The 72089-nt window shown below is 42.2% G+C and overlaps 2 protein-coding genes across 2 annotated transcripts; one reads left to right on the top strand and one right to left on the bottom strand.

Moving 5' to 3' along the window:
* The first annotated feature begins 30593 nt into the window (after window positions 1-30593).
* Window positions 30594-50978, top strand: LOC103190440 (sorcin-like). Its single transcript, NM_001292710.1, is given in 8 exon segments — window positions 30594-30634; window positions 38344-38469; window positions 41109-41178; window positions 42732-42775; window positions 43913-44060; window positions 45830-45943; window positions 47337-47395; window positions 50617-50978. Coding segments are annotated over 8 exon segments (612 nt in total). The 5' UTR covers window positions 30594-30610; the 3' UTR covers window positions 50644-50978.
* Window positions 50979-57089: 6111 nt separating this feature from the next.
* Window positions 57090-69098, bottom strand: dus3l (dihydrouridine synthase 3-like (S. cerevisiae)). Its single transcript, XM_042332334.1, has 14 exons — window positions 68916-69098; window positions 68364-68471; window positions 67158-67485; window positions 65532-66233; window positions 64339-64380; window positions 63603-63755; window positions 62618-62734; window positions 61803-61868; window positions 61563-61673; window positions 60331-60427; window positions 59635-59710; window positions 58002-58190; window positions 57775-57903; window positions 57090-57379 (listed from the first exon to the last, which is right to left on the bottom strand). The coding sequence occupies exons 2-14, from the start codon at window positions 68441-68443 to the stop codon at window positions 57307-57309; spliced, it is 2163 nt and encodes a 720-aa protein (XP_042188268.1). The 5' UTR covers window positions 68444-68471; window positions 68916-69098; the 3' UTR covers window positions 57090-57306.
* Window positions 69099-72089: the final 2991 nt, after the last annotated feature.

Below are 72089 nucleotides of genomic sequence, written 5' to 3'. Positions count from 1 at the left end.
TGTGAAGCACTTTGAGACATGCTCCCCACATCAAATGCAAGGATTATTATTACTGTTCAGTATTATTGCAAGTGGGTTATCAGAGAAGAAGATATTTTGCAGAATATTAGAATACCAGACACTCTATTTAACCTCCAGAAATGATAAATACTGCAACATGGCAAACTAGCCTGAATTTGTGATGATAAGAATAATCAGTTTGAAAATGAACTTCAGTGCAGTGATTTCATAATACCCCTGTCCAATGTTTAACTTTAACATGTACAATATCCTGTTTATATGTCATTGATGGGTCATTTGAGATAGGTCCAACGTTCTCAAAACAAATAAATATTTTAGTGCTATATAATCTTGGCAAACAAAGCAGATATGTGGAATAAGAGAGTTTAATGAAGTAATGTATTGCTTTAAGCTGAATAATTTAAAGCAGTGTTAATCACTAAGACTTTGATTCAAATGAAGGGAGTTTCTACCAGTGTCCTGATCAACAATTCCGCGCATAAAAATTGGTTATTCACTTCATTGCTGGTTGTGGGACATTGATGTGGACAAATTGGTTGCCACATTCACCTAGTACACGGTACACAGTCACCATACTTCAGAGAATATCCTGTGAAAGACATGAGAAAGTGCTTTTATCATGTGCAAATATTACAATATAATATTACATTTATATAGCATCTTTCACATCAGGAGGACGTCCCAAGGCTCTGGACAGTCAGGGATATTGTTATTAACATACATCATCCAGCCACTGCCAGATCATTATCGTTCTTGAAATCATCCAAAAGTGGCTTATTTATTGAAATACCATGAATCTTATTCCTAGTGGCCACAAGATAGGACAGTTTAACAAGCCCCTCAGGCTCTTGGGTCCATGGAAGATCTCCATCAGCTTATCAACAGGAGTAGAAGGTGTTCAATCACTCCATTGGGTACCAAATACCATCTTCACCCTTTGGTTGCCCTGTTCCTATCCAACCAACTCAGATGATGGGAACTCCATAGGAGTCATGTTCAGCAATGGTGAACTCTATCTCTTATAGCCCGTCCGTCTCATGACATCTACAGATTTCTCTGCAATATCTGGATTCGTAAGCAACAGCCTTTCTCCAGAATGTAAAATAAGGGCTCTGATAAATCAGTCTGGAAGGCTGTTTGTTGACATGTGGCAGCCCTCATGTACCATCATTGGTTATCTCTGTCTGACTCCAGTCAATTTTGTCCTCCAATCTTTCTGTGGCAGACGTTAGATGTCGCACGGCACCTTCCAATCTGGACGTTGGGACTCCTCTTACATTGCAGTTAGATGGTGAGTGCATTTTCCCTTACATCATCCTTCAATCCCTGCAAGATGCCCAGCAACTGTTTGTGGAATAAGTCAACGTCCTCAGTGACTTTTCACTCCTCACCCAGTTCAACTCTTTCATGTGTCTGTGCGCAGCAAGGCTGTGGCCTTTGCAATGGTTTCTCTTGTCAGTTGCACTCCTCACCTCTGAAGATAAATGTAAAGTGGTGCATTTTGAGTGAAAGAGCAGAGTTATAACCCTGAGCATTCTGTATTCAGAAGGACATAGGAAGGTTGGAGAATTCCAATGTATACGGAAATGTTTGTGAAGCCTCACTTTTTCCTGTTCTTTGCAGCAGCTTCCCAAGAGAGCAATATGCAAACTCAACCAGAGGCAAGGCCAGCTGCTCGGCAGGCATGCAAGATGAAGTCACTGTTTTAAAGAAATGTTTGCTTCAGTGTTCTATAAAGATCCAATTGGGAAAGACAACCTAATTCTTTTCAGCCAAGAAGTTTAAAGAAAGCGTACAGTGATTTAAAAAATAATGTAGACGACTCAAGCCAAAGAGGGTATAATATTAGGAGAGGAGAAATGAAGTGAAATGAGGATATTTCAGGCAGTTCCTTGCATTTGCATTACAAGTTTTTTCTGGTTAGTTCTTTTTCTTTCAGTGTCACTACCTTTGCACAAGCATCTTGAAACACATCATTGACACACAGCAGAGTCATAATATTTAAAACCCAGCTACCCAGCAACGAGATGCAATATTCCACTTGCCACTTGTAAGGATACCAGTTTCATGAAAAGGTGCTTACAGCTTCTTTCCTCATGTTGGCAATTGCAATGTGAATGGGATAAATTACATTCAAATTCATCATTAATTCTGTTGAGCCACAACAATAATAATAATAATCCTTGCATTTGATATAGCGCTTTTCACGTCTTCTAGACGTCCCAAAGCGCTTCACAGAATATACTGTAAAGTGAATTGACTGCATATTTGTGGGCGAACGCGGCAGCCAATTGCGCACAGCAATGTCCCACAAACAGTTGTAGATTGAAAATGACCAATTTATTATTGTTTTTTTTGAGGGATTATTATTAGGCGTGTGGAGTAAGGAAACTTGCCCAAGGTTTCGCCCTGCCTGGAATTGAACTCAGGTCTCTCACTTGCAAAGCGATTGCTCTAACCACTGAGCTACAGGACTCCACAACTCCCCTCTGGAGGTAAATCGTGATGCAACAGACTTCCCACAGGTCAGTGACGTACTTTAAGTCACCAAAAAGTTCTCGTTTGCACAATTCGTATTACTCATTAAGAAATCCTTTTAAGAAATGCCCCAACTTGGTTCCCATTAGCTTTACCTCACCAGCTTCTCTTATTGCAGCTTCCTACAAATCAATTTGCATGTGTAGATGGCATTGATATGTGGAACTCTCCATCTGGTTTGGATGCTCTTAAGCACTGTGATGGGTTTCCAAAGCTGACTAACTTTCAATTCTTTTCATTTCATTCAATGCAGAGTATAGGGCGAAGGCAAGTAAATGGGATGGAATTTATTGATTCTTTCAAAGAATGAGCACAGACAAGATTGGCAAAATGGCTTTCTTCTGTGCTACAAAAATTTCTATTGCTCGAATGAGTTCTTTCTCAATGTGCTTGGGCACTCTGACCATGAGCACTAATTTTGTTTTCAGTTCTGAATATTTCTTCCAGAACAATGTCCTATAAGTAAACATCTGAGGATGAATGACCCAAAGCACTTTGCTGTGATAAACACAAAGCATTGATAAACACATACTGTATATTTGGTACATTCCAGGTCCCATTCAATTTTCCTTAATTCGTGTTCTGAGGTTTTTTGCATAAAATTAAATGGTCTGCAAAAAATACATCCATTAAACGTTACCTTTTACCTTTGTCAGAATACAACACAATAACAATTGATTGCAGTAACTAGGTTACGCAATTCACAGTCATTTGGCTACAAAATCCATAGTCATTACACTTTACAGTTTACACTGTGAAGCTGAGGCATCCTCCCGATGTGAAACACTCTGTATCAAATGTAAGGATTATTTTTTTTAGCTTATTTGAACAGGAGAACAAAAGTTCCCGTTTTAATATATGTTACAAAACCACAAAGATTTCAGCCGGAAAGTTTCAAACTAGTATTTGTCCAGCAGCAAGCATCTATCATTTCCTGTATAGCCATTGCAGGAACAGGATGATATGTCACAGAAAGATATGGAACATAACTTACGGACAAGCCTGTCACGGTTTTCCAGCAGTGTTCATATAATAGTTTTTTTTTAAAATGGGGTCAATGATACACTGATCAATACTGCTCCTTTCATTTCATCTATATAGTGATAAATGCCATTGCAACAACAGCTTCTATGTAATAATCGTTATATTTGGTACAGCGCCTTTCACATCAGGAGAATGGCTCAAAGCACTTCACAGTAAAGTCTGGTGACTGTGTGTGTTTTGTGGGTGAATGTGGCAGCCAATTTATGCACAGCAATGTCCCACAAACAGCCATAAAGTGACTTGGGGAATTGTTCGTCAGGACACCGGGAGAAACTCCCTTCTCTTTTTTGAGTATTGCCATGGCATCTTTCAAGGCAGGCAGGGCAGGGTGAAACATTGGGCAATTTCCTCACTCCCCACACTTCTATTTACCTAGCAGTAAGCAGCAACCCAGTCGCTAATCGATTGATGGATCGCTTTTCCAGAGGTAGTAAATACTTCAAAAAAAAATGATAAAATTGTTCACTCAATTCATGACTGTTTGTGGGACACTGCTATGCGCAATTGGTTGCCATGTTTCTCCCACAAAATATACAGTCAATTCACTTTACAGTATATTCTGTGAAGCGCTTTGAGATGTTTCGAAGCCGTGACAAGTTGCCGTATCAAATGCAAAGATTATTATTTTGTCTGCTGAGGGTGGAACTTTTTTCAGATATGAGGGAAAGAACAGTGATATTAGCCAGGAATTCCATAGCCAAAACCTAAGAATGTGGATAGGGTATCAGCTTTTGCGCACAAAAGGAATTTCTTGTTATTTATACTCACAATCACATTAAACTTCCATTATTACAGGGACTTTCAGGATTACTTCTTTTCATATTTGTTATTATAGTGGAAGGAACTTAGTAAATGTCAGGATGCCTTCTGTAGTCCAATCTTTAGATAGTCTTATAAAAAATTTTTTAAATGGCGTCAATGATATACTGATCAATACTGTTCCTTTCATTTCATCTCTATAATGATAATGCCATTGCAACAACAGCATTTATGTAATAATCTTTACATTTGGTACAGCGCCTTTCACATCAGGAGAATGGCTCAAAGCACTTCACAGTAAAGTCTGGTGACTGTGTGTGTTTTGTGGGTGAATGTGGCAGCCAATTTATGCACAGCAATGTCCCACAAACAGCCATAAAGTGACTTTGGGAATTGTTAGTCAGGACACCGGGAGAAACTCCCTTCTCTTTTTTGAGTATTACATGGCATCTTTCAAGACAGGCAGGGCCTTGGTTTAACGTCTTAACCACTGCAAACATATACACTCATCCTCTCTGAATTCCACTGGCTCCCCATCCCCCAGCAAATAGAATTCAAGATTCTTGTTATCGCTGTCAAATGCCTCCACACCCTCACACCATCCTAGCTCTGTGATCTCCCACAACCCTACTGCTCCAGCCGCTCCCTCACTCCAGCAAACACCAGCCTGCTTCACGCCACCTGCCCACTCTGCTCCAACATTGATAGCGAGCCTTTAATCACGTAGCCCTTCCTTTCTGGAACTTTGAGGCCTTGTTATCAGGAGGCTGAAACCAAACAAGGCCACTCAGGGCAGACAAAGCATTCTGTTCTTTTCTCAACCAGCTTGCATACATCATCAGCTTGCATACATTTACATAACAACACTGTATATTTTGCAAAACATTATATTCTTTAGTCAAGCTACTTAATTCTTTATATATTCCGTAAAGCATTATATATTTAAGCTATATTAGCACAATCTTACACCATCCTTGAGTTCTTCTACCTGGCACCAATCTTCAGCCTTCAAAGCCAGACATAGTTTGTCAGTTGCATGAAATGCTTTGAGATGTCCACCCAACATGAAAAGTGTTATATAAATGTGGATTGTTGTTCTTGCCTGAATATCCCCACAGAACAGAGAAACAGAAACCAGAGAGTGGTTCAATTGTCTTACAAATAGTCAGTTATGAATTGCATTGAAAACAAATTCCCAAAATATCAAAACAAAATTCTTAAATACGGAATGTGTTAAGATCACTCACCCCCACTGAGTTTTATTTTCCATTGCGTTAAGTCGATTGTATAATTTTTCACTTATCCTGATTTATTTAATCTCATGGGAGTGGGGAAGCGCCAATGGAAAAACTTCCAAGAACATAAAACACTCTGAAATATCTTCTTTTCTTAAAAAAACATCACAGGCTCATGTCTGTTTGTAGTTTCTACTCGTTTCATCTAAATAAAACCTCTGACAGATTGGTGCCTCACAGTTTCAAACCCAATAAACATCATGAATCATAAATACGTAAACACCCATGTTTGGCAGTCCTATAGCTCAGGTTAGAGCACTTGCCTTGCAAGCGAGAGATCTGGCTTTGATTCCCAGCAGGGTGAAACATTGGGCAATTTCCGTTATTCCCAACACTTCTGTTTACCTAGCAGTAAGTAGCAACCCAGTTGCTAATCGATTGGTGGATTGCTTTTCCAGGGTAGTAATTCCTTCAAAAAAATAATAAAATTGGTCACTCAATGCACGACTGTTTGTGGGACACTGCTGTTCGCAATTGGTTGCTATGTTTCGCCCACAAAGTATTCAGTCAATTCACTTTACAGTATATTCTGTGAAGCGCTTTGAGACATCTCAAAGCCATGACAAGTCGCTGTATCAAATGCAAAGATTATGATTATGTATGCGGAGGGTGGAACTTTTTCAGATATAAGGGAAAGAACGGTGATATTAGCCAGGAATGCAATAGCCAAAAGCCTAAGAATATGCGATAAGGTATCAGCTTTTGCACATAAAAGGAATTTCTTGTTATTTACACTAACAGTTACATTAAACTTTCATTATTACAGGGACTTTGAGGATTACTTTTTTTCAAGTTAGTTATTATAGTGAAAGGAACTTAGTAAATGTCAGGATGCCTTCTGTAGTCCAATCTTAGAATTTGATTTTACTGCTTTCAGGACAGTGCAGATCTACGTGTTATGTCACATGACACAATTCAAATGTATTTTAATGATGTTATCATGTTGTTTATTTTGATCATATCATTGCAATCATAACGCTTACAGCTGATAGTGCCTTTCATGTCAGGAGGACATCTCAAAGTGCTTCATAGGAATTGCTGTAAAATGTAGTGACTGTATTTTTTTTGTAGAAAATGTGGAGCCAATTTGTGCACAGCAATGTCCCCACAAACAGCCATCCTTGGAAGTAGCGCTTCACTTTGTATTCCTGGTTATGGTCAAAGCAATTATATTTGCAGAACAAGATTATACCAGAAGTACCTGATGTACAATTTGGATTCCTCAGGCCTCGGCTTTCACCAACCTAGGCCTGGAAATAAATAAGCAGAGTTTGTTCCCACTAGGGAGAGAATGCACATTCCTTCCAGTCGCAGAGAAAACTCCAAGTATCACGTGTCATCCATTTGAGGAACTCTCAATTTGGTTTGGATGCTCTTAAGTTTGATGATTGGTTTCCTCATATGTCAGAGACACCTCACTGACCAAAAAAAATGGACATGCCTGGGATTCCATGGCCTGATACCATATTTCTTAGGCCAGGTTTCTAAGGCTACAGCAACCCTGGCAGAGACTGAACTTACATTTTGCTGGAAAGCTTCAAGAATAATATTTTACAGAAGACCTATTATTATCTGTTGTGCTTTTTGACAAAGTTAAAGCTGGCCTCTTCAATGCTCTTGTGACTGCTTAAATTAGATAAAGCTCAGTTTCCATTAGGATTTAAAAGTTATCATTTTCACTCCTGCACAAGATACCACTGATACCTCTTGCTACTAATGGAATCCTGCGCAAGTGGTTACTTTGAGGAGAGGAAGATAAACAAAAATATCCCTTGCATTTGATACAGCGTCTTGAACATGATATAGTCCCTTGTGCTTGTGATGAGGATGTCTTAAAATTTTCACAGGATTTAGTGTAAAGTGTAAGTGTCAAGAACACAGCCAATTTTATATCCAGCAATGTTCCAGAAGCAGCTCTTTCTTATCTGGGGAGTTCTTGGTAAGGACACCAGGGGAAACTACCTTCTCTTTTTCAGTGGTGTCACAGAATCTTTACCAACCACCTGAACAGACAGGTAGGACCTCAATCATAGAATCTTAGAATTATGCAGCACAGAAGGAGGCCATTCAGCTGTCATGTCTGTGCGGCTCTTTGAAAAGAGCTATCCAAATCAATCCCACTCCTCCGCGAATTCCAGAGCCCTGCAAACTTGTGCTCCCCAAATAATTATCTACTTCTCTCTTAAAAGTTGTTATCGAATCGGCTTCCACCACCCTTTCAGGCAATGCATTCCAGATCCAAACAACTCGCTGTGTGAAAAAATATCTCCTCACCTCCCCTCTGTTTCTTTTAACAGCTATTTTAAATCAGTGTCCTCAGGTTACCGACCCACCCACCAGTGGAAATAGTTTCTCCTTGTTCACTCTATCGATTCCCCTCATAATTTTGAAAATTTCTATTAAGTCTCCACTTAACCTTCTCTGCTCCACGGGGAATAATCCTAGTTTCTCTAGCCTCTCCCGATAACTGAAGTCCCTCATTCCTGGTACCATCCTGGTAAATCTCCTTTGCACCCTCTCCACTGCCTTGACATTCTTCCTAAAGTGTGGGGCCCAGAACTGAACACAGTACTCGAGCTGAGGCCTAACTAGTGTTTTATAAAAGTGCATCATAACTTCCTGACTTTTGTATTCTATGCCCCTATTTATAAAACCAGTATGCTTTTCTAACGGCTTTATCTACCTGTTCTGCCACCTTCAAAGATTTACTTATATGAACCCCCAGGTCTCTCTGTTCCTTCACTATCTATCTTATATTCACTCTCCTCATTCTTCCTCTCAAAATGCATCACTTCGCATTTCTCCACATTAAACTTCATCTGCCATGTGTCTGCCCATTTTACCAGTCTGTCTTTGTGCTCTTGCAGTCTGCTACTATTCTCCACACTGTTTACTATTTTTCCTAGCTTAGTATCATCTACAAACTTGTAAATTGTACTCCCTATACCCAAGTCCAGGTCATTTATATAGATCAAAAGCAGCAGTGGTCCCAATACTGACCTCTGGAGGACACCACTGCACACTTCCCACCATTCAGAAAAACAACCATTCATCACCATTCTCCTCTTTCTGTCTACCAGCTAGTTCTGTATCCATGCTGCCACTGTCCCTTTAATACCGTAAAGATATGAATCCCTTTAATATCTCCTCAGTTTAAAGTTTCATTCAAAGGATAACACCTCTGACAATGCAGAGCTTCCCCAGCTGAGTATTGGAGTGTCAGCCTTGACTGAGTATTCAAATTCTCGACATGGGGCTTCAATGCACAACCTTCTGATTCAGAGGCAACAGTGCTACCAGGCTGAGCCAAGCTGAGGAGAGCATTGGAGAAATAAAATAAATGTAGAAAAGAATAAAGGAATAGAAATGCTATAAATATTGTAATGTGGACAGAAGGGAATTCATTTACTTAAAGACGAATATGTTGTTGTAATTTTTGTTGTATGTAGTTTAAGCATGCAGAAACTAATTTTAAAAAAGGTTGCACAGTACAAGGAAAGTGGTTGTACTGCACTTTGTAATATCTATTGAATACATGGAATGAATAAGACGACCATGAGTTCATGTGAAGGTGAAATGATTTTGTGAAAGCCAAAGGATGCATATCCTTCATTGTCCCAGTGCTTTGGGACATCCTCCCGACATGAAAGGCACAATACAAATGCAATTTGTTGTTGTTGCTAATTTCTCCTCCGCTATGTTTACCAAAGGAATGTCTAACTTTCCACCTTTGTTTCGCCGCATCAAACTCCATTGGTAATGCCCAGAAATATACAGAGGCCATTAAACTATTCTGTTTATACAGCTTTTACATTTAACTTTCAAACCCAGCCTATTGTTATCTTTGGATTAAAAAAAAGAATAAGAATACTTGCATTTGATAAAGCACCTTATCATGTCATTGAGAAGTCTCAAAGCACTTATAATAATAATAATCCTTGCATTTGATACGGCGACTTATCACGGCTTCAAAACATCTCAAAGCGCTTCACAGAATATACTGTAAAGTGAATCGACCATATATTTGTGGGCGAAACGCAGCAGCCAATTGTGCACAGCAGTGTCCCACAAACAATCGTGGATTGAAAATGACCATTTTATTATTGTTTTGGAGGGATTATTATTAGGCGTGTGGAGTGAGGAAACTTGCCCAAGGTTTCGCCCTGCCTGGAATTGAACCCAGGTGTCTCGCTTGCAAGGCGAGTGCTCTAACTACTGAGCTACAGGACTCCACTTCACAAATTATACTGTAAAGTGCATTGACTGTGTATTGTGTTGATAAGACTAGGCAACCAATTGCGCACAGTAGTGTCCCAAAAACAATCGTGGATTGAGTGACCAATTTTTTTTGGAGGGAGGGGTGATTATTACATGCCTACAGTTTTGCCCTGCCCAGGAATCGAACTCGGGTCCTCTTGCTTGCGAGGCTAGAGCTTTAGTCTGGAACCTTGGGGTCTTGTTTGACCCTCAACTATCCTTTCAACCTCACATCTGCTCCATGACCCACTCTGCCTTCCCCCACCTCCGCAACATTGCCCGGCTCCGACACTGTCTCATACCGCAGGCCGCCAAAACCCTCATACAAGCCTTCATTACATCGAGGCTAAACTATGCAAACTCATTGCTTGTCGGCCTCCCCGACTCCTCTTTCCACAGGCTGCAGATCATCCAGAACTCTGCAGGCCGTGTCCTCTCCCGCATTAGGCTCCGTGACCCTATCACCCCCATCCTCGCCCAACTCCACTGGCTTCCCATCACAGCAACAACAACAATAACTTGGATTTATATAATGCCCTCCTTGTATTTGGCATTTGATACGAAGATTGAAGTGGCCTGAGGGGGCGCATGAAGGAGGTAGTGGGTGGTGGAAAAAAGGAATTTAGAGTTAGTTAAAGGACAAAAGAGTGAATTATCAGGTTGAAGTTTGATAAGACTTTATTATAGAAAAGAACATACAGAGATAGTTACCATTCATAATACATTCTGGAATAATGGTTTTAGAAGTTTTAATGGTACCAGACCCTCTTTATAAAACCGCCAAGTTCAGGGGATAATTGTGACCATGATTTGCTAATTATCACTAATGGTAATTAACTTAAAATTGACCAAGCCAGTCAGCCAACAACTGAAAACATCGACTGTTGCATTATTAACCGTCATCCAGATTGCTGCCTGTTCATCTGGATGTCTCAATGATGTGACCTGCACTGCCAGCCTAGACGATGTGAGCTTGAAGTCCCAACATGAGGCTTGATGTCACCTGTCTGGTAGTGGGTGTTGGACTGAAATAGGTCTTCTTAGGTTGAATCTAATCACTGAAGAGGGCATTTGCTTACAATACCCTTGACCGTTTTATTATTAAAAAAAGTATGATTTTGGAACAATAACAAAACTAACTTACATCATTGTACATCACAGGAAGAGTATGAATTATGCAAAGAACAAATGGGAATTAGGCAACCATTGACTTGGGTCATATTTCCACATGTGGATTTCACCATGTACTGATAACGTGCAAAAGAATATCTAAGTAATGACTATTGTGCCTAGTAGTCATTGTGTTGTGCTTCCCAAATGATGTTATTCAATTTCTTCTATCTTGAACAGTGATATATTGTTGTATTCAGCCGGAGTCACAATGCTGGCATCGATAATATTAACATTAACAGTGACATTTTTCCATCAAACAAGGTACAGAATGAAATTATTTGCTTTTTAATTCTTCCCCTCCCACCACACCCCCCTCCCCTATTCCCAATGTTCTTCCCTCCTTGACACCAGCCATTGACTCATCCTAGGCCTTTCCATGGAACACAGTTATCATTTAGTATCTCGTAATTGTCCAGGTATGAGCTTTGTAAATATGTGGTTGCAAGCTATGAGGAAAGTTGTAGCTGAGCCTGACTGGCTTTCCCCAGTGGCAATGCATGTGCACCTTCCATCAGGGGTCACTGGATAAAGAGGAGTGTAGACTTAAGTTGACTGTTTCTGACCCTCAAGACCTGAGACCAAATGCTGCACCTTTACCAGTTCAGAAGTGCTCGAAAGGTGAAAGCAGCCTTAGCAATTCAAGGGATATAGAATATTAATCTAGTCACGGATTCCTCTTACTATCATCCTGATCTTTCTAAGTTGTGATCTAATATTGACGCTCCTGGAGGTATTCAAAGCTTGGTATTCAAAGCTTAGTTGGCGTATAAACATTTGGTCGAACTAGTTCATGGAGCATGAACTCGTTCAGCCAAATGGCCTGTTTCTATTCTATAAATTCTATGTAAATCTTATGTAAGATGATGCATCTGTCACGTCTGGGGTCCCCCAGGGCTCTGTCCTTGGCCCTCTCCTTTTTAATATCTACATGCTACCCCTTGGTGACATCATCCGCAGACATGGGGTCAACTTCCACATATATGCGGATGACACCCAACTCTATATTTCTGTCTCCACCCTCAACTCCAGGACCACTGCTGTCCTGACAGACTGCCTGTCGGACATCAAGTCCTGGATGAGGGCAAATTTCCTACAGTTGAATGTGAACAAGACTGAGGCCCTCCTGATTGGCTCGCGCTAGCGCCTCAGCACCTCAGGCTCTGGCAGCATCAACCTCCATGGTTTCACACTACAACTCACCAGCCAGTCAGGAACCTCGGTGTCTTGTTCGACCCTCAACTGTCTTCTCCTCCACATTCAAGCCATGACCCGCTCTGCCTTCCCTCACCTCCGTAACATCGACCGACTCCGCCACTACCTCACCCCTCAGGCCACTGAAACTCTTGTTCATGCCTTCATCACCTCCAGGCTCGACTATGCAAATGCCCTGCTTGTCAGCCTTCCCAACTCCTCCCTCCACAGGCTGCAGATAATCCAGAACTCTGCAGCCCGTGTCCTCTCCCGCACCAAACTCTGTGACCCCATCTCCCCCATTCTCACCTGACTCCATTGGCTCCCTATCCTTCAGAGGATCCAGTTCAAGATCCTGGTCCTCACCTAAAAAAGCCCTCCATGGCCTCTCCCCACCCTACCTCTGCAACCTCCTAACCCCCTACCAACCCGCCCGCTCCCTCTGCTCAGCCGGCTCTGGCCTGCTCCACGTCCCCCGACCCAGCTGCACCCCCATTGGCGGAATTGCCTTCAGCCACTCTGCCCCAACTTCTGGAATTCCATGCCCCAATCACTCCGCCTCGCCTCCTCCTTAGCCTCCTTCAAGTCCCGCCTCAAGACCCTCCTCTTCAACCATGCTATCAGCCATCCCCCTTTCCCTCCCTTCCCCTCTCTTCTCCCCCCCTGACCCCAGCTCAGGTCTGAAATGCTGTACACTCTCCAGTGCCTTGGGACATCCTCCTGACATGAAAGGCGCTATACAAATGTAATCTTGTAATCTTGTTGTTGTATTGCAGTGCCACAGAAAAGTATCTTGCACAGTGATGCCCACTTCTTGGGATTCACCTTCCCTCTTTCGCTTACTGCTGCTTATAACTATCCTAGTGACATGAGAGACACCGTCTAAACGTAAATTGTTGTTGAATTCATCCTGCCCATTGTATCTCCTGCAAACAAATTCTCTGTAGATAATCCCTGTTTCCAGCACAAAACCTAGAATATTCAGTTACCACATCTCTTTTATTTTAACACAACAGTCTTTGAGGTGAGAATTGTGGAAAGAAGCACTGGTGGGAAAACTGAAGCAGTGAATATTTCAGAAGGTGAGACTCACTGCCAACTTATGATGAGATACCCTGCAATATAATGAGAGGCTCTGCAAATTAACCCCAGGGCGAGTTCTACCTCTGAGACTTTGATTCCAACCAAAAGCTTTGCATGTTTAAAGGAGTCCAGATTTCAGAAGAAATACAGGCTCCGTCTCTTACTGTAAATGAGATTCAAATATATTTTAAAATTGCTCAAAGCATCAAAACATCACTCAAATAGAAACACAATTATTGGCTGCTATAACACTGTATTGGATACCTGCAAGTAATCTCAAGGAGCTTCATAACACAAGACATGTGTGATACAAACTCTTTGTTAACAATATTTACAATCTATAGGAGTCCAATTTTCAGTATTTAACACAATTCCCTAATAAGTAATACTAGAATCCTTCAAATTTACAGCATACACGCAAGCGATTTAGTCCATTGTGCCTGTGCTGGCTGTTTGAAAAAGCAATCCATTCTGTCACATTTACCTACTTTATTTAGGCCACAAAATATAGTCAATTCAATTTACGGTATATTCTGTGAAGCGGTTTGAGACATTTCAAAGAAGTGATAAGGTGCTATATCAAATGCAAGGATTATTATTATTATTATTCCCCCTGCAAATTTACAACAATAACTTGGATTTCTACAGTTCCCTTCATGCCGGATGGTGTCTCGGAGCTCTTAAAATGAAAGCCATGAAAATTTAAACTTCACGGCTGTTTGTCGTACATTGCCTTGCACAAAATTAGGTTGCCACATTTGCCAACAAAATATCACTACACTTTACAATAAAACCTGTGAAGTCCTTTAGATATCCTCTCAGCATAAAAGATGTTGTATCAATGTATTTCATTTTAAATAACTTGTTTTAGATTCTATCTAGGTCTCTCTTAAAAACTAATATGGATTCTGCCATGACCACTGCACCTGGCAGGGCATTCCACATCCTACCAACTCTTTGTGCACAAAAGAAAATTCCTCCTATCTCCCCTTGCTGGCCATTGGGAATAGTTTCTCCCTGTTGACTCATCAAAACCTCCTAATCAAAACTTCTATCAGGTCAGTCCTTAATCTTCACTGGTCCTGTAAAATAAGACCAATTTCTCCAGTATCTGCTCATACATCCTGTTACAAATTCCGGCCAATATGGAGAAACTCTGTCTTAGATGTGCATCAGATTGGAACAGATTTCTCATAAGTTTGAGTAATGTATTTTTGGTTCCCAGAGGGAATCACATTGGTTTGACTCAGTTTCCTTCTTGAGTAATCTGTTCAATATCACATTAGACTAGTTTATATTCTGTTCTTTAACAGAATATATTCAGTAAGTTTAACGTAGAAGCATGAAGCGTGAAGCACTCTGAGATGCCGTCCGACGTGTAGGGCGCTATATAAATCCAAGTTGCTGCTGTTGTAGGAAGTTGTATAGTATCACTTCTGTTCTTCAAGGAATTGATACCAAAAAAAAGTAATGCTTGCATTTGACAACAACAACAAGTTGCACTTATATAGCGCCCTCCACGCCGAGCGGTGTCTCGGAGCGCTTAACAATGGTGGAGCCCAAGGCCGAGCCAGGGGGAGGGGGAAGGTGACGGTAGGTGCGGTCAAAAAGGAAGGTCTCCAGGCTTGACCTGAAGATGGGGATGGAGGGGACAAGGCGAAGGGGTTGAGGGAGGGAGTTCCAAAGTTTCAGGATTTAAACACTGTTGTGAGGATCCTGAATTCGATCCGCTCTGTGACAGGGAGCCAGTGGAGTTTGGCAAGGACTGGGGTAATCGGGGTACGAAGTTTGGTGCGGGTGAGAATAGCACCTTTAACATCATTAAGACATTTCAAAGCGCTTCACAGGATATACAGCACTATGAAATGGATTGACTGTATTTTGTGAGCAAAATATGGCAGCCCGTTGCGTACAGCATTATCCCACAAACATTGATGCAGTGAGTGACTAATTTTATTTTGGGGCATTATTGGCCGGGACACTGGAGAAACTCCCTTCTCTTTTCGAATAGTTCCATGGGATTTTTAATGTCCACCTGAACAGGCAGCTGGGACCTCGGTTTAACTTCTTATCTGAAAGATTGCACCTTTATCACACACCCCCAGCACTGCATTGGAGAGTCAGCTTAGTTTATGCGATTTTAAGACCCAAAGTGGGGCTGAATGCCCGACTGCCAATGGTGGGGCCGGTCAGGCAGGTGACAACCTGTGACTCAGGCGAGAGTGCTATCACCATGCCAGGCTGACACATGCTGAAAAACAATAAAGTTGAAACAGGCTGAAAACCAATAAAGCTTCATGAATCACACAGGTCACAACTTCAATGCAGGTGTCAGTCTGGCTCAGTTGGTAACTTAGAAGGTTGTCGGTTTAAGCCCCTTGTCGGGATCTTTAGTTCACAGTCTAGGCTGACATTCCAAAACAACAACAACAAATTAAATTTGTATAGTGCCTTTCACGTCGGGAGGATATCCCAAGATGCTGGACAATCAGGAATTTGGACCCGGGCAGGGGGTTGGAATCAGGATGGGTCGAGGGCAGGGAGGGTAGGGGTAGGGGGGTGGCCGAAGGAGCAGTTGAAGATGAGGGTCTTGAGATGTGCCTTGAAGGAGGCAAGGGAGGGAGCAAAATGAAGGTACTGTGGGATGGAGTTCTAAATGGTGGTGGCAGAGAGGCTGAATGCCCAACTGCCGATGGTGGGGCGGGTCGGGTGGGTAACATGGAGCCTGCTGATCGGAGGAAACAGACAGGTTGATACAGCATTAGCAGGTCACAGAGGTAGGGAGGGGGCAAGGCCGTGGAGGGCTCTGAAGGCAAGGACGAGGATTTTGAATTCTATCCTCTGGGGGATGTGGAGCCAGTGGAGCCAGGTGAGGGTGGGGCTGATGGGGTCACGGAGCCAGATGCAGGAGAGAATATGAGCTGCAGGATTCTGGATGATCTACAGCTTGTGGAGGGAAGAGTTGGGAAGGCCGACAAGCAGGGAGTTGGCGTACTAAACAGTCCTGAGGATGTGCTGTATTGTCCAAAGTGCCATTATTTGGTTGAGACAATAAACCAAGGTCCGCCTACTTATTCAGATGGGTGCTTCTCCTGGTATCCTAGCCAACAATCCCCAGAAAGCATTGGTCAGTCACGTTACAGCTGTTTCTGTCACGTTGACTGCCATGTTCACCTTCAATTACACGGTCACTACATGTTATAGAAAACTCTGAAGCACATTGAAACTTTTCAATGTGATTACATCAAATGTAAGGATTATTGTTATTACTATCTTGGCCATTGATTGCATGCGTACCATGTTCGTGCATTACAGTAGAAATTAAGAAAACAAGTTTGTTATGAATGACGTGTGTTGCTATAGAAAAGGCTTAAGATTGTTTTTTGAGCAGTCTGACTGTAGTTTCACATGTCCATTTATCTATCTTACCTGTATCTTTAATATAACCAATACTTAGGACTATTTCCCCCCAATTAATTAGGGATTAGCTCATGTTATGACCTACTAAGTAAAGGCACAGCATTACAGAGGAGGAGGTTTGCAAGTTCAAATCCTGATCTGTGCTGAGTGAACTGATCTCGCACATGAATAATGATTACATAATGTAGCACATTATGAGTGGGTGACCAGTAACTGTAAAGCTGTTCCACAGGAGAAGAAAAAAGGAATAAATGCCTTCAAGAGAGGAATGGAATGGGGGAAAATTGGAGGAAAAAAATAGATCAAATGTAGGTTCATGTTACAGTGCCATCTAGTGTCAGGTGACAAATATAACTTTCTCTGGTATAGTTCAACATGGATTTTTTGTTCATTGGGAAAAGTAATAGTTTTGTGGATACAGGGCCATCTAGTGGATTTTCTATATAAAATATATCATGGTATTTTGTTCATTGACCCTGTCACCCTACCCTCCAGTGTCTGGTACCATCTCTGTAAAGTGCATTGGTACCATCATCCGCAGACATGAGGTCAACTTCGGAGTCCTGTAGCTCAGTGGTTAGAGCACTAGCCTTGCAAGCGAGAGACCTGGGTTTGATTCCCGGCAAGGTGAAACCTTGGCAAGTTTCCTTACTCTACACGCCTGATAATAAACCCCCAAGATAAAAAAGCAATAACCATATGGTCATTTTCAATCCACGACTGTTTGTGGGACACTGTTGTGCGCAATTGACTGCCACGTTTCGCCCACAAATATAGTCAATTCACTTTGCAGCATATTCTGTGAAGCGCTTTGAGACGTCTAGAAGACGTGAAAGCGCTATATCAAATGCAAAGATTATTATTATAACTTCCACATGTATGCGGATGACACCCAACTCTGTCTCTCTGCCTCCACCCTCGATTCGAGGACCATGCTGAAACTCTTGTTCATGCCTTCATCACCTCCAGGCTCGACTATGCAAACGCCCTGCTTGTCAGCCTTCCCAACTCCTCCCTCCACAGGCTGCAGATAATCCAGAACTCTGCAGCCCGTGTCCTCTCCCGCACCAAACTCCGTGACCCCATCTTGCCCATTGTCACCCGACTCCATTGGCTCCTTATCCTTCAGAGGATCCAGTTCAAGATCCTGGTCCTCACCTACAAAGCCCTCCATGGCCTCGCCCCACCCTACCTCTGCGATCTCCTAACCCCCTATCCAGCCACCCGCTCCCTCCACTCAGCCGGCTCCGGCCTGCTCCACGTCCCCCAACCCACCCGCCCCGGGAGAGCCTTCAGCCACTCTGCCCCCAACCTCTGGAATTCCATCCCCCAATCACTCTGCCTCACCCCCTCCTTAGCCTCCTTCAAGTCCCGCCTCAAGATCCTTCTCTTCGACCATGCCATCGGCCACCCCCCTTCCCCTCTTCTCTCTCCCCCTGACCCCAGATTGGATCTGAATGCTGTACTCTGTCCAGTGCCTTGGAACGTCCTCCCGACGTGAAAGGCGCTATACAAACGTAATCTTGTTGTTGTTGTTGTTCTTACTTCGCTGACAGAATGTCTGTCAGACATCAAGTCCTGGATGAGAGCTAACGCTCAAGACTGAGGCCCTCCTGATTGGCTCCCAATTGTACTTCCACACCTCAGGCACTGACAGCATTACCATCCAAGGATACACACTCACTCTCCCTGAGCCGGTCCGGAACCTTGGCATCTTGTTTGACCCACAGCTGTCCTTTCTATCCTATATCCATGCTATGACCTGCTCTGCCTTCCCCCACTTCCTCTGCCACTGCCTCGCCCCTCAGACCACCAAAACCCTCATTCACGCATTCATCACATCTAGACTTGACTATGCCAACTCCCTGCTTGTCAGCCTTCCCAACTCTTCCCTCCACAAGCTGCAGATGATCCAGAACTCTGCAGTTCCTGTCCTCTCCCGCACCAGGCTCCGTGATCCCATCACCTGCACCCTCACCTGGCTCCACTGGCTTCCCATCCCTCGGAGGATAGAGTTCAAAATTCTCATCCTTGCCTTCAAGGCATTCTATGGCCTTACCCCCTCATTCCTCAGTGACCTACTAACTTTTCATCAACCTCTCCACTTCTCTTTGCTCAACAGGCTCCAGTCTGTTCCACTCTCCCCGCCTAGCCCACCCCACCATCGGCGGTCAGGCCATCAGCCTCTCCATCCCCACCCTTTGGAACTCCATCCCACAGTCCTTTCACCTCGTTCCCTTCCTAGCCTCCTGCAAGGCACATTTCAAGATCCTCCTCTTTGACCGAGCCTTCGGCCACCCTCTTATCCTCCACACGCCCTAATCCTGACCCTCAGCTCGGGTCCAAACCTCTGACTGTCCAGCTCTTTGGGATGTCCTCCTGACGTGAAAGGCACTATACAAATATAATTTTGTATTGTATTGAGATATTACCTTATGTGAAAGACACTGCAGAAATACAAGTTGACAAGAAAGGTTCAAGTGAAGATGGTCCATTCATTTAATTTCACCTTTCCAGAACAACCAAGCTGTTTATCAAATGAGTCCAGCATCCTAGCCTCAACCATCCTTTAGTAACCTGTTCAAAGCATTAATCTCTGAGTAAAGAAATACATAATAATCCTGCATTTGATATCGCACCTTATCACATCATTGAGATGTCTCAAAGCACTTCACAAAATATACTGTAAAGTGAATTGATTGTATATCGTTGGGCAAAACAACAACAACAAGATTCCATTTATAGAGCGCCTTTCACGTCAGGAGGATGTCCCAAGGTGCTGCACAGTTGGGTCAGGACCCGAGCAGGGAAGAAATGGTCAGGGTGAGGGAAGGGAGGGAGCGAGGAGGGGTAGAGAGTCGAGAGGGGAGCTGAAGGCACGGTCAAAGAGAAAGGTCTTGAGACCGGCCTTGAAGGAGGAAAGGGAGGAGGCGGCGAAGGCACTGGGGGATAGAGTTCCAAAGCCTAGGGGCTGAGAGGCTAAAGGCCCGACCACCGATGGTAGGGCGGTTGGGGCGGGGGATGTGGAGCAGACCAGAGCCAGAGGAACGGAGGGTACGGGCAGGTAGGTAGGGGGATAGTAGGTCAGAGAGGTCAAAACACCATAGACAATTATCCACAGCAGTGTCCCATGCATAGTCGTGGATTGAATGACCAAATTATTGTTTTTTTTAAAAAAAATAAGGTATTATTACCCCCAGAATGTGATCCTCCAATCAATTAACAAACAGGTTTCTACTTTCTAAATATTGGTGCTTTGAGACGTCTGAAGCACTTTGAGAAGTCTCGAAAGTAAAAAGGCGCTATATCAAATGCAAGGATGATTATTATTATTAGCTGAACTCAACTAATGTGGTAATAAAGGCCAGAATCCATTTGTCCTTGCTTTCTCCCACTATTTTGACATAGTGAGCAATAAGTCAATTAGCCTCTGGATCTGTTTCAACTTCCCCTTGACAAGTTCTATCCCATCCATGGGGTACATGTACCCCTATTCTTACTTCTCATATGGAGTACCTTGCATCTATTTGTATTTGCCAGCCATTAGCCAAGGCCATACCACGTGTAGCTTTCTTTCTAAGACCTTTGCTGCCTCCTCTGATTATAATAATAATCCTTACATTTGATATAGCGCTTTATCACATCATTGAGATGTCTCAAAGTGCTTCACAGAATATACTGTAAAGTGAATTGAATGAATATTTTATGGATGAAATGCAGCAGCCAATTGTGCACAGCACTGTCCTACAAACAGTAATGGATTATTATATTTTTTAAGGGATTATTACCCCCATAAAGAGATCGACTAACAACTGGGTTCCTACTTACTCCTAGGTAAACAGAAGGTGTATAGTAAGGAAAAATGCCAAAGATTTCACCCTGCCTGGGAATCAAACCCAGGTCCTCTCGTTTGTGAGGCGAGTGCTTTAACCAAAACACTACAGGACTCCTCAAGTCCTGTACTCTACAAGTAGTTTCACAGTTCTGCCCAATATGGTATCACCTGCAAGTTTAACTACCTTATACTTGTTAAACCAAGTCATGAATGTATACCAAGAACACAAAGGGCAACAGATTCCTTAGGAGCTTCTCTTAATACCTCTCCCCATGTTGACCTAACTATCCTCACAATTGCTCTCTGCTTTCTTTCCTTCAACAAATTTTGAATCCATATCTTTGTCTTGCCCCTTGATACCAAGCAACATCAGTTTGTGAAGGAGTTTCTCACGTACTACATTGTCAAACACCTTTTCAAAATCAAGTTATACTGAGTTATATGTCTTCACACAATCAATTCGGGATGTCACCTTGGTAAAAAAAAAGGCTAAGGTTGGTCAAGTAAGACTCTTTTTAATTCATATTAGTTGTCATTTTTTGGATGATTTTTATATAAGTAACCTTCCATTTTCTTTCTGATGACTGGCTTCATATTTTTGTCCAATTATTGAGACAGGTTAATGAGTTTGTAGGTGTGCTGTTGTTGTGTAACATCCAATGTTAACATGCGGTGTTACACTTGGACCAGAACTTGATCAGCACTGATAAAATGGAAACAAATGCTTTTCTGTCATGCAGAAGAAGGCAATAAAAATTAGTGCAGTCAGCTATATTACTATAATAATAAATAACGACACTTTACATTTATTTAAGCGTTCCTCGACACCATCCGGCATGAAAGGCGCTATATAAATGCAAGTAGTTGTTATTTATAGTGCCTTCCACTGTCAGGAGGACATCCTCAAAGCATTTCACACAACATCTGAGTTGAGGTGGGGCGGTGGTATGATGTGATGGGTTGCAAGGAAAGCTTTGAAGGCAAGGAGAGAGGGAAGCAAGGCAGATGGATTCCATAGAGAAAAAGCAGATAGCTAAAGGATTTCTCACCAATGGTGGGAGGGATTAGTCGAGGTACATGAAGCAGGCTGGGGTTTACTGAGTGGAGAGTTTGGCTGGAGCAATAGGATCGCAGAAGATCACAGTGATAGGCTGGGGCAAGGGTGAGAGGGGAGTTTGAAAGTGAGGACAATGATCCTGCAGAGTTTCCTTACTCTACACGCCTGATAATAATCCCTCAACAAAAAACAATAATAAATTGGTCATTTCAATCCACGATTGTTTGTGGGACACTGCTGTGCGCAATTGGCTGCCGCATTTCGCCCACAAATATACAGTCAATTCACTTTACAGTCTATTCTGTGAAGTGCTTTGAGACATCTGGAAGATGTGAAAAACACTATATCAAATACAAGGATTATTATTATTATTTTCATCCTGAAATCAATTCTCTTCACAACCCACATTCTGGAAAATTCAGACTATTTCTATCTTAATTCATGCTTCACCTTTCCATGGCTTAATTACAAAATATGCTCTGGGGTTTATATTTGATTGACAGCCTGCTTTGTACTTTACTTTGTATGAATTATATGTTACCCCCTTACCCTCCATCCCTCTTGATTCCAATCCCCGGCTCAGGTGCTAACCCTTAACTGTCCAGCACCTTGGGAAGTCCTTCCAACATGAAAGTTGCTATGTAAATATAATTGTGTTTTTGTTGCATTGTCTTACATTGTATCTGATATCGATTCCTGGGGCTTCAATTCATGCCCTTACACCAAACTTTAAGTCTCATGTACAAATAGAGTCTATTTTCAGTTTGAACAGCTACATATTGAGTCCCAGTGTGGCTGGTAGCAACACTCATCTCTTTTTGATAAGCAAATGATGTATCAGTATGTTTGTTAAATTATGTTTGTTTGCATACTAACACTCATTTTCCAATGAAGGAATTTGATTATAAATTGCCACATATTAGACCCCAATATTCTAATCACGGCGTTACGAGTAACTACACATAGTTTTGGTCTTTAAGTATTCTGTCTCTCCTTAACAGTCTCCCAGCAGATCCTGCTCTAACTTCACAGACAAGAAAACAAGAAATCTATAGTTTAGTGGAAGTCTATTTGTTCCCTGCCTGATACCAATTCTTTCAGGAGGTTGATACTATGGCACAGATCAGCAGATTGTATAATACAATACTCATATTATTCACAGCTGAGTCTGTCAAAGAACCCAATGTACTGATGGATAAACACTATAGAATCCAATTGTACTCCTCAAATAAACTTTCATAATAACACCCTAAAACTTTCAGAATCTCAAGCCCTTTAAAAACGAGTGTTTCTGCAATTTTCTTGTTTTGAACGCCTACAATTCGCTTTCAACTAAAGACTGCATAAAAATAATATTTCTTGTTGCCAAGCACCACTGTGAATACTGGAAAGCCAGAGTTTTCTTTGTTTGTAGCACAATTGTAGAATTGGTCTGTAGTTCACATTTTCTAAGCTAAAATGTTCTTTTGATCGTATTGTGACCCTATGAATATGAGATTACCAGTAGATATTAAAATACAATGCTGTCTTGCATTGTATCCTAACTGTTACCTGATTGCCTGTAGTGGAAAGCAAGCCTCCACTGGAACAAAAAGTAGCCAGTACCTGACATCTGTAGGCTCTTTTGAGAGTCTTTTTTTTCAGTCAACTGGGTGTCTGACACAAGCGGAAACCCACCACCATGCTTAACAATATCCAAACCAGACTGAGAGTTCCACATAGGAATGCCACCTCAGATGCAAGTATGCCTGTGTCAGTGACTGATCTGACCCGCCAAGTCCTATCAATGAACCAGGCTGGCTGTTCTGACACCAGCAGTGTCTTGGAGTCTGCCTGGTTCAGGACTTCAGAAATGGACTGAAGTAAACCTTTCCACTGCATGCCCAGAATTATGAAGGAGAACTGTTTGGACAGTCTTAGAAGTCTTAGGTCTTATAAACCACAAGCTCAACCTGCATTTAGTCTTAGCTAGTATTGAAGCTTCTGAGGGATAGTGTCCAAGCAAAAGCTGGTGGCCACCAGAACCCACAAATAGCAATACGAATCAACAATTGGTACAGATACTCAAGAACACAATGAGATTCTGTGTATGTGTAAAACATATGGCTTCATTACATGTCTTGACCCGTTCAGCTTTTCCCCACCTCCACAGTATTGCCTCACCTACCTCTTCCCTCGAGCTGCCCTCCTCAAACACTCTTATAAATGCTTTTATCATGCCCAAGCTTGACTATGCTTACTCTTTTGCTGACCAAACTTCCTAACTCTTGCCTCCACAAGTTGGAGATTATTCAGAACTCTGCAGCTTGTGTCCTCTCCTGCACCAGGCTCTGCAAGCCTATCACCCCTTCCTTTCCCAGTTCCACTGGCTCTCCAACCGCAGAGAATTGAGTTCAAGATTCTTGACTTCACTTTAAAAGCCCTCCGTGGTCTTGCACCATACTACATCTGTGACCTTCTAAAACCTTATCAACTCGCCTATTCCCTCCACTCGGGAAGCTGCTTCACATCCCCCACCCTCCCCACCTCACTATCGGCAGTCAGCTTTACTGCCCCCAGTCTCCAGAACTCCAACTTGGAATTCCTTTGCCACTTCTCTTCCCTCACTTCCTTCAAGGTTTGTCAAGTCATCTTCACACCCCCTTGGCCCCCATTCCTCCCAAATCCCTCGCAAATATAAAGTCAATTCACTTTACAGTATATTCTGTGAAGCACTTTGAAACATCTCGAAGATGTGATAAGGCGCTGTATCAAATACAAGGATTATTTTATTATTAAATCCAAACCCCAGCTTGGGTGCAAATCTTGGGTGTCCAGCGCTTTGGGGATGCAGCGGAGGTGCATGTCAGTGCCTATCCTCCCAGGGTGAGGGGTGGGGGAGAGAACGGGATCTCCTTTGAACTGGCTCCATGGTAACATACCTGGCAATGGAATGTCAGAATCAAGCCATTGCTTTGTGATTATCTCAGTAGCCCAGTTCCCGAGCCAGGCGGGTCCGCAGTCTTCTAGGGCACTGCGGATAACAGCACAGGCTCACAGATAACCTGGCTCATCAGCAGGACTTGGAAGGACAGACCAGTCACTGGGGCAGGGACTCTTCCCACTCAGCTCCTATTAAACCTGCAAGCCGAAACCCTAATGAGTAGGGTTGTCCTAGCTGGACAAGCAACAGGAAAGTTTGCCAGACGGTGCTCTCAATGGGAAGCTATATGCAGTTTTAGCTGGTTAGACTCCAGCTTGCCTCGTGCACATAATACTTGCTGGTATTAGGTAAGCAGATGTGTCCCTCCAGGGAGAGAGAGCACATTCAATTCCAACAAATATCTCTGGAATTTCCATGTGTGGGTGCGATACATGGAAATCTCAGTTTGAGTTGGATACTCTTAAGCATGGTGATGGGTTTCCTCATGTGTCAGACACCTGGCTGACCAAAGAAAATTTAAATTGGGTTTTTACTTTGTCGGATATTGCTGTGTGCAAATTGGTGCTGTGTTTTCCAGCAAAGATACAGTCACAACACTCTATAGAAAATCGTGTGGATCACTTTGAGACTTTTAATGATGTAATAAGGAACTCCTGTATTTCAAATGCAAGTGTTATTCAATTATTAGATAATAATAATATTAGATTGTCTATTTTGTGGAGTCATGTAGTTAATGGTTAGAGCACTCGCCTCGCAAGCAAGAGGACTTGAGTTGGATGCCCGGGCAGGCCAAAACATTGGGCAAGTTTCCTTATTCCACACGCCTCTGTTTACCTAGCAGTAACAACAATAACAACAAAATTATATTTATAGAGCACCTTTCATGTCGGGAGGACGTCCCAAAGCACTAGACAGTCAGGGGTCAGGACACGAGAATGGGGGAGGGGTGGGGTAGGGATGAGGGAAGGCAGAGAGTTAGGAGGGCGACCGAAGGCACGGTCATAAAGAAGGGTCTTGAGTCCGGCCTTGAAGGGGGCAAGGGAGGAATTGAGGCAAAGGGACTGTGGGATGGAGTTCAAGAATGTGGGGACAGAGAGGCTGAAAGCTCGGCCACCAATGGTAGGGCAGGAGACATGGAGCAGACTGGAACCTGCCGAACAGAGGGATCGGGTAGGTTGGTAGAGAGTCAGCAGGTCAGAGAGGTAGGTGGGGGCAAGGCCATGGATGGCCTTGAATGTTAGGACGAGGACCTTGAATTTGATCCTCTGAGGGATGGGGAGCCAGTGGAGTCGGGCGAGGGTGGGAGTGATGGGGTCAAGGAGCCTGGTGTGCGAGAATACACGAGCTGCAGAGTTTTGGATGATCTGCAGCTTGTGAAGGGAAGAGTTGGGAAGGCCGATGAGGAGAGAGTAAGTAGGAACCCAGTTATTAACTGATTAGGGATCGCTTTTCCGGGGATAATAATTCCTTCAAAACATTTTTTTTATGGGGCACTGCTGTGCGCAATTGGCTGCCGCATTTCGCCCACAAAACATACAGTCAATTCACTTTACAGTATATTCTGTGAAGCGCTTTGAGATGTCTCGAAAACGTGATAAGGCGCTATATCAAATGCAAAGATTATTATTGTTACTTAATTTGTCTCTGAATATTTCCTACTTCATTTTCTGTTACATGTGGGGCCTTCTCTCCATCTGGTTTTCTTGCAACAATCATGCAGTGTGGTTTCACCCTTACTTATTGAAACAAATTATACAATTATACAGCCATATAAAATGTTTGAATTGCATACTTCAGTCAGCAGTAGCTTGCATTGTTCTTTATCAATTAAATCAGTATCAATTCCAGTATGTCGATACTAGGCCATAATTCAGAGAAATTTCTTCTGCTGACTGATTTAAAGCAATACTGCAGGGACAAATGTGATATTACGCAAGTTTCAAATTCCAGTGCTCAATATGTATTTATACGGTACTGATCCCGTTTAAGACTATATGATGTGAAATGAGTGCCAGAAATGAATTTCGCTGCATTTTTGTCTTTTTCAGTATGTGCAAGTATGTTGAATGGCAGACCTTCAATGTACTTTCAATGCCTACAGTAACAATTCCTTAAGGTAATTGGGAGATCAAGTTACCAACTATCAAATGCTTGTTATTTGATACTCTTTTTGCTGTAGTGGATCTGGATTGAGCAGAGGGGATTCCTTCAGCCCATTTGCAAAGTCCAGATCAGGCTGTGAGGTGGAATGGTGGCAATGGGAAGCAGCTGCAGGCTTCATAGTGGGCATGTCTGCCCGTTCAGGTGGACGGTGAAGATTCCATGGCACTATTCAAAAAGAGAAGAGAGTTTCTTCCCGTGTCCTGGTCTACAATCCCACAATTAAAATTGGTCATTCACTTCATGACTTTGTATGGGAAATTGCTATGCGCAAATTGTTGCCGCATTCACCTACAAATACACAGTGACTCCACTTCACAGTAAATCCTGTGAAGCGCTTTGGGATATCCTGCTAACGTGAAAGGTGCTAAAACAGTGCAAAGGATTATTATTCTTATTGCCTTGTTGTTCTCATTTCTAATCAAATTCCTTTCACCATCTTCTTTTCTGCTGTTATCTCCATTCTGTTATCAGCTTCCCTTACTGAGAATGATATAGGAACATAGGAACAGGTGTAGGGCATTCAGTCCGTCAAACCTATTCCATCACTTAATTAGATCATGGCTGATCTATATCTTTACTAGAATTTCAAATCCAATTTCCCGCTTTCTCCCCATATCCCTTAATACCCTGACCTACCAAAAATCTGTCAATCTCTTTCTTGAAGGAGTGGATGGATCCAGCATTCACGACCTTTTGGGGAAGAGAGTTCCAGATTTCTACCACCCTTTGAGTGAAAAAATGCTTCCTAATTTCACTCTTAAATGGCATGGTTCTAACTTTAAGGCTATGCCCCCTTGTTTTGCATTTCCCCCAACATAAGAAATAACTTTTCTGCATCTACCTTATCCTCCCTTTATCATCCTAAAACCCTCTATCAAATCACCCCTCAATCTTCTAAACTCAAGTGAATACAATCCAAGTTTATGGAGTCTTTCCTCATAACTTAACCGTTTTTGGCCTGGTAACATTCTGGTGAACCTGTGTGCACCCCCTCCAAGGCCAATCTATCTTTCCTGTGTTTTTAGTGATTTGTGGATATAGATACTCAAATCTTTTTGTTCTTCCACAGCTCTTAGTTTCTCCCTGTCAAAAAAGTATTCTACCCTATCTTTTTTCGGTCCATAGTGGATGACCTCGCACTTCCCTACATTGAACTCCATCTGCCACAGCTTCGCCACTCACTTGATCTGTCTAAGTCCCTCTGTAACTTTCTACTCCCATCTTCACTACTTGCTGAGCCGCCTATCTTAGATATAAACTTGGATATAAAACTTTTGATTTCTTCATCCAAGTCATTTATGTATATGGCAAAAAGCTGAGGTCCAGGTACAGACACCTGGGGGACACCCCCCAATCAGAGAACATTCCCTTAATTCCTACCTTCTGTTTTCTGCCTCCCAACCAATTGCAAAGCCATGTCACAAGGTTACCTCCGATTCCGTGTGCTTCTATTTTTACTAATAATCGTTTATGTGGAACCTTATCAAATGCCTTCCGAAAGTCCATGTAAACAACATCCATAGCCACTCATTTTAGTGACTTCCTCAAAAAATTCAACTAGATTAGTTAGGCATGACCTACCCTTTGCAAACTCATGCTGACTTCCTTTGATAAGTTCATACCTCTCCAAATGTTCAGTCACTCTGTCCCTGATGATGGATTCCAGTAATTTCCCTCCAACTGACGTTAAACTGACAGGCCTGTAATATGATTCTTTCAAGTTTAATAAATCTCATTTTGCAAAATATTCTATCAGTACTTATCTTTGCTCCTCATTTATCTTGTACTCCTATCATGTTTGTGATGAATAAAAATATTTAAAGAAAGCTTATAAGTACTGCACAACATGTTAAATTATAGGATATAACTTTTATAACTCATTTTCCCCATCTTGTTGAAAATCAGCCTTTGTCGATCTTTATTTGCATGTACAACTGCTGTCACAACATACGTACGGCGCAGCCCACTACATCCTTCAGTGGCTCCAAGTGAATTATTCAAAGGTTTGTGCTTTGCACCAGGCTGGAAGAAAATGCATGCATGCCTGAGCAAGTAGGAATCAGTACTGTATCAGCTGAGGATTGTTATGTACTGCTGCCACTCGCCCTCTGATTTTTTCTTTTGTCCTGTTCAAGTTTCCAGCTTTCAACCAGTGTCTATGGCTGGTGACTTGGCAAAGATTAGCAGCTCACTTTTCCGAACTCCAGTTCAATGAGACAAGAGCAACCATCTTCAGTACATTCACATTTTTGCTACTTTGAAAATCTCTGGATTTGTTTCGATACTGTTTCACAGGAAGATATCCTACCTCAAATGCCTTTAATTGAATTGATTCCAATTTGTTGAGGAAGGGAAAAGCACAAAATAAAAGTTTGGCTTCAAAATGATCAGAGATATTAAACTGAGATTATGTTCATCTCTTTAGGAGGATGTTAATGATTCCATGGTACTATTTAAAAACACAAGGGAGAACATCCACCTGATATAATAATAATCATCCTGATGTACTGGTCAAAAGTCTTACAGATAAATTGTTCATTCATTTCACGGTTGTTTGTGGGGCATTACTATGCACAAATTACCTGCTGTGTTTGCCTACAAATACAAAGTCATTAACTTGACAGCAATTTCTTATAAAGTACTTTGGGATAGTTTGATGATGTGATGATACAGACAAACAGACTGACTCCACACAGCACTGAGTGCACAGACTGACTGCACACAGCACTGAGTGCACAGACTGACTACACACAGCACTGACTGCACAGACTGACTGCACACAGCACAGAGCGCACAGCACAGACAGACTGCACAGAGCACTGAGTGCACAGACTACTGCACAGAGCGCACAGCACTGAGTGCACAGACTGACCACACACAGCACTGAGTGCACAGACTGACCACACAAAGCACTGAGTGCACAAACTGACCACACACAGCACTGAGTGCACAGAGCACTGAGTGCACAGAGCACTGAGTGCACAGAGCGCACAGCACCGATTGCTGCACCGCAGCCCCTGAGCCGCGCCCTGAGACGGTCCCCCCCGGCGCCGCGGCCCTGACACTCACACGGGGGGGGACGGGGGGGGTATAGGCCGCAGCCACACGAGAACAAAACGGCAAAAGCAAAACACCGGGACCGAGGGGGGAGCGGGGATTGGGCGATGGAGAAGCGTTTGTTTTGGATTTGAATCCCCGCCACTGAAAACTGCTGATCTGCTTTCGAGGCCATTGCAACCCCTTCCCCCCCCCACACACACACCCCACACCCCCCCTTCCCCCTCCCCCCCCACACCCTCCCCTCCCCCCCCACACACACACACCCCCACACCCCCCCTCCCCCCCACACACACACCCCCACCCCTTCCCCCCCCCACACCCCCCCTCCCCCCACACCCCCCCTCCCCCCACACCCCCCTCCCCCCACACCCTCCCCTCCCCCCCTCCACACCCCCCCCTCCCCCACCACACACCCTCCCCTCCCCCCCTCCCCTCCCACACCCTCCCCCCCCACACCCCCCCCCCGCGCCCCCCTCCCTCCCCCCCACACCCCCCTCCCCCCCCACACCCCCCTCCCCCCCACACCCCCCCCACACCCCCCCCCGCGCCCCCCCCCCCCCCCCCCCCCCCCCCCCCCCCCCCGCGCCCCCCCCACAACCCCCGCGCTCACAGGAGAGTGGAATGTTCCCAGTGAGAAGCCACTTCCGTGTTGACCCCCTCCCCCCCACCGCCCCTCCCCCCGGGACCGCCCCTCCCCCCCCACCGCCCTTCCCCCCCGGCACCGCCCCTCCCCCCCCGGTACCGCCCCCACACCCCACACCCACACAGCCAGAGACTGACGGAGCGCTGCTATGGCTTATCCTGGATACGGTGGGGTATGTAGCTCTGCACTCATAGCAAACACCCACCGACCCGACCCGACCCGACAGCAGCTCCCGCGGTACTGTAGAGAGAGGGAGAGAGGGGGAGAGAGAGGGAGGGGAGGGAGAGAGAGAGAGAGAGAGAGGGGGGGAGGAGAGGAAGAGAGAGAGAGAGAGAAGGGGGGAGAGAGGGGGGGGGGAGAGGAAGAGAGAGAGAGAGAGAAGGGGGAGAGAGAGAGGGGGGGGGAGAGAGGGGGGGGGAGAGAGAGAGGGGAACGGGGGAGAGAGAGGGGGGGGAGGAGAGAGAGAGAGAAGGGGGGAGAGAGGGGGAGAGGGAGAGAGAGAGAGAGAAGGGGGGAGAGAGGGGGAGAGAGAGAGAGAGAGAAGGTGGGAGAGAGAGAGGGGGGGGGAGAGAGGGGGGGGAGAGGAAGAGAGAGAGAGAGAGAAGGGGAGAGGGGAAGGGAGAGAGAGAGAGAAGGGGGGAGAGAGAGAGGGGGGGGGAGGAATGGAGAGAGAGAGAGGGGGGAGAGAGGGAGGGAGAGGGGGAGAGAGGGAGGGAGAGGGGGGAGAGAGGGAGGGAGAGAGGGGGGGAGAGAGGGAGGGAGAGAGGGAGGAGAGAGGAAGAGAGAGAGAGAGGGAAGGGGGGAGAGAGAGGGGGGGGAGGAAGAGAGAGAGAGGGGGGGGAGAGAGAGGGGAGGAGGGGGGGGAGAGAGAGGGAGAGAGGGGGGGGAGAGAGAGGGAGAGGGGGAGAGAGAGGGAGAGAGAGAGGGGGAGAGAGAGAGGGAGAGGGGGGGAGAGAGAGGAGAGGGGGAGAGAGAGGGGGAGAGAGGGAGAGAGGGGGGGAGAGAGAGAGAGAGGAGGGAGAGGGGGTCTCTGCACATCTCCAGATGCACCGAGAAATCTCTGTTCTGTTTACCCCCACCATCCCCCCCCACCGTCCCCCCCCACCGTCCCCCCCCCCCCCCCTCCCTCTCCTCCCCCCCCACCCCTTTTCCCCCTCCCCCCTCCCCCCCCCACCCCTCTCCCCCCTCCCCACCCCGTTTTTTTGTGGGGGCCGCATTTCCGCGTATTTTATTCCAGTCGCTGCATTTTTTTTTTGCTCGTGTCAGAAAAGTCGTTGTGCAACGCCGCCCATTCCGGGCGCCACTCATCAACTGTAACCGAAGCACATCGTGTATTCCGGGGGTGGGGGGCGGCTTTGGTCAGACATAACCTGCGTGTGTGAGGTGACGGGGCCTCCTGACTGAATTTCCCCCCCACTTTTCTTTGCAGGACCCTGTGGGTAGCCTTTGGGTGTTGCATCATTTTTTTTGTAGGTTCATGAAGGCTCTGAATGATTAAAAAGGCAAACAACAAAAGACGAGCTTTGTGATATCTCATCACTGATGTGCTTAGTTTGCTCATCTTGCTGTGCATCAGCAGGACCTGGAAAGGCAGACTAGTCACTGGGGGTTGTGAGTCATCCCACTCCGCTTCCATTAACCCCGCAAGTCATAGCTCTGAAGGATAATAATCATAACAATAATCATAATAATCCTTGCATTTGATATAGCGCTTTTCACGTCGGGAGGACGTCCCGAAGCGCTTCACAGAACACACTGTACAGTGAATTGACTGTATATTTGTGGGCGAACGCGGCAGCCAATTGCGCACAGCAGTGCCCCACAAACAGTCGTAGATTGAAAATGACCAATTTATTATTGTTTTGGGTTTTGGAGGGATTATTATTAGGCGTGTGGAGTAAGGAAACTTGCCCAAGGTTTCGCCCTCTGCCTGGAATTGAACTCAGGTCTCTCACTTGCAAAGCGAGTGCTCTAACCACTGAGCTACAGGACTCCACCCCTAAGGGACAAGCAGCGGGAAAGCTTTTCAGACAGCAGTATCAATGGCAAGCTGCATGGTTTTTAGCTGGTTAGACTCGGGCAGTACCCCAACACACACTGTGGTGTCCCCGAGCCTTGGCTCCTGCCATCCTGCACCTAATATTTTCTGGAATTAGGTAAGCAGGACGCGTCCCTCCAGGGAGAGAGCATAGAGGCTAAATTTGCAGGGATGTGGTGGAAGAAGATAGTGTCAATTCATTCAAATAAAAATTGGATAGATTTATTTTGGAAAATAATATTTTGGGATACAGTATGTAAGTAATTTGAAATGTGACAAGTGTAGCGTGCTTGAAAGTACTAGGCAACTTTGAATCCAAGGTTTGCAAACCTTTCCACTGTGATAATAGACTAATCCATACAGAATTAATTGCTAATAACATCTCCATTATTGTAGCATGGTAGAGGGCAGACTAAATGTACCTTGGCCTTTTTTGTCTAGGAATTCCTATGTTACTATGTAATGCACACGTGGGAACTTGGATGAACATGAAGAGGTCATACAGACCATCAAACCTGTTCCACACCCATTAGTTTACTTTATCTGCATCCATCTAGGTTCTCCTCGACCTGGAATTGCTTGAGGCTGAAAGTAGGTGCCAAAAATGGGACATTTTTCAATACTTAAAATCCCTTATCTAGAGGAGTGCAAATGAATGTGCAAAAAGATACAGTGTTAAGAATATTTGATTACTTCATTTGCAATGTTGTTACCTTAGTCATGATATTCTGCATGTGCTTTCTGGGGGTAATAATCCTTTCAAAACAATTGTTCACTCAATCCGTAACTGCTTGTGGGACACTGCTGTGCGCAGTTGGCTGCCACGTTTCGCCCACAAAATATACATTAAATTAACTTTACAGTATATTCTGTGAAACCCTTTGAGATGTCTTGAAGATGTAATAAGGTGCTATATCAAATGCAAGAATTATTATTATTGTTAAAAACCTACAGTTGGATATCTAGGTTTTCATTTGATTGTTAGTATTTCAGTAAGTATAGCATAAACCGAGTAAAACAATGAACACTATGATAGATTTGTGTCCAAGCTTATATCTGAAAATAACCTTTTTGAGCTACATAATACAATGGTGTAGTTGGGGTTAAGGCACTTTATCAAAGCTTTGTTCTGCATCTAACCTCGCTTCACTTAAACTTTGAGTACTTGACACTGATTCTGAGAGCCCAAAATGAGGACAGTGTTCCATTTCCCAGTACAAATATCCATCATCTCCATACGCACAATAGTTAAGGGACAAAATGTGTTTAGGTTTTGTGAATATATCTAAGTCAAGAGGCCATTCCTTTAAATTGTATGTTAAAATAGGTTCACCCTAGAAAAGTTAACATCTGTTTCTAATCTCTGTCATTTTTTAGAATACTTTGGGCGTTTTATACTTGACTTTAAGAAATGGTGTCGTGAATTACTTCATAGCTTTTAGTGCCATAGTGAATGACTGTTGACCAAAAAGATGGTAGTTAAAAGTATAGTTGTATCTGTCCCACAAATATTTGTGTGGATTCTAAAATTTTGACACTTGTTGAAAATATTTTGCTACACACAGCATTTGCAGTAGGAAGGATTAAACACGATGCCAAAATATAAAGGTTACATATTATCTAAGGCTGAACATATCAAATAATGTTACAATGTTGGTAAATGACTGTTATGAGAATGCTGTATACAGATTTTTCTAAATCCATATACTACTTAGGTGTCACCTCCTACACAGAGTGAAGGAGTGACTTTATTGTTTTTGGAGGTCTTTAGGAAGGATATTAGTTTATCGTACTGCCTTAGTTGCTTGATACTGACAATTGGTTTCTTTGCAAAAATAAATCCATCAGTTTAACAGGTGGTTGGTGATATGGGCAGTGCTGTTCAGAACTTGTTGGTAATATTGTGAACAAAGACTGAGTAGATTGCATGGGAAACCTTCCATTATGTAATATATTATATATATATGCATAATATATATGTACAAATAATTCTTCCTCGTATAAATTCATGGACAAACCAAGGTTCAGCCTGTTAATTTAGGTTTTTTGACATATCGCATTCAGCCTTTAGCACCTATTGTGTGTATGGAATAGGTTCCATCATCTGCAACCAGGGCTCCCTCTGCCTCCTCATCCTCCTTGACTTCTCTGTTGCCTTCGACACCGTTGACCACTCTATCCTCATCCACCGCCTCTTCTCTCACTTCAACCTTCACGGTTCTGTCCTTGAATGGTTCAGATTGTACCTCTCACACCTGCACTTCATCTCCACAAAAGGTTTCTCCTCTAGCCCCCGACATGAAAGGCGCTATACACATGTAATTTTGTTGTTGTAGAGGGTGGCAATTTAAGATAGCTAGCAAATGGGGAAAGTAGGAGAATTGTTTTCCATTCCCAGGATCATTGCTGGAATTTAACCAGCTAAAACAATATAGCTAGCCATTAAGAGCATTGTCTGGCAAGCTTCCTGCTGCTTATCCTGCTATCCATTGTTAGAGCTTTGGATTGCAGAGTTAACATGAGCTAAGTGGGAAGAGTCCCACTAACCCTGTTTGAGGGATGCTGCTGTGTGCAGATTTGCTGGTCCGTCTGCTTCCGAATACAGTTACGACATTATACAGCAGTTATCTGGCAATCGCTGGGAGAGGTTTCACCAGTGTTAGGTATTGATATCATTAAAGCTATGACGGTGTTGTTGAAAATTCTGTCGTGATGAAAGGCACTGTTTGTATTACCAGTTCCAGTAATTCTTTAAAACTGTAGCTGGGTGTAAGCATATCTTATTTATTCATAAGCATTAGTAAATATGTGCCATCAGTTATGGGCACGACCTCAATAATGGTTTGGCCACCTCCTCTTTCTGATCTATATGCTCTCTCTTGGGGATGTCATCCGCAAACATGGGGTACACTTCCACATGTACGCGGATGACACCCGACTCTATTTTCCCACCTCACATTGCGACCCCCAGTCCCCTGATATTCTGCCAGCCTGCCTGTCTGACATCAGGGGCTGAATGAGCGCAAATTTCCTTCAGCTGAATGTTGATAAGACGGAAGCCTTTGATTACCTTCTTTCCCCCTCCCACTGACTCAGCCCTGGGATCCATTACTGAGAAGCGCTCTGAGACTCTGTCCGGCATGGAGGGCACAATATAAATCCAAGTTGGTATTGTTGTTGTAATGTTATCAGTTGTATTAAGTGAAAGTGAGACCCTTCACCGTGAAGACTATCTCTAAAGGGGTTGCTCCACAAAGTGTTTCCTCACCATCTAACTACTTGCAGAAATGTGAGCTGACAATTTGAACAGGAAGCTTTGTGGCTGAAGTTTCACTTCTTTTAAGCCAGAATTTTTATACCACATTACGGTTTACAAGTAACAAGTCATTGTGGCTTAGCTGTTTCGTATCTGGAATGGAATATATTCCGTAAAAGTAAGCAGCGGTACCAATAATGATTATTACTTCAATTTAAATAAGACTTAATTTAGTAAAGCATCTTTCACATCGGGAGGATGTGAAAAGTGATTCACAGGATATACTGTAAAGTGGAGTAACTGTGTTTTGTGGCCAACACAGCAGAGGAGTAAGTGCATATGCGTCTTGAAACTAAAAGTTACTTGCATGATGGTATATCTCAATCATTTTTATTTTCTTTATTTTAAAAAAAACAAATCTCTGTTCCTTAGGTAACAAATCTTTTCCCTCCTGAGAAGAGAAATGAGATATAAGATGAATGATTTGCCCCAGGGCCATTACATTGTGTGCCATTACAATCTGGTTATTCGTAACTGCTTGATGCTGGTGTGGTTTGAGCTCCCCTTTAGACTGTTTTCTTGGTTACAATCGATAATTCCCCTTAACTTCTTCAAATGGGGAATTACAAATGGAGATGATCCAATATTTTGCAGTTCTGAGGTACACCAATGTATCAAGCTGCTCTGCCACAGTACCAGTGGTAAACTCAGGCTATTAACAACAACAACAACAAGATTCCATTTATAGAGCGCCTTTCACGTTGGGAGGACGTCCCAAGGCGCTGGCAATGTATTCTGAGGATAACCCCATTATAATGTAGTGTGGTCTGTGTCCATAAACACAAACACCACACCCCCATCAGTTTAAAAAAAAACAACGGTCACTTTCCAGGCCATCAGATGGCCACTGACATCACTTTCTGCCCATTGCTCACCTTATGCTGGTGTAACTTCCTGCATGCTATGTGTATTTTTTTCCCCCTTTGATACATGGCCTCTAATATAGTTGAGGCAAGGATACTGGACTCGTTTAAAACTGCTTGCTGCTGTAATTGGAAGATGGTAGGCTTGATATTCTGTAAAAATTCTAATCAATTGGCTGAAGACCTCATCGTTAATATGAGGTCTAGAGGCATTATGGCTGGGTCTTCAATGGAATCAGAGTACTTTGAGCAGCAGATTACCAATTTTTCATTCGAATTACAATAATGTTGGTAAGCTCTTAGAGACGCTACCTCCGGGAATGGCACTATATGCAAGTTGTTGTTCTTGTATCAGTTAATGTTCCCACCACCCACTGTGTAATGAAATTCCGCTTAAGCTCCCTTTTAGAGCTGTTACTAGGTATTTTGTATTTATGCCTTCTTGCTATGTGCTCACCAACAAGTGGATATAGTTTAATTTGTCCACCCCCTTCAGAACTTTAAACATCTCTAGTGGGTTTCCTCTCAATGGTCACTAGATAATGTTGGGAACACCCAAGGTCTATGTGCCCCAATTGAAAGGATCAATAAATGGGTGAGTTTGCTGCTGTGCTTGCCAGTCTCCTCTGCAGAAGGTGACTGGAGGGGTTTCCTTTCCTCTACAGATTAACTAGTTTAGATGAAGAATCTGCTGCCCTTTTCTGCTACTTTATACATATTTGTTGGCTGGTTAACGCTGTAATCACTATTTATAGAAAATGATAGGTTTATTTTTGTTTGGGCTATTTTTTCTATGTGTTAAAATTAGAGCGAAGCTAGGAAAAGTAGATCAAGAAAACATTTTGTCAAAATGTTGTGAATGTAAGACCATACATACAGAATTGATTTTAGCCACTTTAATAACATAGTACTTAACCAAAAAGGTCCACCCTGTCTGGGCCTGCTTTGTAAACATTGCACTCATTCAAAAACCTCAAAAGAGTGAGGCTATATGGATGTACCATACAACCGTAGAATCTTTTGATACCAATACCAAGCCAGAACTATCCAGGATTTGGGTACAGTGAAATTTGGTCAATTGAATATTGGAAAATGAAATGCAATAGACAGTTGATTTAATAGAATTTAGAAATCCAAAGCCATTTGGATGCATAATCTAAGAATATAGATAGTTAATTGAATATCAGATATACAAATCATTTGGTTATTCAAATATTTTTTTCCATGACCATTTGTATAAAAACATTTAATCTGAATCCAAATAAATGCATAATCACAAATCATTACCTTCTACAGTCCAACACGCATGCCGTTAGCCCGGATATATGAATAGTGGAATACATGTGTTTCGTGGACTGGAAATGAGGTACACTTCTGACTCTAATATTGACATCTATAGCACACAAGCACAGAAGATTTCGTGACAACTTACAGTGTTCCAGCAAACGTTTGCTTGAGTGATTGTTGGCTTCCTGTGCACGTGACCAGCAGACTGGAAGTAAAAGCAGCAGTAAGCTAATGAGCTGACCCAACAGTCCTTTTTGTAGCAAGCCCCAGTTCTGAGTTTATGAACCCAACCAACAGTGTTTTACCAGGGTTGGCCCGTAGCTGCTCTTGTGAAAAGTGTCATTGAAAAATCTAATTTCATTTTGTTGATCTTTTAGCAATTTCCACAATATGGCTGTGCACCAGGAGGTGCTCCAGGGGCCCCTGGGGGTGCTGGTTACCAACAATACCAAGCACAATCAATGGACCACCTCTATGGATATTTTGCAGGAGTGGCTGGTCATGTAAGTCTGATTATATTTTGTGAGTGAGTTTTAAAGCCTGTAAAGATGTTCATGTACAAAAGAAGAATAACCTAGATTTGTTTAAAAAGAAACTTACTTCAAAAATCATGACATTCAAGTTTCGGGTTTAATTAGCAATTAATTACAAATGGTGGACAATTTGCCCTTCAATTCTATATTAGCCCTTGTATATTTGCATACATTTGTTGGTGTCCGATATTGGGTGCAATCCTCCCAACACTCACGTAATAACTAGTAACATTTCACCTTAGTCATAATTGTGATGTAGGCTTTTCAATATGACACTGCCCTAACCATTCCCTCCACTCAGCAAACTGAAGTGTGCTCCATGCCCCCCACCCAATCTGCCCTACCATGGATGGGTGCATTTTTAGCCATTCTGTCCCTGGTCTCTGGAATTCTATCCTGGAGTCCCTTTGACTTGCATCCTTCCATCCTGTCTTCAGAATTCACTTTGCAAAGAAAAATTACATTTGTATAGCGCCTTTCACGTTGGGAGGATGTTCCAAAGCGCTGGAGAGTCAGGGATCTGGACCTGAGACTTGGGGGCGAGGTTTAGGATCAGGAGGGCGGAGGGCAGGAATGGTAGGAGGGTGGCCGAAGGTGTGGTTGAAGAGGAGGATCTTAAGACATGCCTTGAAGGAGATAACAGAGGGGGCAAGATGAAGGAAAGGCTCGAGGACTTCTAGAAATAGTTAATAAATAAAATGCTAAACTTGCTAAAAATGCTCCAAGATCATTGGTCCAGAAAGCAATTCAGGTGCAGCACTCAATTCATATGTAACATTGGCAGACCAGATTTGTGTTAAGTGATTAGGAACTAAATGTCATTCCTAAGATACTCCTAACGTCAGATCTACAATGTGTCAAAGCCCCTCCTAAAACCAGTTGAATAATGTGCAGCCGTTCATGAATTTACATCTTGCATTCATTTAGATTCCAACAAAACTGGTCAAAGGTCAATACAGAACAAAAAAGGTTCTCCATCTAATGAAGGAAGGGAGTGATCAGTTATTGGCAACCATATTACATTGTCAGAAGTGCTGACTTTCGACTGAAATGTTACACCAAAGTCCTATTTGTTCTTAGTTGTGTAGCTTAGTCTTGCAAGCGAGAGGACCTGGGTTCGATTCCCGGGCAGGGCCAAATGTTGTGCAAGTTTCCTTACTCCACACGCCTGTTTATCTAGCAGTAAGTAGGAACCCAATTATTAATCGATTGTCGGATCGCTTTTCCGGGGGTAATCCCTACAAAAAAATAATAATTTGGTCACTTAATCCACGACTGTTTGTGGGACACTGCTGTGCGCAATCGGTTGCCACGTTTCACCCACAAAATATACGATCAATTCACTTTACAGTATATTTTGTGCGGCGCTTTAAGACATCTCGAAGATATGATGAGGCGCTACATACAATCCCTATGAATTACTTGGCAAGCATCTTGACACATTGTTTCCGCCAACAGTCACAAAAAACACGTCAAAGAGTTCTAATATATCAGCCCAGGTGACTTACTTTTTCTGTACTCAGATGGTAATTAACAACTGGAACAGGTTGCCAAGGAGTCCTGTAGCTCAGTGGTTAGAGCACTCGCCTTGCAAGTGAGACACCTGGGTTCAATTCCAGGCAGGGCAAAATCTTGGGCAAGTTTCCTTACTCCACACGCCTAATAAAATCCCTCCAAAACAAAACAATAATAAATTGGTCATTTTCAATCCACGACTGTTTGTGGGACACTGCTGTGCGCAATTGGCTGCCGCGTTCGCCCACAAATATATGGTCAATTCACTTTACAGCATATTCTGTGAAGCGCTTTGAGACGTCGAGAAGACATGAAAAGCGTTATATCAAATGCAAGGATTATTACTATTAACACAAAAAATATTTTTTTTTAATCTCTAGATGCTAAATGGCTTTCAGGTTTTCTTTTAACATATATGTTCATGCAATTTTCTGTTTCCTAAAAAACTTGTACTAGTATTACTTTGAAAGCAGTGTGGCAGAGGCGGGGAGGCAACCCTTGCCCCCATGAAAATATTTACGGCCCTCGATTCTTAACTTGCTGATGTTTCACTATTAAACTGCAACATGGATTCTGCATGCGTACATTTCATCAGGGGGCATCGCTTGTTTTTCTTACTCCAGCAGCTGTCAATCAAGCCAGAGACAGTCCAGGCCCCAGGCTGCCCTACTGTTGGCAAGAATGAGAAATGTTGCGCTTCTCTATTGGCGGTCTTCTCCTGACCATCATTGCTCTCCCAGCTCGGGACTCTGAGCTAAAGCCTATTTAAAGGGACAGGCACCAATTCACAACAATGTTTTTCTTGCATCAATATCAGGAGCCTAGATATATATATATATACCAGCCCTGAGTTGTTTTGTTCATCCTATCCCAAGTGCAATTTTCACTTCAAAGACGATTTTTAACAAGCTAAAGGGATTTGTAGTAGTAAAGGAAGGGCTTACTTGTAAGGAAACTATGTATTTATTATTTAACTAATGATGAAATAATGCTAAATTTGGATGTTAAGCAGTTGTTTCCTTTATTACAGAGAGCATTGAACCACCAACACTATTTGCACTAATGGTATACTTACACCAAGTTTTGTTTTTTAGGATGGCCAGATAGACTCTCAGGAGCTCCAGTCATGTCTTACTCAGGCTGGCATCAGCGGCAGTTACAAACGTGAGTTAGCAAACATTTGACACTTTGGCTAAGATCACTACTTTAGAATTCTCTTCTGCTCGGTGTGATTTCAGGTCTAATCTGAAATAGTTTCTGTGGAATACCAGTGGTGGAAGCTTCACACTGCTTTTATCTTTGAACTGTTTCCAGATATAAAAGATATGGGCCTTTGTCTGTTGTATTTCATTGAAAGACGAGGTGAGGACAATGCCAGAGTTGTTGGAACAACCATGGAAACACTCCGGCATTGCTATTGACATTCACAATACAAATTCTTTCTTCCTGTGCTCATGATAACCAGTCATAGATTTAGTTGCCTTTAGCAACACCCTGTTGGGATGCTTAATATGCAGATATATCAGCCCTACAAAACAAGAATTGTGCAAAGATGACCTTTGTAATTTTTAAAATGAGCCAATCGTGAGTTTTACAGTATTGAGTGTTTATTCACTCTGACCCTACCATTTAAACATTGTGTAATTTTTTTTGTAGTCCAAATGCATGCTGTCATCTGGATGCATATTTTCTTACTGGTTCACAGTGTCTGGGAGGGACATCTATTTCATTAAAATAAATGGGTTGATTCATACTTTGTCCTTACTTGCCAGGAAATCATTCAGGGACTAAAGCAAACACAGCTGTGGATTTTGCGATTAAATTTATTGGACATTACAAAATTCTTCATGATGTGTTTTTTAGAATTACTACATTTAGAAAATATGAATTGTCAAGACCAAGGAATGAAATCCACCTGCTTACATAGCCTTACATTTCAGATTTCAGTTTAGAGGAACTAAATTTCTGAGAGTACTGTTTGGTGGAATGGTTTTATGATGCCATACTGGATTAAACTACTGTGGAAAGATGTACAATAGTGCCAATTGCATGATTTTAAAACCTCTAGAAGAGAGATACAATTAAACACCATATAACTGCATGTTAATTATCTGCATGTCTGCTTACCCACATTGGGGCGTCGATGCATAATTATAGAGAAGCTTCAATGTGGTTCTATCCACGTGGGTGAGGTTACCAGATATGTGTTTTTTTCCTGAGCAGCACATCTGCGAATCAGCAGCAAAAGGTAAGTTTGTTAATTTGTTGGTTAGAGTGAAGGGTAAGAGGAAGTGGGGATAGAGAGAGAGAGACAGGCAGACATTTGTATTTTGTCTGATCTGATATTTTCAATGTTTCCTCATTCACAGTGTGACCTGTTCCATTTGGTGCAGATTTCAGGTTCTCCACTGTAGCGTGATAGAGTATTGTGCAGTATCATGGAATTGTGGAAGACTGATTTTCTGTCTCCCTCTCCCTTCACTGATTTACTGATCTCTTAGACACTCCCACGAAACCTCTGAACAGCCAGGTATCTCCTCACAGAGGGACGGGGGAGGTCACCAGCATTCTCTTGTGCGCCTAACAAAGAGGGGGATGTATTTAAATAAAATGAGCAATGAGTATGCATGATTAAATATTTAAGTTACGATTTATGAATTCAATATCAAAATGTTTATTCCTACACGTGTGACTTTTTTTACGATTTTCTTACACAGCATTCTGTCTGGAGACCTGTAAGCTGATGATTTCCATGCTGGATGTATCCTTTTTCAAACAATAAATCTTTGGTACAGAATTCTGCTGATAATAAACAGCAACAGGCACGTGTATTACAAGTGTGAACATTCTCTGAGGAGAAAATAGTTGATGGACTATCCTTTCATGCTTCACTACAGTAGATAATGTAATGGGACATTGCACAAGTTGTTTTCATGATTTAAAGTTTTCTTTGTGTCCTTCAGTGAGGTTTTTCTTTGCTTTCCCTCCTGAGTCCCTATGTGCATATTTTTCTGTGTTCCTATTTCTCTAGTTATTTGTAATCCTTGGTTCACAATGTAATGCAAGAACTTAAACCTACTTCAATCAAGTAAGCAATAATTAGTCCAGAGTCGATCTAAATTTCCATTGCCTCAGTACAGTTTAGTGTAACAGACATGCCTGATAAATAGTGATCTTCCTGTTTATCTATTTTTCTATTTCCTGTTGCATTTTGCCTTTGATTCACTAGCACTAGTGTAACTGTGCTTATTCCTGTCATTTAAGACTGGAAGTGGCTAGAGTAGGTGGCGAAAAGCAAGAAAATATAAGGAGCTGTGTAAGTTGGTTGAGGAATTTTTTACCACTAGCTGAAAATATAGGCAGAAAATTCACATTGATTTGACAATATTAAAATGCAAGTTTTTTTTCACTGCTAAATCTGGCCTCTGTTGATATTATGTTGGCTGCAAACATTTAATTAAAAAACGGGGAGTGACAGTAAAAGTACAGCAGACTAAAATGTGCGAAAAGAACGGTAAACCCAGGTAATATACAATGCCCAAGATGCATGTTTCATTCTGTCACTGATTTTCAAATATCAAATCAAAAGCAATTTCTGCAAAATGTTCCTCCCAAGTTAATCAACTAAGCCTGACTCAGTTGGTAGCACTCTCACCTCTGAGTCAGAAGGTTGCAGGTTCAAGCCCCTGTTGGAACTTTGAACTCACGGTCTAAGGCTGACACTCCATCGCAGTGCGGGGAGAGTGCTGCCTTGTTGGAGTGTTGTCCTTTGGAAGAGATGTTAAACTGTAATTTTCTTTCAAGCATTATTGTGATTTTGCAGGTTTAGTTCTGCTGGTCTATCATTCTCGTGGAAGGCACCTATAAAGCAATTTGAATTCTTAATGCTTATTAACAGTGCGATTGTTCTGGAACAATGGGCTTTTCAGAATTCAAAGAGCTCTGGACAGCGCTCAATGCCTGGCGCCAGAACTTTGCTACTTTTGATAGGGATAGGAGTGGCACCGTTGACCCCCAGGAACTACAACAAGCTATTTCTTCCATGGGTAAATTATGTTTGTCCCAATCGATTAAATTGCGCGTGTTTGTGCATGTGTTTTTCTTCCCTCTTAAAGTTGGGACATCCTCCTGATGTGAAAGGCGCTAATACAAATATAATGCTGTTGTTGAACATTCGTGTTCAAATCCCTTCACTCTCTGGCACCTCCCTACCTCTCCAATCTCCTCATTTCCCAATCCACCACCCGGTGCCTCCGCTCGACTGGCACTGGCCTCCTGCTTGTCCCTTGCACCCTCTGCCCCACCATCGCAGGTCGCCCTTTCAGCCAATATTCCCCGAAACTCTGAAATATTCTCCCTCAATCCCTCCACCTTGCCCCCTCTCCCCTTTTTCAAGTCCCGCCTGAAAACCTTCTTCTTCAACCGTGCTTACAGACACCTCTCACCCCACCAACCCCCGGCTCGGAGTCAAGCTCCGCCACTGTTAAGCGCTCTGAGACATTACCCTGCGTGGAGGGTACTATGTAGGTGCAAGTTGTTGTTGTTGGATTGCCAAAATATTGTAACTTAAGAATACTTTTTTTTGGTTACTTGTTTAATATTATGCTGTTGGTCTTTGCCTTCTAATTCTACCTGCTTAAAATCTCATTTCAAAACCTCACATAATATAAGAGCATAAGAAATGCGAGACAAAAAAAGACCAAGGGCTTTAGTTCGTGTCCAAAACGTTTTCTCACACCTTTTCCTTTTTCATGACTTTAACTACCAATGACATCTTTAAACCACCTCTGCTGCACAGCTACTGATTGCAATCCCAATGCTTTTTCTGAATCCCGGGATTTGGGAATTTTAATGCGCCAAATCTCGGGACCCTGAGACGCTAAATCTTACCTAGTGGAACACCAGGGAACTTAGCAAAGAGCACCAGTGCTGCCCAGAACCTCTCCCCGAACCACTCACTGACTCGCCTCCTTCCCTGCCTACCTCAGCAACACAGCGTCTGATAACAAGGGCTGACCGAGATGGGAGTTAGTGATGGGCAGATTTATCGACAAGAAGAGAAAGTGGTACAAGAAGAGAGAGTGACAGAAAAATGTCACTGGTGCATACGTATACTGAGAGAGAAAAGGGGGACGTGACGCAGGACTGGAAGAGTTAGTGACACAAGCATAGAGAGAGATGCGTACAGAAAGATAGACGTATATTCACAGAAAATGATCGAGGTTCATTTTTGTTAATATTTTGTTTTTGTTAATATTTTTTAATACAATCCTGGAATTCTCTTCTATAAATCCTGGGATTTTGGGAGCACTGTTATCAAAAAGAATCACAGGATTCTGGGATCAGGATTCCTTGGATTGCAGCCCTTATGCACGGCACTCTGATGACATCCATTTTTTGAAACATTGCATTTTGAAATGCTTAAGTTTTTTTTAAAAAACTGACTAAGTATTACCTGCTGTTTACCACTGAGGGTCCACTGTAGAACTTAATACAACATTTCTGAGATAATGTTTAAAGGAGCAACATAACCTAATTAAAATCACTAAAATTTGATACCCAAGCAACTTACATCTGAAGGGTTCTCTCTATATATTTTCTATACATTCTATTCCCTATATTGCAATTCTATAAATCTTACCAATGGTATCAAATGCACCTGGATGTGTTACTGCCATTTCCTTCTCTTTCCCTCCCCGTTGCTCAAAGTATCAAGCACTAAAGCAATACATGTGATTTTTTCATACAAATGAGTTTTTGTTTATATGTATTAAAATGTATTTTGTTTTAACAGTCTATCCCTTTCATTTGTTAGGATACAGATTGTCTCCTCAGGGTATGAATGCAATAGTAAAGCGATACAGCACTGCTGGGAAGATCTCATTTGATGATTATGTGGCCTGCTTTGTGAGACTCCGAACTCTCACAGGTAGATAGATACATGAATCTAAATGTCATTATGTTTTCAAAAACAGTATTTTTTATTTAGTGCCTTTCACATGAGTCTGAGTGGAAACCTGAATTGATAAAGTAAGGAGAAGGTAGCCAAAAGCACAGTTGAAGAGAGCTTTTCAGGCAGGGAGAGTGAAGTGGATGGGTTTCAGAAGAGAGTTTCAGAGAATGGAGACAAAGTGGCACGAACAGACAAGGGACATGAAAGGAGCCAGCGGTAAGGTGGGACCACACCATGAAGGCATTTGAATGTGAGGATAAAGATCTGAAAGTCAATCCCTGGGGGTCGGGAGCCAACAACATGGGGATGATTGGCCCAAGGAGCTTGTTGAAGGAGAGAAGATGCTATGCACAGGAATGCCGTTGATATCACTTCACAAAATAAATGACAACGGCATTTCTGTGCATAATGTGCTTACAACACCTAGGAAGTGTTGCCAGAAGTGACTTGGTAACCCCAAAAGAACTGACGAGTAGTTGTTTTAAGCATGCCTCATTATAACATAGAGCATTAATTTATCTACTCATACCTCCTCAATATAACATGATTGGCCTATATATATTCTGGATACAATTGTTCTGCAATACTTTGTGAAAACACACTTGAATATCCAGGGCTTGGTATTCACTTTGATTGAAATGGAGACATGTAAACAGCTGCTACTGAAGCTCTGCACCCTCAGCTGGTGGTAACACAAATAGACTCAGTGGGTTGTGATGTGTGTCTGACCTGTGGGGAGGATGATGGTGGCAGTGCTCTCACACTTTAATGCTGAGTTGCGCTGGTCACCAAGAGGCTTGCAAGGATTTCCTGGTACCTACTATCCAATCCACCGAGAGAGGATTCAAACCTTTGCTTGTTAGATGTCAAATGACTAACTTGCGACTCTTCTCATTGGGGGCAAGGTGGTGAGAGAGGTAGGTAGGGCCTCTTTGGAGCTGAATTGGCTCTGAAGTGATGTGCTTGGTAACAGAATGCTGAAATAGTCTACCCTCTGTGTCTTTGGTCCTGTTTCTGAGACAGGTGGGTTTGCAGTATTACAAGATACAGCCAGCCTGGCATTGCAGCAGATGGGACTTGGAAAGCCAGACCATCACTGAGGGGCAGGGGTTCTTCGCACTTAGCTTTTATTAAAATTACAAGAACATCTAACTAAGCTGCACAATCATCAGGCAGTTCACTTGATAGTGTTCACAATCAGCCTCCTTGCCAGAAAAATAGAAATTTCCGTTCCGGAGTGTAGCATGCAAATGTAGCTCTCTATCTGGATGCTCTTAAGCATGGCTTTTGGTTTCTATGTGTGTCAGATATGCGGCTGACGAAACACAAAGTACTTTTTTGCCATAAATTCTACTTTTTTTCTTTTCAGATGCCTTCAGAAGAAGAGATGCTTCCCAACAAGGGGTTGTTAATTTTGCATATGATGATGTGAGTACAGATGAGTACTTCTTTACATTTGTGTACTTATTTTAATAGACTACTTCCTCTACGTAAGGAAACGGAGAGTAGAATGGTTAACCAATCATCCTCCTTCTCCTGCCTCCATCCCCTTGCCCCACCTCTTGAGCTGAAACATAAAAACATTATTCAAGTCATGGCCAACCTTCTCTAAAATTATAGGATGCCCTCTGTATAATTTGCCTCCCATTATTGTGCTTCAGTGTCTATTGGTGTGCTTCAGTTTGCAATACTGTAGCTTTGTAGCATTGTTTCACCCGACCATCCAGATTATGTCATAGAAATCAACAAGCTTTCTGCAAGCGTGTGCAGTGATGTCTGTCACCAGTCATGTTATCAATGATTTTGAGACTCGGAAGTGCTGACCAGTAGCCACTGATATCTTATGGGTACCAAATACTACCTTATAACAGGTTTGTCCTTTATTTAGGAATGTGGAAGCAGCTTATCGTAGCGCTTAACAATGGTATAGCCTGAGCCCGAGCCAGGGGGAAGGGGAAGGTGACCATAGGCGCAGTCAAAAAGGAAGGTCTTCAGATGCGACCTGAAGATGGGGAAGGAGGGGGTGAGGCGAAGGGGTTGTTGGAGGGAATTCCAAAGTTTCGGGGTGTAGTGGCTGAAGGCACGGCCACCAATGGTGGAGCAGAGGATTCAGGGGGACACGGAGGAGGCCGAACCCAGTAGAGCGGAGGCAGCGGGTCTGCTGTGGGGAGAGAGGAGGTCAGAGAGATTGGGGTGTGCCAAGGAATGGAGGGATTTAAACACTAGAGTGAGGATTTTGAAGTCGATCTGCTCTGCGACAGGGAGCCAGTGGAGTTTGGCAGGGACTGGAGTAATTGGGGCACGAAGTTTGGTGCGGGTGAGAATGCGAGCGGCGGAGTTTTGAATGAGCTGGATTTTGTGAATAGTGGAGGAGGGGAGACCGGTGAGGAGGGTGTTAGAGTAGTCCAGCTGAGAGGTGACAAAGGCATGGACAAGGGTTTTGGCAGTTTTTGGGATGAGGTACTGTTGGAGATAGGCAATGTGGCAGAGATGGAAGAAAGCGGTGCTGGTCAGGGACCGAATGTGGGGGAGGAAGGATAATTGGGGAGCAAACCTGACTCCAAAGTTGCGCACAGGATCGGAGCGTTTTAAGGACAGGTCGGGTAGGTTGAGGAGGTTGGAACATTTCTAGTACATTTCTAGAAGGAAAATTACTAGCAGTGACCATTAGGTGTTTCCTTCTGTTATTTTGAAAGAAAGTTTAAACTCTCAAATATATTAAATGAGCATTTGTGAAACATTTTTCCCACTTATGAGAGACTGTCTAGTTAAATCAAATTTTTTAAAAAAAAAACACTGGCAGTATTCTGTTTATTTAAGTTTCACCAAAAAAAGATTAAATTAAAAACTTAGGTGCACTTCATTAATAAAAACATTTTTTGCCTTTCAGTTCGTAGCATGCTCTGAGTCAGAAGGTTGTGCATTCAAGCTCCATGCTAAGACTTTAAACTCACAATCTAAGCTAACGCAATGTAATGCGGGGAGAGACTAAATTGTTGTAGGTGCTGTCCTTCAAATGAGACATTAAATCAATGTCCTCTCTGCTGGTTCTGATGGACATTAAATATCCCATGGCACTGTTCAATAAGAGTAGGGAATTTCTTCCAGTGCCCTGGCTGACAATCCGCCAGCTAAAATTGGTCATTCACTTTACGTCTGATTGTGGGACATTGCTGTGTGCAAATTGACTGCCGTGTTCACCTACAAAATAATCACTTCACTCTACAATATAGGCGGGTGGCTAGGGCTAATGCTTCCCCCACTCCCTCAAATCTACCTACAGCTCACTTCTTTAAGGGGAGCTGGGAGAGGAGAGCCCTGAACTGTGAGGACCACATCCAGTCCTCTGAACAGCCACAGCCTGCGGTCCACTTTTGGTCCGCTGGCTTGCTCAATGGGGCCTATATACACTCAAATACAGAAATTAAATATGTGAGTGAATCAAAAATAGGATTATTGTTGATGTGGCACATCATCAGAACATCTCAAAGCAGTTGCCTGTGGAGTGTATTTTGCATTGTATTTTTCTGGGCAAGTAAATAAGTACACTTGTTTCAGGTGAAATTTGCCCTTCTCAGCAGAGAGCCTTAGCTGCTTAAGTAGTGAAAATTCACTAAAATAAAAGTTGGAGTGGAGTCTGTCACAATAATTTCTAAATAATATATTTTTTAAAAATCATACAATGCCTGGTTTCATTCTTTTTGTCATAGTAATATCCTGATCTGATGGGGTGAAGTGGCTGGAAAAGGTCTAGGTCAATTGTGATGAATGATGTAACTATAAGATGACGTAACAGTCATTCATTCCACTTACTTATGATTACCAAATTTAGTTCCTTCAAGTTTTCTCCCACCCCACACCACTTATAAGAGGATTGATTCTCACTTCATGTTTGAATAAAAACATTCAGAAAAGACGAAATTATTTTTTTTTAAATAAAATCTATACATGATGTATAAACTAGCTGAATTTACCAACGGAAATACTATTATGGCATTTGGATGGCCAGGTGACAAAATGCCATGTTATGATCACTTTTCGGGGTAATCCTTAAATAAAATTAATAATAATAATTTCGTCACTCAATCTATGACTGTTTGTGGAACACTGCTGTGCGAATCAGTTACCACGTTTTACCCACAAAATATACAGTCCATTCACTTTACACTATATTCTGTGAAGCGCTTTGAGATGTCTCAAACATGTGATACGGCGCTATACCAAATGCAAGGATTATTTTTAAAATATATTGTAATGACTCCATCAGAGATTGGTTAAAACTGGTATGCAGATCTTATGTATAAATATATAAATTAAAACAAATATCGACATGGATGCTACAGTGAGTGTCTCAAAGGCAGTTATTAACTTGATGTTAATGTGCATTTAGACAACTGAATCTAACCCTTTTGAAGAAAGATTGCTTTTAATTTTTTTTAATCTAACTTGCAGTTTAGTACATGTAGTTAAGCCTTCCAAGACGCATGACGTTTCAGTATAGGAACACTTAAAAAATCGTTGAAGCCATTATTTTGGCTACATTGTACTTACAATGTTAAGACCTGTATAACAAGCATTATCATTGCTGTTTTATAAATTTGTATAAAATGCAAGCTATAACATTCACATGTTTTTCTAATTTCTTTCAGTTCATCATATGTACCATGTGCATCTAGTTGAAACCGGACAGTTGACTTTTTTTTCCTCCAAAAGAACCTAACTCTGCAATCCATTCACTGTCTATTAGCCTGCTCTTTATATGCAGTTATGTAATACATATATAGAGAAATATGCATGGTTGGTATGTATCCAAATGTTGATGATTCCATTATGTTTCATTAAAGCCAATATTGTGAAATTGTTAGCCTTTTAATATCTAATAACACAATTTTTGTACTAAATTGTCAATGGTGAGGATACTACTTTTGTTAAATGTTTTACAAGCTTGTAAAAACACCAAAACAAATATAGGTTCCATAATTTTATTTCATTAAAATACACGAGTTATACTAATTTTGTGTGTATGGCTTTTTTTAAAAAACAATTAATGAAAGATGACTCTCGGAGGGAAGTAAAGATGACACAATAAAATAAAATGCCCTTTATAATAATAATAATGCTTACATTTTGTATTCAGTACTACCCCATTATCTGCATATGTTGGCAAAAATCCACTCAAAAGTCCAATAGATCCCAATCCTTGCCAGGTTTCCTATTGAACAACGGATTGATTTCAAGATCCCCAAATGCACCTTATGCCCTGGCACCTGCCTATCGTTCACCCATAAAATAGTCACTCCACTTTACAATATATTCTGTGAAGCACTTAACAATGTGACAAGGTGCTATATCAAATGCAATGATTATTATTATTACCTCTCTGACCTACTTGCACCCCACTCCTCCCTCTACCTCCTTTGCTCAGTTGGCTTCAGCTTCCTGCATGTCCCTCTTCCCCTCTGCTCCACTGTTGGTGGCTATTTTCAGCCACGAAGCACCACAAATATGGACCTCCCTGTCTAAATCCCTTCAGCTTGCTCCCAATTTGCCTGACTTGAGATCGCATCTGAACCATGTATATGGTCGCCTCCCCACCCAACCTCAGTGTCAAGCTCTTATCATTAAGTTCTCTGAGATACTACCCTGCATAAACAGCACTAGATAAATGTAAGTTAAATTTTTTTTTGCTGGCGTAAGAGGTTGGCTGAAATGAAGTAATGGAAGAAAAACATATTCACTTTACAATGGTATCATGTAATTGATGTCAAGTGTATTGACTGTATTTGTAACCAAACGTGACAGCCAATTTTCTCACAGCAAGATCCCACAAACAACCATGAAGTGAATCACCAATTTATCTGGAGGATTGTTAGTTCAGACACCAGGAGAAACTGTGTTAAATAGTAGCATAGGATCATTATTTACTCAAAGAAGCAGACACATAGCTGAGGCTCTGGCTAAAGCATGAATACCAAGATATTTATGCCGCGCACACCTCTCCTCCCACTCCCTCTTCGAACCCCTCCAGTCCAGTTTCCGCCCTGCCCACAATACAGAGACTCAAATGACATCCTCTCTTATCTGTGACCAGGGCTCCCTCTGCCTCCTTGTCCTCCTGGACCTCTCCGCCACCTTCGACACAGTCAATCACGCCATCCTCCTCCACCGCCTTTCCTCCGTCGTCCACCTCAGTGGGACCGCACTCACCTGGTGCGAGTCCTACCTCACAAACCGCCAGCAGTACATCTGCACAAATGGCTTTTCCTCTCGCTCTCACCCGGTTACCTGCGGGGTACCCCAAGGGTTCATCCTTGGCCCCTCCTCTTCCTAATCTATATGCCCCCTCTTGGGGATGTCATCCGCAGACATGGGACCCATACTCTTTGGCTCTCATCAACGTCTTAAATTGTACGGTTCTCACCTCCTCCACCTACCCGACCTGCCCCTAAAACTCCAAACCCGTATGCAACCTAGGCCTCAGGTTCGACCTCCAATTATCCTTCCTCCCCCACATCCAGTCCCTCACCAGCATCGCTTTCTTCCAGCTCCGACGCATCGCCCGTCTCCACCAATATCTCACCCCAAAAGCCGCCAAAATCCTGGTCCACGCTTGTCACCTATCGGCTGAACTATTAAAATGCCCTCCTTGCCGGTCTCTCCCCTCCACTACCATTCATAAAATCCAGATCATCCAGAATTCTTCCACCCCCATTCTTACCCGCACCAAACTCCACTCCCCGATTACCCCAGTCCTTGCCAGACTGCACTGGCTGCCTGTCCCAGAGAGGATCGATTTCAAGATCCTCTCTTGTTTTTAAATCCCTCCACTCCTCTGCACCCTCCTACCTCTCTGACCTCTCTCTTCACAACAGCACCCGTTGCCTTCGTTCCTCCGGGTCTGGACTCCTCCTTGTCCCCCGAATCCTCCGCTCCACCACCGGCGGCTGTGCCTTCAGCCACTATGCCCCGAGGCTCTGGAACTCCCTTCGGCTCGTCCCCTCTCTTCCTATTTTCAGGTCTCGGCTAAAGACCTTTCTTTTCGACCGCGCCTTTGGTCACCTTCCTCCCCCTGGCTTGGCCCCGGGATCCGTTACTGTGAAGCGCTCTGAGATGCTGTCCAGCGTGGAGGACGCTATATAAATTCAAGTTGTTGTTGTTGAAGATATGAGACTTGAATATGACGCTACTCAACTCTCTTCCTCCCACCTTCGGTACCCAGTGAGAAATTTTATACAGTGGATACACCTTCCACTATATAAAATTTAAATTGTTGTTGAAATGATAGGCCAGTCACCTAACATTTGTGGAAAACATGCAAGAGTTATACAGCAATCAATCATGTGTTTGTGAATAGCTTCACACATTCTAACATCTCTTAATTGTTTGGCTTTGTAGTGAAACTCCAGACCAAACTCCTGATCACAAACACTAGCTCAGGTTCAGATCCCTGGCTGTCCAGCGCCTTGGGACGTCCTCCTGACGTGAAAGGCGCAATACGAATGTAATTTGTTGTAGCTCCACCATCGTGCATCAGACTTTCAGCATATCTGCCCTAATACCTCAATGGTACTCTATCCCACAGTCCCTATGCATTGCCCCCTTCAAGGTCTGCCTCAAGACCTTCCTCTTTAACCATGCATTTGGTCATCTTTCCCTCCCATGCCTCAACACCACCCTCAGCCCCCACCCCTACCTCGGGTGGAAGCCCTGGACTGTCCAGCCCCTTGGGCCGTCCTCCCGACCAGAAAGGTGGTATATAAATGTAAATTTGTTGTCTTTATTCATATACGTGGAGTCCTGTAGCTCAGTGGTTAGAGCACTCGCTTTGCAAGCGAGAGACCTGAGTTCAATTCCAGGCAGGTCAGGGCGAAACCTTGGGCAAGTTTCCTTACTCCACACAGAGCCTAATAATAATCCCTCCAAAACCAAAAACAATAATAAATTGGTCATTTTCAATCTACGACTGTTTGTGGGACATTGCTGTGCGCAATTGGCTGCCGCGTTGCCACAAATATACAGTCAATTCACTTTACAGTGTGTTCTGTGAAGCGCTTTGGGACGTCCTCCCGACGTGAAAAGCGCTATATCAAATGCAAGGATTATTATTATTATTATTATTATACAGTATTACTTGACACTCATCCTGCACTCCACTGCCCAATGCTTTATTTGAAGGGACTTGTTAGAAGGTCAATGTTCATGGCCAAGCAACAATTGGAGAACTGAAAACAAATATTGTACCAAAGAAACATTTGAAAACAAAGTGCTTATGGGCCTGAAAAAAAAATTGAACATTTAATGTGCACTTACATTATTACCCTACCTCTCTTGACCTCCTCTCCCCTCAAAACAGTACCCGTTACCTTCATTCCTCCGGGTCTGGTCTCCTCCTTCAGCCACTATGCCCCGAGGCTCTGGAATTGCCTTCCTCACTCCCTTCGTTTCACTCCCTCCCTTCCTATTTTCAGGTCTCAGCTGAAGACCTTTCTTTTCGAACGCGCCTTTGGTCACCTTCCTCCCCTTCCCCCGGCCCCGGGATCCGTTGCTGTGAAGCGCTTTGAGACGCCGTCCGGCATGGAAGGTGCTATATAAATCCAAGTTGTTGTCATTGCAATTTGGCTGGTTATATTTTCAGAGAGAGGGTCGGTGTAATGATTTAACAATAAACCCTTTATCTCCAAAGTGACCAAAACCAGTCTAATCCCTCTGAAAATGATTGCAATTCCCATGATGTGTCATTAAATCTACCAATTTCTGCTAAATTTGACTCTTTTGTTCACTATGTAACCTTGAATTGTAGACACCTCACGTTACAGGCCTCTTATTGTTTGAAATTAAATAGCACCCAAATCCCAAACTCATTAATTGAGGGTAAAATAGGCCTAACCTATCGCCTGCCCTCAAAAGCACACCATAGATTGGAGACTCACATTAAGTTTACTCCCCTAATGTGATTAACTTGCTGATTTCAGGGGTTTTTTTGCAGTCTTTTTTCAATAGTGTTCAATCAGGATAAACACCAGCCTGATCAACCTGCTAATGAAGTCAAAATTCTTCAGGCTATTTATTGACTTTACTTGTCAGTGCCCACTCGCCAGTTGCTCACATATGGGAGGGAGAAAAAGCAATGCTTTTGAAGCATTCCAATGAAAATTGTTTCCTCCAGTTACACACTCCACGGAGCACCCCGGATTGAGGCCAATCAAAACCATTCTATGGAAAATATAGGAAAGGTTATTTCACTCATTTTCTAAATCAGCATCTTTTCCACTGTCAGCTTGAGGGGAGAACATCAAATTGCTGACAATTCAGTATTCTTCTACTCGAATGGTACACTAATATATCATGTCATCAAGCTTAGTGTGATGAAGGGCATTTCCAGCTAAAAGCTGTAAATCTAATGTGTTCCATTCCATTAGCCACATTGTGGCTGGAATTTAAAATATTACAATTTTGTACTGCAGCTACAAAAATGTTTTGAGAGTTGAATCTTCATAGCAGCAGAACTAAAATCATCTATTTGGCAAAGATCACTGTTCTTTTAATATATTCACAACCTCGGTTACCATTCTCCCCCCGCCAGCCCCCCACCCCAAGTGGCAGCACTAGTTTCTTTGAATAGGCAAGAGTAACAATTCAAACAATTTAACAGATCAATGAAACAACTGGAAAGTCTCCTACAAGCAATTAAAATATTAATTTATCAATTGTCATGGTCATGTAAAGTTTTGTATAGCGTAAAACCATAATCAATACTATGACTGATTGGAATTTACAAGAACTGTACAAATATTTTTGGATCTGTACGAATAGTTCCAATCGACCAGAATCACCTTGTGGTAGCTGTATTCAATTTGCTTTCACTTTTGATTTGGAAAGACCATTTGGACCAACGACAGCAGCACTTCTTCGAGCGTAGTTGGCATTAATGCTGCTTTCTGCTCAGTAATGGCCACTTCAAAAGTGCGCTCTCCAACTGGATTAAAATTGAAATGGCTACTCTGAAAGCATTCCTCTAAAGTGCTAATTCCAGACTCAAGGAACGCACGAAGCAAGCAGGCAGACTATTAATGGACTGGCAGAGGAAACACATCCTCTCAGCCTTGAATTATGCAGCGCTGACCTTTGCTTTGCTAATCCTTGACGACATGTGACCGTCTGCAAACACGTTCCAACACAGAACCGAGACATTATGACGTAACAGTTGCAAAGAACACACAAACTACTCTCCTACGTTCTGATGTACAGTTCTGGTGCGGCCGAGATGGTGAGTTAAGACCCAAGAAATATTGAACCGGTGAACAAAACATAAGTGATGCATAATCACCTTCCAGTTATCCATCCATGAAGCCTTTATGAAGAAGGAATATGGACACAGGAAGAACTCTTTTGGGGCACTCCTATTCTCAGTCCAGGAGATTTCCTCACAAACAGGTCAAGGTGGGATTCTTACCAATTTTACTGAAGGAACCTAACAATGCATTTGGCTTATCCACAATGGTGATAGGCAGGGAATCATTTCTTATTGAAAAGGAATGTAACCCTCCAAATTTCATGGATGACAACGCAAGCAAAAATCTTCACGAAGACAATGTGTTCAGAAATTCTTCACTGATAAGTTCAACACATGCGCAAGTACATACAACACAGACGCTCCCAGGAGTAAGAACCTATGGACATTTAGAATGGTTCCATTATGAACTGCCAGTACCACTCTACCCATCTTTCTGGGATGTTCTCACAAGTAAAGACGGTCCAAAAAAGGCTGAGCAAAATTTTCCAGGAAATGAAATGATCGTTGAAGAAAACGGTAATATGTGCATGTCAATTCCTCGTGCTCTGCCAGCTCTTGAACCATTCAAATGCATCATTACTGCTCATCGAAAGACATCAAAATCACAGAGGGCAACTTTCTCTCAGTTCCTCATCAATGACTATAAATGTGTGAATTTTGAACCATCTCTGACACCATACTGGAAGCAGGAGATCTTCGTTCCATGTCCACTCAAAGAAGCAAAGTATAAAATTCAATGGATTGTGCAGTACAAAAAGCCAAAAGGACGTTAACTAAATCGCATAGTGATTTAAACAGGTTTGGAAAAACACTTTAGAAGTTCAGAAACAAAGTAAATCGACGTTTATTNAAAAAAAACTTCCCGGACAATGCTCGGAGTACATAGATTTTACAATTGATAGAGGGATTCATACAATCCTCAATTTCATCCCACACCAACGGTTCACATCCAGTAAGATTTTTTTGGTTGAAATGATGGAAATTCTGAATATATGTAGAGGCTCCTAGGAGAAAATGTAGTTTCTTACAATTCCTCTGACTTCATTCACTTGTAGGCATTTGCTTTATGTTTAGGCAAGAAGGTGAAGTTAGATGGAACTGGACCCAATAGCATTTCACTGCAACACAGATATACAATTGAGTCTTAGAATCAATGTAAATATGTAATATTACATTTAGGTTTTGAAATAAATGTATTATAAAAGCAGAACCTTCTGCATTAATATTAATAGGTACACTAGTCATGCAAGAGCCACGAGGATTAAAACGTATATTGCCACATTTTTCAGATGGTGGAATATTGCTGTGAAAATGAGTTTGTGAGAAAAAACTGTATTTGTAAGAAACTAAGCAAAATGTTAGCAAACTTAATTTTATAGCAAAATGTTCATACATAGACTCATTTAAAATAATCTAGAGAATAACATTGCAACATTAAATTGACTTGGTAATTGAATTATCCTTTGACTGGAGCATCACTTAGCCTTAACATTTCAAAAGCTTGTGACCTTACCTTATCTTGATCCAGTCATACACATTTTGACTAGCCATCAGCGTCTCCAAATAGTCTCTGCCCAAATAGTAAGGAGGCCTTTCATTGATTTTCTGAGGCACATGTTCCAGCACACCTACTGGAATGTATCTAAAAAGAGAAGAAAAGTAACATGAATCTTTCTACAGCAAAATTGGATCATGTTCACATGCAATGTATCAATGCTAATTTTACAAACCGCCCTTTACCTGCATAAGAATGATAACCACTCTAGGAGGAATGTTCTACTCTTTTCCACTCCTTGTGTGTCAGATCCCCAATGCTCCAGACCGTAGTCCCTGAAATCCTGTAGAATTTCAAACCTCTCTTGAGAAGAGATGTCCCAGTGTCGTTGCTCTTTGATCTCCGTGAAAATCCAGGGCTTAATAAGTGCTCCCCTAGAATTAAATAACACCTCTGACATATTTGTAGGTAATGGCTCATTTTGTATTTTTCAGGAGTCCATTATACAGAAGGAAAACGACTTTACCACTAGATATTTTGTCTCCTCCAGCATATCTATTCAAGGTAGCTAGTGTATACAGTCAATCATAAATAATTAGTTTAGAATCTGTGAAAGCCAATATTTAGCCAAATTCTTTTACAGTAGGTCAAGACCAAATACAAATAGCTACACTTTCCCTCTTGTATAATGTTAATAGTGGCACGTAGATCTAGGTTTGCATTTCAATATTTCTTTCAAAAATACATTAAAATTCAACCCAAAATTCTTGATTTAGGGTTGAATTTTGACAAAAGCAGATAAGACTAAATATTGAAATGCCGACTGCCTGAACTGAATATGGAAAAATTAGATCTTCATCTGTACCACAGTTGTAATAGTTTTCATTAAGAAGTTTTAGTACAAGAAAGTGAATTGGATTAAAATCCTGTTTCACAGTATTTATGATTGTTTATTCAAAAACCATGTGGCACTTTGCTGACTGCTGGAATGTCTTCTGATAATGTTAATGAAATCAGTAAATAAAAGTCTACTTTAAATGAATGGGTCAACAATATTGTTTTCACTAATAATTTGTTGGGCAGCAATGCCAATATAACAAATTTCATGCCTCTCAACAAATACTCTCCTTTAAACAGGTTGCTAAGGTAGATGTAAACACATAAAACCACCAGAGTCTAGTTTGCATTTATAATAAAAAATAATCCTTACATCTGAAATAGCTCTTTATCAGATTTTCGAAACATCTCAAGGTACTTCATAGCATATACTGTGAAGTGAATTGACTGTATATTTTGTGGGAGAAACGCGGCAGCCAATTGTGCACAGCAGTGTCCCACAGACAGTCTTGGATTGAGTGACCAAATTATTATTATTTTTTAAAAATGGATTACTACCTCTGGAAAAGCGATCTGCCAATCGACTGACAGCTGAGTTCGTACTTACCGCTAGGTAAACAGAGACACATGGTTTTTTTCTAGGTAAATATAATATTAATTTGTATAGTGCCTTTCACGTCAGGATAATCAGGGGTTTGGACCCAAGCGGGGTGGGGGGGGGGAGTTGTGGGGGGGAACAGGGAGGGTAGGAAGGTGGCCAAAGGCACGGTCGAAGAGGAGGGACTTAAGACGTGCCTTGAAGGAGGCAAGGGAAGAAGAAAGGCAATGCGAATGTGGGATGGAGTACCAAAGGGTGGGAGCAGAGAAGCTGAAGGCCTGACTGGTGATACTGGGGCGGGCCGGGTGCAGGACGTGGAGCAGGCTGAAGCTTACTGAGCGGAGGGAGCGGACAGGTTGATAAGGGGTTAGCAGGTCACAAAGGTAAAGGTTTCTTTTTCTAAACATTTACTCCAAGTCTTTGGAATTTGCATAGATACACACCTTGCAATCATAATTCCAGACACCCCTGTTGTCTTTGCTTTGTTGGCATCTTCAAATGACAGTATATCTCCATTTCCTGAGGAAAATTAAATATTTTGATGAGACACAACAGATCTATAATCTTTCAACCTAAATTTTCAAATCCCTTTATACTAGCAGCACATAGTGAGTACTGTAGTACAAATAGTTACCATTACCCTTAACTATCTAAATAATCACCTTAAACTATCTGGCAGAGAAAAATAGTTATGTCAGACAGATATAGCTCCCATATCAATACTGAGCTATGTTAAATGAGATACAACTTGCATTATGCGTCCTTCATGCAGGATAGCATCTCGGGAGCGCTGCAGAGATATGCTGTTCGAATGATCTTTTCTGCCATGCCCAACATATTTGATGAACAAAGTCAGAACATCCAAGATTAGAATGTTTTTTTGTTTGGGGTGAGGTGTCCTGTTGGAAAGATCTTTGGGAGGAAAATTAACTGTGAATTTTACAAGTCAGAAAGCTTTCTGTAAATCTACAAGTGAACAGTATAATTAGATGCAATTTGGTTCTCCACCCTCATCTGAGAACATGTTGATACTACAGAAAGTAAGAAACGTGTTAACTGGAACTATTAAAGTGCAGTTGAAATGCACAACATAGAGCAATGGTCAATTACTTAATATACAGCATCAAAGTCATACCCACCAAAAAGTGGCATTGGATTAGCCAGTCGAGCACAGTCATTAATGTAGTCCCAGTCTGACAATTTAGTATAACGTTGTTCCCGGGATCTGCCATGGAGCTACAACAACAATTTGCATTTATATAGCACCCTTCACATAGGCTAACATCACAGTGTTTCACAGTGGCAACTGAACACAGAGCAAGGGGGAAAGTAACCATAGGCACAATTGAAGAGGTAAGTTTTAAGACTGATTTAAAAAAAGCGAGAGAGGAGAGCAAGGGGCGAGAGGAAGGATGAGATTGAGAGATAGAAGTTGGGAGTTACAGAGGTTAGGTTGACTGAAGTGATTGCAGTGGCTGAAGGTTCAGCCAGCAATGGTGATGTGGAAGGAGGCTGTGAGTCATGAAGCAGGGATAGGTGGGGAGGCAGACCGGAGAGGAGCAAAAAGGATGGGTAATGGAGGAGAGAGAGGTCACTAGAAGACAGGGTACAGAAGAGGAAAATTGTGGAGGGTTAGTAGAAGGAAGCAGGAAGAGGATGACACAAAAGCAGAAAATGTAACACAACAACCAAAACAACAAGTTAGCTATGTCCTACAGGTTAGTTACTTTAAAATCGCAATTATGATTTTCATGTCTGTATGCCTTTGATTTCTTTATTTCAGAATTTCCAGTTGTTATATTTCAATAGGTTTACAGTATTTGGAAACTTAAAACAACTGTAGCACTTTCAAGCAGTAGTAGATTATCTAACTGGCCTGTCTACCCATTCAACATCCCCAAAAAGGGACTCTTTCATTTCCACAAACATATCTAGTTTCTTTTTTTTTAAACATTGTTTGGCTATCTATGCTGTTAAACTGTTCCAAAATGCCAACCACTAATTAACTAAAAATAAATTGCTGTACATCCTAGTGGCTGTTCCTGTGCTTACTTTGAAGCACTGAGCCCTTGTTTATAAAACTATTTGAAACTACTCTGTCCCCAGACCTGAAACTATTCAGTTGTACTTTGAATATGAGTGTATAGTTCGGTAATCTTATTGACCTGTCAGCCTGAGGTACAGTTTAACCAGCAATAGAACATGAATCAGATGTCAGGGTTCACTGAAATCATTTCACTATTTTGTTTCCACTAGAAACTCTGACAAGATCAGTCATGAAATAATTGCAGCAAACAATATGCTTTGAGATGTCTCAAATACATGATAAGGGACTATATCAAATGCAAGGATTATTATTAAATGTACTTACAGTAACTAGAGAAACCCCCCAATCCCTTAGATTGGGTATTAATTTGTGAGCAATGTTGACTTTTTCATGTACTCCAGTTCTTATTTTCACAGTGAGTGGAACATCCAGTACCTATAATAAGTCACGGACACACTTTGGGTTTCACACAAAGAAATGTGGATTTTTAAAAAAAAATTGTAGACTTTCTTCTCACCATCCTCCCTCCCACCCAACCCCAAATAAAAAATAGAAACTACTTACAGAGTTCATTCCTTTCACAATCTGCTCAAACTTGTTTAATCGATTCATTAATCCACAGCCACCTCCCTGTAAAGGGTTGCCATTATTAGATGAAAAGTTTGCAAATAAATCCATGTGCTCAACAAGCAAAGTTTGTATACATTTAACATAAGAAATGCTAGACCAAAAAAGACCAAGGTCCACCTAATTCGCCTTTCACCTTCCTAGCGGTCGCATGCACATATGTCCCAAAATACCTATGTACTATATCCCATAATGTTATTTCCTAAAAGAAAACTATCTAATCTGTGTTTGAAAGAATCAACATTTCCTGCTTCAACCGTCTTCCTAGGGAGCTTGTTCCACAGGTTCACTATTCGCTCACTGAAATAGTGTTTGCGTATTCATTCTGAATTTACCCCCTTGAATTGAAGGTTGTGTCCTCTGGTTTTACTATTCTGGACAATTTGAAACAATCTGTCATTATCTGTATTGTCTTGCCCCTTTGGAATCTTAAAGACAGCAATCATGTCAGGGTCCTACTTACTGCTAGGTAAACAGGTATGTGGAGTAAGGAAGCTTGCCCAATGTTTCGCCCTGGCCGGGAATCGAACCCTGGTCTCTCATGTGCTCTAACCACTAAGCTACAGGACTAATAGCTCCTATCTCATGTCCTTCTCCCTCTGTTACATGTTTTTCCATTGTTTTCCTCTATTGGTGATTAGTCAAAATATGTCTTAAAGCCATATTCTTCTATATGTTCTTCTACAGCAATGCACTGCTTTTGTAACAAACAGTTAAACATACACATTCAAATTTGTTGGTGGAAAACTTACCTTGTGATATACAAGATCTATTGGGCATCCCACATTAATATCAACAAAGTCCACATTTATAGTCTGGTTTAGAAGTTCTGCACATTTTGTCAAAGTGTCAGGAAAAGCACCCTCTAGCTGTAGGAAAGAAAACATTTTAGCACACTTCCTGCAAAAAGTTACATAGATTTACATTGACTGCACAGCACTGAAAGTGGCTATTTAGCCCAACCAGTCCATGCCAGAGTTTATACTCCACATGTCTACACCCACTCCGTCCCTTGCCCTTCTATTTTTCTCCCTCATGTGTAAAAGCAATTGATCACAATGGGTTGGGGTTGCTTCCTCACATTTTGCTGTTTGCTAACACGGGTGAAAAACCCTAAAGAAAACACATTTTGGTAGTTGTGGAATCCCCTTTTTATTTTATTAATCATAGATTTCTACTTCCCTTTGCTTTTTATTATTGATAAATGAAATCAGAAGTCTGATACAGTTCATAGAGGGTCAATATGTTACAATACTGGAATTTCTTATGAGTCACTGACATCATTTCCTGCGTGCAGAACGCACATGCAGAACACAGGAACTGATGTCAGTGGTGACCTCGCAACACAGAAAGCAGACATTTATAATGTGGGAAGCTGGATGGACCAGGCGTAGCTCGATCTTCCCATGTAACATAGGCCCACAGTGTACCTATGCTATAAGTGGGCCTGCAGTCAGACCATCTTTTTATGGAGTTGAATTATATTGAAAATTTAGTGCTGGAAATACATTCCTTTAAAATGACCATCTTCACGAAAATATAGAGAGACTACTCCAGGTGACTCATCCTCTAATTGGCCACACAGAAATGAACGCTAATGCTCTCACTGACACTTTAATAGAATGGTGAAGATAAGGACCGCATTGATGCGGGTACTGCCAGTCTAAACACATCATAGCACACCAGGGCACACATCCTTCAAGTAAAGAATAAGTAACTGCTGAATGCAACACAAACCTGAACTCCAAAGATATCTTCCGTATAATGACGTTTCAGGAGTGCCCACTCAGAAGACTGGCCTTGCAAAAGGTTTGTACACATTGCCATCTCACCACAAGTGATGTCAGCTCCAAACCTTTTACATATTCGACGGAAAGGTAGATTTCCACACTGGAAAGAAAGGAATTGGAAAAGGTTGGTGATATCAGATTTTTATTGTGAAGTGAGACAAACCAAAAAGACAGCACAATAGAGCATTTCTCCATTCCTTGGTATTTGTATATCTATCAAGACTTCTGGGGGTTAGAACTATAGAACCTCACAACTAAGATTTGGCCCATCATGTCTGTGTTGGCTCTTTTAAGAGCAATCCCTTCAATCCCATTTACCTGCACTTTCCCACAGACCTGCATCAAAGCCAACTTTGACTAGTTGGCGAAAAGCATTCAACAGCAACCAGACAGTAAACACACTCATCCTCCAAGGAAATGTGGCGACTTCATAACCTAGCTATTTGGCAAGGTACAGAGCAATCGTCAGGGATTGAAACTGCATCATCTCACTGAGTGCACTGAATATTAGTTCAGTCACCTTGATTCTCCATTGTAACCTGTCCTGGTCTCAATTTAAGATGAGTGATAATTGCCTACCAAAGGCATAGGTGTTCTGACCTCAAAGAATAATCTTTCATCCATTTTGGTGTAATTTCAGCAACTTGGAATGCACGAACTGAACTGCATACAATTTTACTTACTGTTGTGAGTGGTGCAAGATAAAGCTTATCCTTGAAGTTCAACTGGAAAAAGGAGGAAAAATATAATGTAAATATTCGAATGAAGACTGGATGTTCGCTAAATAAGAGTAGTTAGTTTCATTGTTAACCTCTAAATTCACAACAAGTGCAATCTTAACAGAGCTATCAGCTTGGAAGATATGTTAAGAGCAATAATTTCAGTGACTAGTATAGCTCCTTTTATAACCCATACAGATACTCTTGTGTTTTATATTAAAATCGAGAAGCTTCTGGAGAAAGCATAGGAGGCAAATTCTCTGTGTGTGGGTACACTCAGCGTGTTCGATGAGTGTTAAATCTTATGCTAAAAATAAACCATCATGAACAGTAAGATCATTAGTTAATGATTATAGCACCAAACCCTCACTAAATATATAGTAGCCCTGTACAATAGGTAAAAATATATGCAATTGCAAAGAGACTAAGAGTAAATATAAACTCATGAAATTATGTTAATACTTATTTTAAGTGTTTATAGGAATTTTTAATTTATATTTTCACATTCCTCTCCATCAATCTTTACATTTTCTTATTCTGAGTTATCCCTCCCCACTGCACTTCATGGAAATTGATACTTTAAGCCCCTTAATGTAGTTAATGTCTGGGCTCCAGTTGTGCAACCCAACTTTATGCTGGAAAATGTCAAGAGGTTACTGTGTTTTTTTAGTGACTGGAGAGGACCAACAATTTATTACCTCATGCCAGATTTTTTAATCCTATTTCTCCATGTTTTCTCCATCCTCTTGATGCTCTTACCACTTTCCAAGTATCCATTTATTTTCCCTTTTAAACATCTTTATTCTCTCTAGCTTTACCACAATATATTGGATTAAGATCATTAGGGATCACTATCAGGGTAAGCAAACCATGCCTATCCACAGTTTTTAATACAGTTATTGCTGCATTAGGATTACGAGGGGCAGAGGCACATGAGGTATCAACACCAGCTCAGATTGATTAGCCAAATGGCCTGTTTCCATGCTCAAGATTCTATGTAATTCTACGAATTTAGAGATTACCATTCTCACTTGGCGATTGTCATATAAAGTAAGATTAGCTGCATAAAGTCATCTTAGGGTGACCCAAGAAATTTAAACACTGATATTCCAAGTTATTTTCCTGCACTGGTATTAAAAGCAATAAAGGAGACTCACCGTTTTCTTCTCACAGGATCGAAGCTTGATGATGTCTTCATCCAGTACAGCACCCAACAATTTTGCAGAGGCCATTTGATCATTAACTTCTTGAACAGAATTCTCTTTACCCATTTCCATCCCTGGAGTAAGAACATTTTTGTTTGTTTCATCAATGGTCTGCTTTGCTTCAGACAGCAGACCATTATCCAGTTTGCTTTCCGTACAGCAAGGCATATCCTGTGGCTCTACAATTCTTATGCTGTTCGGTTCTGCAGAGGTTTGCTCTACTATGGCTGCACTTGAAATAGAAAGATCTGGACTTAATTCATCACCAAGCTTTGATGGGCTATCCGCTGCGTTCTTTCCTGCATTGCCCTTTTTGTCGCATTCATTACTTTGGTTCAACTGCTTCAAGTATCGATCGGAATTGTTAAAAGAGAACTTCTTTTTGCGGAGCACCTGTTGCAGTTGCTTGCTTAGACTATTCTGGACAATCACCTTTTCTTGCCATTTCTTCACCAGATCCTCATTAACCAGGCTCCGGTTATTTGCTCCAATGTGAGATTTTGCATAGCGACAGCTAATGCCATACTGACACTTTCCAAACATGTCATACAAGTAACATCGATCTCCAAGATCAGCGGGTTTGGTTTCCAGATACTTAGATACATCATGCAAAAATCTACATTTGTCACCATAGTAACATTTCTGTGCTGGTTCCTTAAGAAAGCAAATCATAAATTAGTCTTTGGTAGAAGTAAATTTAAAAGATTAATTATTTAACAGTGAATGTACAATATTACTCAAAATATATTTTACGGAATTATATGTCAACAAACTTTAAAACCATGATAATAACTAGCATTAATCATCAACTTTATTTTCTGTTCAGACATTAGATTTACTTGCTCAAATGTCTGTGGCAAAATTATAGCAGTCGACCTGAAACCTTGTCTTTCAAAGGCAATGACCACAAAACATAGCCCAAGGCAGTTTTACAATTAATATTTAATTGCTGGAGATGAGAGAAATGAAAGGAAGTGATAGAGGTGTTTAAAATTATGATAGGATTTGATAAGGTGGGTACTTATGGCTTGTTGACTATCCAAAACAAGGGGACATTAACATGTGTGAAAGGGAGTTTTGGAGGAACATCTCTACAGAAAGAGTGGCAAGAATAGATTACCAGGGAAGGTCATTGAAGCAATTTGCTGCATAAACAGGTACACGAGGCAACTTGATAAACTTTTGGAGATAGTAGAGGAAGGGGGAGAATAATAATGTATTCAGATAATGGAACCACTGCTAGCTTCTCAGACTCCTCATCACTCTACTACTGATTTTACATCAAGTTCTATGAAATCTTTTTGGTTGAAGGAACACACTATTGCAGACAAGTAGGCAAGACATGGCTTCACATTTGACATGTGTGCCAATGATCTACATAGTGCTTGCATCAAAGCAAACACCATAAAGCTAACTTTAAGATGTCCTAAAAGTGTCAATATCAACTGCTCCCCTGTACTGTGGAGTTTCTGGTCACAGGATTCATAAATATTCCTTTACCCCAGCTGTTTAAAATCCTGCAAATTACATTTAAAATAACATTAGACCTTTACACTGCTACATCATATTTATACTAACCCGACACACTGATGAACATAACTTTTGTGTTTGATACTGGTTGGGCTTCATGTGTGGCCTGTGTTTATTTTGGCCTCGAACTCTTCTTTTAGCTTCCTTCCTTTCCTCTTCTTTTGGACACATTTCTCCATTTTCTTTTTCATGCACATTTTTGTCTTGAACACTACTGCTTTCTTCATCCAGTTTAATCCTTTTCACTTTATGTTTTAGGAGCTCATCAGCTGCAGTATCTTCTACCACTTCTCCAGCTTCTGTATGACTGTCAGGGTTCTTTGGATCGTTGCCACTTTCAATATATTCATGGAAATGATCTTTATTAGTAAGATACCTGTAACACAAAGGTCTCTGAAATATTGTTCGCCCACAAAATAGTCACTACACTTTACAGTGTATCCTGTGAAGTACTTTAACATGTCCTCCCAACATGAAAGACACTATACCAAATGCAAGGATCATTAATATACTGTATTAAAACTGACCCACAATACAGTTGCAATGAGGTAACGACATACTGAGTTTCCTTATTTTGAAAATTTAAATATCGTAAGCTCAAATCTAAAATAATTTTGGAGAATGTATTTATAAAGATCTACTGTAAAACATCCATACAATATAAATTTATATTTAACAAGCACCTTTTACGTTGGAAGGTCATCCCATGGCTTGGCACCCAAGCAGGGAGTGTCAGCTGAGGGGAATGGGGAGAGAAAATATGACCAAAGGTATTGGCAAAGAGGTAGGTCTTGAAACAGACCTTAGAAAAGATCAGGGACAGAGCAAGTCAGAGGGGCTCCAGGATGGAGTATCAGGGAGTGGGGGCAGATAGTGCTACAATGATGTGCCACCTCTCACGTCAGGAAGATGTCTCAAAGCACTCAAAGCACAGGAGGATGTCTCAAAGCACTTTGTTTTGTAAAATTATTTTTTATAAAACTATTGTTTTGTAAAACACATATTAAAACGCTACTGAAATTATGTTCAATGGAAAGAGGCGACTGAAAGCGTATATCCTAGCTGTTTCAAATCCTGCAATTTACATTTAAAATAACATTATTAGATTTTCTAATATGCCACACCATATTTATACTAAACCGGCAAACTGATGAACATAACGTTTGTGTTGGGTGATTTATTTCAATACTAAATGTCTATCAGACGTAATAATTAAAGCCCCTATCAAAGCAACCTCCTTGTGAAGTGACTTACTGAGGCTTGATGAGTGCCACTCCCAAGTTGGTCCCACGATTTGTACTGGCGGAGTTGCTGACATCTCCTCCTTCAGCCATATCAAGAACAGTTATACTTTGTAAGCCTCTAGGAAACAAAACAAAATGGGCATTGGCAGCAGCATTACACTCAGAGCAAGAGTTTATTCACTATAAACATATAGGTGGACAAATCCGCCGAAACACTACTGCCGTGAGCGAGTGGTAAACGTACGGAACAGGAACAGGCTCACCGGGGAGACGGTGGGAACAGGAGATGTTTGTTTTGGGAACAATTTGGATGGATTTCTGCTGGAAAGTAACCTCAGGACACAGCATGTAGTTCGGGGCACGACATGTCAAGTGACTGGCAGGAGGGTGGAAGGCGAACTGGATGGATGTTGGGGCTCTTTCGCGGAGCAAGTTCTCGTGTTGTTATTAACCGCCTCTCCCTCCCCTCCCAACACAGACACTGTCTGCCAACACTCAGCGGCCAAACACCGCAGTAATGGTGGTGAACCCGCAGGAGAGGAAGGGCGGGTGCAAAGGTTACCTGTGGGCATCAGCAACACCAGCACAGTGTGTGCCAAGTGATTAACAGGAGGACGTTCACAGCCAAAGAAGAATCAACCGCTCTCCGCCTCCGCCTCTCCTCCTCCCACCCCGGGCCGCTGCCGGGGGACCGACACGTGCAACACACACACACACACACACCGGGAGTGCAGCGCGCAAACTGCTCCCTCTGCAGCCCTGAGCACCACCAGCGGGTCCGCGGGACACAGCCCCCACCCGCGGAGAGGGGCTGCGGCACACAAGTGGCTCCTCTGCTGATGGTGGGGGGGGGGAGTGGGGGATTAAAGCTGCAGCTGCTTTTCTCGTGGGTTTAAAATGAGTTGTTTTTTTGTTTGTTTGTTGCGTTTTTCAGGGAGAGCAGTGTCTCTCACGTCTGCAAAGGAGAGCAGTGTCTCTCACGTCTGCAAAGGAGAGCAGTGCCTCTCACGTCTGCAACTGGCAAAAAAAACACACACTCTGGTGGGTGCCGCAGCTGTCAACATCTGGGAAGCGTCTGCAATGACTTCGGGGCTGAGCTGCAGGCGCACCACTTCAGGCAGACAACCATTTCCTTTTCGAAACAGCAGCAATGCCCTTCGAACTGCTGGCTTTGTAGAATTGTACCGCAGCAAAACCCAACTGGATTACATTTGAAACCACAAGCATGCAAAACAAAATGCCAGTCACGCGAGCTTTGCGAATTTGCTCGAAATTATTCTCTTTGACGTTTTTTTTTAACATATCACTGCACATATTTGTGACACCTAAGATAAATGCTCTAGTTTGATGAAACAGTAGAATAGTTTTGGGGTCAACACGACATGCATCTTAATCCTCAGTCCCACCTTTCACAAACTGCGGACTATACAGATTCTCCACAGCCAGTATCCCTCTCCTGCACCAAGCTCTGTCAGCCTATCACCTAACTGTCTCCCTTATCCCTCAATAGATTATATTAATATTCTTGTTCTCATTTTCAAAGACACCCAAGACCTTCCACTACCCTATCTCTGCAATCTCCTGCAACACTAATCCCACAACCATTCCTCTGCTCCACAAATCCCAGCCTCCTTCATTTGCCTCCAACCCAACCATCAGCAAATCACCTTACCTACACCCCAATCCCTGCATCTCACTATTCTCTTTCTGCTCTCAACAACCTTTGAGAAAGCAGGAAATTGGAATTGAAAGGATTAGTTGAGGTACAGATCAGCAATGATCTAGTTAAATGGTGGAACAGGCTCAAAGGGCTGAATGAACTCCTCCTCCTACGTTCCTATGTACTGGAAGCCTTGCTTCAAAATCTTCATACAGTACTATTAATTTTATTACAACCACTACGACTTACAGTATTAAGCCTTTGTCCTTGATAATGTATTGGTATTGGATTGTAATAGTGTACTACGGCTGCACTGAAATAACTCACCAAACATGCTTTGACTATCTTCCTTGGAGGTTTCGTTGGAACTGAGCTGGCTCCAAGGTGATATGTTTGGCAACGAAATGTTGAAATAAAGTCAATCCTCTGTAGTGGTCTTGGAAGTCCAGTTCCTGAACCAGATAGGTCTGCAGTCCTCCGTGGCACTGCTGATGACAGACCCGCCAGCTTGGCCCATTGACCAGACATGGAGGAGCGGGCAGGAGTTGAGTGGGAAGACGGGTGAGGGTCTCTTCCCACTCAACTCCTGTTAATCCTGCAAGCCAAATCCCTAAGCCACTCAACATTGCTGTCCACAAATTACAATATACCCTGTGAAGCGCTTTGAGACATCTTCCCGATGTTCAAATGTAGAAATCATTAAATAAAATTGGTCAATTACTTAATGGCTCTTTGTGGGACTTTGCTGTGGACAAATTAAGTGCTACATTTGCCTCCAAATACACAGTTCCTACAGCCATTACACTTCACAGTAAAATCCTGTGAAGTGCTACAAAATGTTTCTGAGACATTTCTAGGCTGTGAGTTGAGGTCAAAGTCCAAAAATGGAGCAACAACAGTGGTGGGATCACAATTGGTTCAGTGCCCTATGAGGGAGTGGTAGGAAGAGGGGAGGGAAATCATCCACTATTCCTCCTAATGATTATTGCGTGACTCATATCCATTCCCATCCCCTCTCCCTCCCCAACAGAAGATAAATGTGTATGGGTATCAAATAATAATAATAATCCTTGCATTTGATGCAGCGCTTTTTCATGTCTTCTAGACATCTCATTAATATTCTTGTCCTCATTTTCAAAGATTCCCAAGATCTTCCATTACCCTATCTCTGCAATTTTTTTTTAAGGATTATTATCAAGCTTGTGGAGTAAGGAAACTTTGCCCAAGGTTTCACCCTGCCTGGAATCGAACCCAGGTCTCTCGCTTGTGAGGCGAGTTCTAATCACTGAGCTACAGGAATCCTAAAATTAGGACAGGATGAGGAGAGGATCAGGCGTTGCTGAAGCACTTCTATGGTCAAACAGTTAGGTAGGGTGTACGCACAAAGAATATTTGGGCTGCTGACAACTATGTAAGTACCCGCATGAGGGTCACCGCTTTCATCATAGAAAAATTGTGGGAATTTTTTTTTCACTCAAGAGAATTGTTAGGAAGTGGAATGTCTTGCAAAGTAAGGAGGTAGAGGCAAAGTCATTGTGGGTTTCAATAAGGAAGTAGATGGGTATCTGTAAGTTAGATAGAGAATAGGACAGTGGGGTTCAAAGTGCATCTGTGGTAATGGATGGGCAGAATGGCCTCCTTCTGTGCTGTAAATGTCTATGATCCTCCCATAGCTGTTAATGAGACTTTGTCATAATCAAATTGGCCGCCACGTTTGCCCACAATATATATACATAGTTACACTCCACTTTGCCGTAAATCATATCGAGCGCTTTGAGACGTCTCGGTGATGTGATAAGCTCGGGTGACCATGTCTCCAATTTCCAGGGATTGTTATAGGACTACTGTCCTGTAGCTCAGTGGTTAGAGCGCTCGCCTTGCAAGCAAGAGACCCGGGTTCATATTCCGGCATTGGCAAAACGTTCGGCGAATTTCCTCACTCCACGTGCCTCTGTTTAGAACCCGGGTGTTTAGTCGATTGGCGGATCACTTTTCCGTAATAGGTAGGTAATAATTTCTTCAAAAAAATAAATTTGAAAAAATAATAAATTGGTCACTTCAATCCACGACTGTTTG

Source organism: Callorhinchus milii, unplaced genomic scaffold, assembly GCF_018977255.1.
Source record: "Callorhinchus milii isolate IMCB2004 unplaced genomic scaffold, IMCB_Cmil_1.0 Scaffold2, whole genome shotgun sequence".
Taxonomy (NCBI): Eukaryota; Metazoa; Chordata; class Chondrichthyes; order Chimaeriformes; family Callorhinchidae; genus Callorhinchus; species Callorhinchus milii.
Note: the sequence above shows the minus strand (reverse complement) of the source record. Positions and strands in the feature narration are given on the sequence as shown.

Coding starts and splice junctions, on each gene's coding strand:
- dus3l (XM_042332334.1), bottom strand. CDS start 68,443: ATGGCTGAAGGAGGAGATGTCAGCAACTCCGCCAGTACAAATCGTGGG. Junction 59,711..60,330: donor TAATCCAATGCCACTTTTTG/GTGGGTATGACT, acceptor AATTTTCCTCAG/GAAATGGAGATATACTGTCA. Junction 57,904..58,001: donor TGGTTATCATTCTTATGCAG/GTAAAGGGCGGT, acceptor TTCTCTTTTTAG/ATACATTCCAGTAGGTGTGC.